The sequence below is a fragment of the Aquarana catesbeiana genome, linkage group LG06, assembly GCF_042186555.1.
Source record: "Aquarana catesbeiana isolate 2022-GZ linkage group LG06, ASM4218655v1, whole genome shotgun sequence".
NCBI classification, from domain to species: Eukaryota; Metazoa; Chordata; class Amphibia; order Anura; family Ranidae; genus Aquarana; species Aquarana catesbeiana.
In genome coordinates this window covers 103,387,760-103,459,848 of record NC_133329.1, presented here as the reverse complement: position 1 = coordinate 103,459,848, position 72,089 = coordinate 103,387,760, and the positions used below count along the sequence as shown (strand labels likewise).

At 43.2% G+C, this 72,089-nt stretch overlaps 1 protein-coding gene across 1 annotated transcript; it reads left to right on the top strand.

Annotated features, from left to right (window-relative positions):
• Positions 1-35,385: 35,385 nt before the first annotated feature.
• Positions 35,386-71,263, top strand: TRAP1 (TNF receptor associated protein 1). Its single transcript, XM_073636574.1, has 18 exons — positions 35,386-35,541; positions 50,716-50,886; positions 55,036-55,118; positions 56,395-56,535; positions 57,116-57,187; positions 57,289-57,449; positions 58,498-58,607; positions 58,751-58,824; positions 61,423-61,578; positions 61,746-61,866; positions 62,575-62,644; positions 63,100-63,247; positions 65,076-65,261; positions 65,349-65,487; positions 65,594-65,679; positions 66,853-66,998; positions 68,565-68,637; positions 70,800-71,263. Exons 1-18 carry the CDS (start codon positions 35,448-35,450, stop codon positions 70,899-70,901), a joined length of 2,133 nt encoding a protein of 710 aa, XP_073492675.1. The 5' UTR covers positions 35,386-35,447; the 3' UTR covers positions 70,902-71,263.
• The last annotated feature ends 826 nt before the right edge of the window (positions 71,264-72,089 follow it).

The window sequence follows — 72,089 nt, the reverse complement described above, 5'->3', positions numbered from 1 at the left end:
TGTTTGTTCACTAATGTTCTCTAACAGACCTCTGAGGGCTTCACAGAACAGCAGTATTTATACTGAGATTAAATTAAACACAGGTGGACTCTATTTACTAATTAGGTGACTTCTGAAGGCAATTGGTTCCACTAGATTTTAGTAAGGGGTATCAGAGTAAAGGGGGCTGAATACAAATGCACATCACACATTTTAGATATTTATTTCTAAAAAATTTGAAGGACCATTCATCATTTTCCTTCCACTTCACAATTATGTGCCACTTTGTATTGGTCTATCACATAAAATCCCAATAAAATACATTTACATTTTGGTTATAATATGACAAAATGTGGAAAATTTCAAGGGGTATGAATACTTTTTCGAGGCACTGTATGTGACACCCACGTGCGTTTTTCATCCTCATTGTGATGGGAAAAAAATTGTCCAATGTAATCCCTATAGATGTAAGTAGACGTGTATCTGCCTCCATCTGTCCATATCCAGAAAAGTAGGACCTGGGCATAAACTTATTGGGTTTGGTCGACCAATCCTGAACAGACCCCAGATGTAAGCGAATGCACATGTGCTTACACCCATACATCCATAGCAGTGCTGAGACAAGGCGACTTGGTGCCCAGGGCAAAGATGGCAAACTGCGCCCCCCCCCCCCCTGCCCCCGTTTTTAAGAAAGAATCAATGTTTTTTCAAGCCAAGCATATACTTATTATTATTATATTAAGGGACACTCTGATGGGCAAATTGTATGTTAAGGGACACCCTGATGGGCACATTTTATATTAAGGGGCACTCTGGGCACAATAAAAGGTGCCCCTTAACGTAAAATCTGCCCATCAGAGTGCCCCCTAATACAAAGCCATCAGTGTTGCTTTTAAAATAAAATATGCCCATCAGCGTGCCCCTTAACATAAAATAAGGGACACTTTGATGCACACATTTTATTTTAAGGGGCACGCTGATGGGTATATTTTTAATGTGCATGCTGATGGGCGTATTTTATGTTAAGGGGCACTCTGATGGGCACAACAAAATGTGTCTATCAGTGTGCCCCTTAAGAAAATACGCCCATCAGTGTGCACATTAAAAATATACCCATCAGCGTGCCCCTTAAAATAAAATTTGTCCATCAGAGTGCCCCTTAACATAAAAAAAAGGTGCCCATCAGCGTGACCTTTAACAAAATATGCCCAGCAGTGTGCACAATAAAAATATGCCCATTAGTGATCTCTGGTTAACATGTGGCCCACATACCTTAAATGCAGGAGGGCACAACTGAAATACCAAAGGGGCGGAAGCTGCGAGATATGGAGAGCCAGGACCTGGGAACCGCGAGTAGCAGGGGGGCAGGGCGCGCACGTGACATCACGCCCCTACTCGCGGCCTGTGAGTGCGAGCTGATCTTCTGTCAACTCCGAGACCTTGCGTGAGGAGCAGGGGGCGGGTGCACGCACGCAGCGTCACTGGTTGCTGGGGAAACCCACGGTCCCAGCAATCTAGTGACGGCTGTTTTAGAAGGTCACTTCACTGCGCCCCACCACCCCCAATAAATTGTACCACCCAGGAAGAAATAACATATTAATAAACTGCAAATACAATACAAGCAATTCATACAACTTTCTCAGTGTGCACATTTGTAGACTTAAACTTTAAAATCTACCCAACTAACCCCTGTAAAAAAGCAAAACAAAAGAACAAAAAAAAAAAACTTTCTGCTAAAAAATATAACCGAAAAAAAAAAATATTTTTGATTCATAAATATTATCCTAAGTGTATTCTGCTACATGTTTTTGATACAAAAAAAAAAAAAAAAATCACAATAAGTGGTATATTGATTGGTTTGCTTGAAAGTTATAGTGCATACAAACTATGGGATATGTACTGGAATTTTTATTTGTTTTATACTACAACTGGCGGAGATAAATGAGTTATAGTGGGACTGTGATAGTGCGATCTGACACTAACTGTCGCTGGGGGGACTGACTAATTGCCACTGACATCACCAGTGACACTTATACAGTGATCAGTGTTAAAAATATGACACTGGCTGGGAAGGGGTTAACATCTGGGGCGATCATGGGGTTAAATATGTTCCTTAAAGCTGAGTTCCACCCACTTTTACAACTTGGTCTTAAAGGAAAGCAAATTATTTGGAAAACAAATTATTATTATTTTCTTTCTTTCTTACCTTTATGGAAGTACATAATGTACTTCTGTCCTAGCTCGCCGCGGCCCAGGCCATCATTTCCTCCTGCACCCCCGATGTCTTCTGGGACCTGTGTGTTTCCCAAAAGATGACGGGGCCATTCATAAAGCGCCGTGCGACTCGAGCATGCGCAGTAGGAAACCACGGTGAAGCCTGAAGTCTCCGCTGCCGGTTTCCCTTAGAATGGCGGCGCCTGCACCTGATCCGATGGACGGATCGGCTTTGGGGGGGCCGACATTGCGGGCTCCCTGGACAGGTAAGTGTCCTTGCTAAAAGTCAGCAGCTACAGTGTTTGTAGCTGATGATTTTTAATTTTTAAAAAAATGTGCGGCTGGAACTCCGCTTTAACTAGGTGTAATGTGTGCACAGTGTACTGCTTTATACTAATAATCACTAACAGATCACTCCCTCTGTACAGACCCCTGTGTTGAATTACAACACAGAGCTCTGGGCTGTGATTGGACACAGCCGATCAGCTGGTCCCGGGTGTGAATCATTGGCCGGAATGTGTACAATCACAGCGAGAGCTGGGTGGGGTGAACATGCATGCGCCCTAAACCTGGGAGTAGGCAGTGACGTACCAGCACATCGCTTTGCCTACAGCGGCCACCCATCCTCAGTACAATGCAGTCGGGCGGTCGCTAAGTGGATAATATATGCACCAGAACATATATGATTTTCAAGAAGAGGTTTAATACCGACATACCATTGAACCGTAAAACATTTTTTGCGTGGAAATCCATGTGTGTCTCAATCTTGGCCCTGTTATTTGGCATGAAGGTGGGGCAAAAAAAGGACAATGAGATTATACTTAGAGACATGGATTGCATACTTTCAACATGAACTTCCATCATCACAAAAAATGTAAATTGGTAAATGTTAAACAATTGCTTCTACAAATAAATCCAGTTACAAAAGTTAACTTAAAGTGGTGTTCCGGCCGAAATTATACTTTTAAAATAAAAATACCCATATAATACACAAGCCTAATGTATTCTAGTAAAGTTAGTCTGTAAACTAAGGTCTGTTTTGTTAGTTTATAGCAGTAGTTTGTTATTTTATAAACGTACAGCAGGCCGTGGCCATCTTAAGTGTGGGCATCTGAAGCCAGACTGTATTTCTTCCTGGATCTCATCCTTGCAGATCTCGCACATGCTCAGTGCAGCACAAGCAGTGTAAAAGGTTTCAGGTCAGGTTTCCATAGCAACAGCAGTGTCAGAGGAAGTTGCTGCCACTTCCCAGAAGGCATTGCAAACAGGAAATGATGCGATGGGCCACGGCCAGGGAGGAGGAAGTGAAAAATGAATACAGCAGATATACAGTAGGTGCTGAGAATTTTTTTTTTTTTAAATATCCAATTTGTTTACAGTGCACAGTTTAGTGAGGGATGCTGAAGAGTTGTAAAAGTGGGTGGAACTCCACTTTAAGGACAGCACTTTTAACAGAAAATACAAAACCTCCCAGAAATATCTCGTATTTATGCAAATCCATACCTCCCAACATTTTGAGATAGGAATGAGGGACACCTACTAGCAAATGTATGTAGGCATAGGACATGCCCCCTGCCACACCCCCCTTAAAGGGAGAATTACCCAACAAAATAAAAAAAGGTTAATTAAATCCATAAGGGCTTCTTCTTACCACTACTATTACTTTATAATGGCTTTTAAAATGTATAAATGCAGCAATTTGGAAATTGGATGAAAGGTTTAGTACTGGGAAACACTTATTGAAAGATAAAAAGTGCATTTTACATGCAACTATATAGATCAGACCAAAATGAGGAACAAATGAGGCGGAAAGAGGGGGACATTGCTCCTTATCAAGGACAGTCCCTCGAAATCAGGGACAGTTGGGAGCTATGCAAATCTCAACAGAATGGCTCAGTATCTGCTGCAGACTGCAATTGCTAGAGCTCCATTCTACACATAACTCATGTGACCTCCACTTCCTGTAGTATAATCTAGTTGTTGTTTGTTACATTAAAGTTCATTTAACCACTTCCCGCCCGCCCACCGTCATATGACGTCCTGGGCTTTGAGCGGGTATATCTGAATGATGCCTGTAGTTACAGACATCATTCAGATATTGCCGGTTTCAGCCGGCGAATCTCTACACCATAGGAACGATCATAGCGGCCGTTCCACCGCTTGATCGTTCTTATGGGAGGCGAGAGGGGACTCCCCCCCCTCCCGCCGCCCTCCTGTGCTTGTTCCCACTCACCGTTACGATCGGTGAGGCAGAGAGCGGATCCGCCGGCGCTGGATGTAGATCATAGAGATTTCCAGGTGGTCGCCGGAGTCTCTATGATCGTCGGAGGCCGGGCGCGATGTTATGACGTCACGCCCGGCCTCTCCATTCAAAATAACGGCGCCGCTTCGGCTGGGAAGTGTTGATCTTTTTATTTTTATTTTTTTTACTATTTCAGGCTTCCCAGCCTAGTGGTGAGATGTGGGGTCTTATTGACCCCATATCTCACTATTAAGAGGACCTGTCATGTCATATTCCCATTACAAGGGATGTTTACATTCCTTGTAATAGGAATAAAAGTGATCAAATTTTTTGTTTTTTCAAAAAAGTGTCAAAATAAAAAAAAGAAAATATAATTAACAATAAAAAAAAAATAAAAAATTTTAAAGTGTCGCTGTCCCCGTGTGCTCGCACGCAGAAGCAAACGCATACGTAAGTCCCGCCCACATATGAAAACGGTGTTCAAACCATACATGTGAGATATCGCCGCGAACGTTGGAGCGAGAGTAATCACAGACCTCCTCTGTAACTCAAAACATGTAACCAGTAAAAAAATTTCAAGCGAACCGAACATTGGCGCCATTCCACGAGCATGTGCAATTTTGAAGCGTGACATGTTAGGTATCTATTTACTCGGCGTAACTTCATCTTTCACAATATGCAAAAACATTGGGCTAACTTTACTGTTTTGTTTTTTTTTTAAACAGAAAACTTTTTTTCCCAAAAAAAAGGCATTCGAAAAATTCCTGCGCAAATACTGTGTGAGATAAAAAGTTGCAACAGCCGCCATTGTATTCTCTAGGGTCTTTGCTAAAAAATATATATTATGTTTGGGGGTTCTATGTAATTTTTCTAGCAAAAAAAATATGATTTTTACATGTAGGAGAGAAATGTCAGAATTGGCCTGGTAGGCAAGTGGTTAAAAATAAAAAAGGTGGAGTTGTGGAGGACACATGTTTCCTGTGACAGTGGAGCTCCAGCTGCAGAGATTTACAATAAAGTTCAGTAAAAAAAAAAATTGGAGTGGAGGGCACATGCTTCCTGTCATCAGTGGAGCTCCACTCTGCAGCCACACCCCTCTCGGCTTTTGGGACTTTCCTGAGTCATGTGACTCGGAAGAAGACTTCTCAGAACTATAGTAAGCGAGGACGTTCAGTAAAGGGCTTACAGTCATCACTCCGACACCTCACAGACTGCACAACCTTCTCCGGGTAGTATGGCTTCACTCAGCATCTCCAATGAGGAAGAGACTCCGTCCGTGAGTGTTCAGGAGTCCCGCAGACTGAGCATCCAGCGCTGTATCCAGTCCCTGGTACATGCCTGCCAGTGCCGCCATGACAACTGCCCTCTGCCTGCATGCCAGAAGATGAAAAGGGTTGTACAACATACAAGAGGATGCAAGCGCAAGACCATCGGAGGCTGTCCAGTTTGCAAACGGCTTATTGCATTATGCTGTTACCATGCCAAGCACTGCCAGGAGAACACGTGCCCCGTACCGTTCTGTCGCAACGTCAAACATAAGCTGCGGCAGCAGCAGATTCAGCACCGGCTGCAGCAGGCCCAGCTATTGAGGCAACGTCTGGCCACCAGGAACAGGCGTACACAGAGCCGGACCAAGGGGTAGGCAGAAGAGGTGACTGCCTTGGGTGCTAAAGACCTTGTCCCAGCCACAGCGGCAGTACCACATACTAAAAGAGATGACCAAATATGTACAACATCCAGAATTGTGTATAACCTCAGCACCATGAATAATATGTATGGGCTTTACTGGTACAAATAAGAAGAAACTTCAAATTAAAAGAGAGAATATACAAACATTTTTACGACATAATTAAAATATAAATGGACCACCTAGATCTTACACATTCATAAAACTATACCATAACCAAAGTCTCCTCAAAGCTGATAAGCCAAATCACATATACACTCCAAAGAGTTCATAAAATATATAGATATCACATAACTCTGTATCATTGATATTCCTAAGTCAACGCATTTCTCATAAAGCTTCTTCAGGACCCACCGAGAATGAGGTAAGGAGAATATGGTAGTAACTAGATATAGCAAACAACTTGCTAACTCATGCTACAAAATGCTTTTATGTTTTGAAAACTGGTACATTATTAGGCATAGAAAATCACATACCAATATGTAAAGCAGAATAAGCATCTCAGGTGGGCAGCAATGGCAATCTGTGGCAGGGCAATTCGCTTGGGCAGATAAAAGGACAGGCCTGGGACGTGACCAAACCCCACCCTGTCACGTACTAGCGGCAATATTTCTTAGTAATCGCAATAAATATTATCCTCAGTTGTTTGGCACTAGTTCCCCTATGTCTATGTGAAACTCCTCCACAATGAACACGTTGTTTTCTGTATCTGGCTACTACCATAATCTTTACCTGATCCTCGGTTGGTCCTGAAGACGCTCTATGAGAAACCCATTGACTTAGGAGGATCCATGACTATAGAGTTATGTGATATCTATATAATTGTATGATTTATACACTGTGTTTGGAGTGTATATGTGATTTGACAAATCAGCTGTGAGGAGCCTTTAGTTATGGTAGAGGTTTAAGAATGTGCAGGATCTAAGGGGTCCATTCATATTTTAATTATGTAATTAAAAATGGTGTGTGTAACGCACACACACTTTTTTTTTTTAATTACATAATTTATATTATGTAATTATTTTTATTTGTAGCGTCTTCTCATTTGTACCAGTAAAGTTTGTACATATTCTTTTGATTCTGGAGTTGCAGTACTACAACTGTCTCTGCCTGCTCCTACTCTCACCACCCCTATGCAGCAAACTAGCATCCCATAGACTCCACAGCCTTCTACATATGATACGGACCCAAGTCTCTTTCCTAGTGCGATTGACTCACTTCATGAGTCCTCAGGAGTCTTGCCATTTGAACATCCAACACTGTGTCCAATCCATGGTACACCCCATCCAGTGCTCAAGACCAAGGGAGACTGTCCAGTCTGCAAGTCGTTTATTGCATTTTGCTGTTACCATGACGTGCACTGCCAGAACAAATGTCCAGTACCATTGTATGCTTGTATAAAAGCAGAAGATGTGTCAGCAGCAGGTTTCGCATTGGCCTTCCAGTTGCTCTACCAGTCTTTGCACACCTACTCAGTAAACCAGAACCTCTTGGACTCTGCAACCTGCTCCATAACCTTTTCCAAGTGGCATGACCTCACCATACTCCCCCAATATGACTAGGACTCAGCCTTCCAACATGGCATCACAAAATCCAAGCCAACAAATTTGCTTCCTGTAAATCCTACCCATGGGCATTGTAAGCGACCCTATGGAAGATTACTCACAGTCATCAGCATATCTTCATCCAGACTGGAATTAGGGAAAAATGCAGCAGGACTAGTCACAGACTTAGCACTATCAAGCATCTAGCAGGCATTAGGAGTTCAGCATCTTGTTAAGCAGCAGATGACTTCAGCAACACTGAACAGTCCAAGAGCCTTCTGCACATATTTTCTCAGACCATCAAATTGCAAACTCAGCAAATAGGTGCACTCACCTGTCCATGTTCAGTCACCCTGTCCTTAGTTACAACCGCCACAATCCAATCTTTCACTCCACAAATACGGCCTCAGATTTCTTCTCACCAAGTCTCTCCACAGATGTATTGAAGTGAGACCGTCACCCATTTGGCAGATTCATCTTCTACACTGTCTGAGAAATCTGACTTTCAGTGCCTTTGAATTTCTTGTTTTTTGTTGACTAGGTGGAGCTATGTTTGGACATCTCTCCCCAACCTCTCTTTCTTAGATTGTAATGAATTATCACCAATGCCTGCCTGGCATGAGAAAACAAGGCCCAGCTTTGTTAAAGGATGAACTCCTTCCTCCATACCCTATCTCTGAGGCCACTGTTTCTTTCTCTTCCAGATTGGTGTTGATGTTCAGTTCAATGTTTTGGTCCTAGCCAGCAGGTGCTGCATGCAGGCAGTGTATTCAAGTCAATGAGGACGCAGCAGCTACATATGGACCCAGCCACTCATCCTGGTGTCAGAGGCATAGGCAGGTGCAGGTAAACGGTCGTTAACGCAGACAGTGTGCGTTTGGAGCACTCACCTGCAACCCTGTCACATAAGGACAAGCGGTTTTGTTTGCAGCACCTGCTAGTGACATATAAAAAAGTCAGATGCCCTTGTGAACGAGACCTTTAATTGGTGATGAAACAATGTTTTAGTTTTATTTCTTGTATTTTCTATTTTTTTAAATATACAATATATATCGCTTATCGTAAATATGTGCTTTTGCCCAAAATAACAGGTTCATTTATTTTTCCACCTGGCAGCTGATTATAATTTCCTTCCCTGCAATCCCCTGGCACTTTGCTTGCCCAAGCAAAGTGATATTCCCCATACTTTAAGGCAGGGGTCTTCAAACTATGGCCTTCCAGTTGTTCAGGAACTACAATTTCCATCATGGCTTGTAATGTCTGTGAATGTCAGAGTTGTAAAATGCCTCATGGGATGTGTAGTTCCTCAACAGCTGGAGGGCCGTAGTTTGAGGATCCCTGCTTTAGGGCATGGAGGAACAAGTGACATGAATGAAATGTCATTTTGTGCACTGCTGTATATCATATACATTATGTATTAAGTTTTATGTTGACCATATTTTGATTGCAACTGATAGCTTGTTCCTTATTACAGCTTAACTTGCTCTTTGTCTTTTGTTCAGTTGATAGCTATTAAAAATAAGGTATTTGTAAAATCTACAACAAACTTCTCGTATTTGTTGTCTTTTGGCCTTTTAAATATACTATTGAAGGAGGTTTGTTTATATATATGTTCAATAAGTACAAAAATTACCTGTTATCCTGCCAAAAATCCAGACTTTCCCTGTAGAGTCTACAGTATTATCAGGAAGTTTGTTAGGACTACGGAACACCTCCACCCACTATGTTATGGAAATGGGGAGAGGAGGATGCTTTTATAAGCCTAATACTATATAAAAAAAAAAAATATTATATATATATAATATAAAATTTGTTCAATGTGTACCCCAAGGTAAATCCTAAAAGACTGTTTTTTTTTGTTTTTGTTTTTTTACTACATTTTTATTCAGATAAGGCGGAAAATGCCTGGGTGATAGAAAATAAATCAGTGGCCTTGTATACTGTTTTTCCTGCAGATGGTGCCAATCACTTTACCCAGGACTTTCTTCTCAACCCTCAATAGCCTGTTTATACAGTATATATGGAGTGGGAAATGCCCCCGGCTAGCTCTCCGCACGTTACAGCGCCCCAAGATGGGGGGAATTATGGGGGTCCCCGTAATCTGCAGATACTATGAGGCTATAGCTCTACAGCGCATTCTGGACTGGTACCATGGTGTCCCTTACAAACTCTGGGTACCCCTGGACAAACTCTTGGCGGGACGTAACGTCCCATGGGTCCCCCGGGAACATAGGGGTCTCTCGGTGCTGGTCTCTCCACTGGCCGCCCACGCCCTGGCGACCTGGGACGCCCTAAACAAAGAGGGGAGGCTCGTTCAACCGACTTCCCCTTTGGCACCCCTAAGTGGCTTCCTTCTTCGGACCTGGGCAGCTGATGGAGAGTCCAGATGTGGCAGATTTGTCCAGGACCAAGGCCTACTGCCACTGGCTACACTGAGGGAACAGTATGGCCCCTTCATAATGGGTGAGTGGCGCTATAGACAGCTCCAGCACTTTATTATTAGCCTACCCCAGGGAGCCCGATCACCTACTCTGGCCTCACCATTTGAAAGATTATGTATGTCGACATCAGCTATCCCTCATGCTATTTCAGTATTGTATGACTTATTGCAAGCCTTGCATGCTGAGGGGAAACCGGGGTTCATTAGGGAGTGGGAGAGGGACCTTCAGCACGTCTTTACTGAACCTCAGCTGGACCATATGTACAGACTTACACATTCGAGCACAGTAGATACGAAAATGCAGGAGAATAGTTATAAGGTTCTGACCAGGTGGTATAGAGTACCCTCCATGCTCTCCAAAATATACCCTTCCCTATCAAATGCATGCTGGAGAGAATGTGGCCTCAGAGGCTTATTGCTCCACATCTGGTGGGAATGCCCCAAGCTACGACCCTTCTGGCTGGATATCTATGCTCAGATCAAGATTATTCTGGACTTGGAGCTCCCAGATTCCCCATTGGAATCTCTACTGCACTTCCCCACCACTCCTCTTAGCCAATACCGCAACCTTGGAGGGCTGCCACAGTTTATGTCAGCTCAATATACCAGCAGGTGTTTTTGTTTTGTTTTTTTATTTATTTCCTTTACTCTATTTGTTTTGTATATGTGGGCCTGCCGCCTAGAAGTGCGGTCTGATTCTTATCTCTGATTGGAGGCTTACACCCTCCGCAGAGCTCTGCCAAACAGGGATGATAGGGGGAACCCATTGCTGTTTGAATTCATATCATGGGTGTGATATGTTGATAACCTATCCCCGGGGGTTGATCCCCAAATTGTATACTTCCCTGAGTAATTTCTTTGCTGACTAATGGCACTCGGTGAGAAGCCCCTAATGTCATATATTGTCTTTTCTACCTACGTGTTTTGTTAAATGTATACTTGTCTGTTTGAAAATTTTCAAAATAAAGATTACATAAAAAAAGAAAATAACTCAGTGTGTTAGGCTACTGGAAAGTTTCTGAAGATAACACTGGGTATGATGCAAGTGGAAACTCCCTGGAGGAAACAGAAGATCACCCTGGTTTTATGCAAACATTCCATGGTGTACACCAATCTACAAATGATTTCTGGACTGTCGGGGCCTATTCACACCAGTGTACTGTGATATCATGTGCATTTATTTTAAATGAGGTGCGTTTGGATGCCATTTTGAATGACATCCCTACACGCCTGCATTGCAGCCCAATGCAACATAACATCCTCTGTGGTGTACTGGAATACAAAAATGCAGCAGGTGCAATTGGTCTACTGTGGTACCTTAAAGAGGATGCAGGCTTGTACCTCCAAGCTCTGTGCCGCAGTCCGTGACTTCCATGCGCATGCGCGGGGTGACGTCAATCAGAAGGCTGGAGGACGCGAACCGGAAGACCGGGTGAAGATGGAAGCTTCTGTCAGAGCTGACAGCGCGGCAATGCAGGGCTTCGTTCTAAGGTAAGTATTTTATAATGTGCTAACATGCGATGCATACTAGCACATTATGCCTTTACTTTGCAGGGGGTATAAAAAAAATTAAAAAAAAGAAAATTGGGCACGGTTTACTTCCTCTTTAAGCATCCATTTCAAATGAGTATAGGTTGCAGATCTATCATCTGAAAACTAGGCTAGATTTTTGGAACCCCAAGCTGGGTGACCAATGACAAAACACTAGTCAATGGTCTCTGCTAAACGTAACATTTAAGCAAGCCGTTCTACGGTTTTCTTTCCTTCAACCACAGACTGAAGGAAAGAAAATTACTTGATTCTCTCACCACCACAGTCCGGGTTGATGAGGGAATCCCTCCCGCTGCGTTATTGTATTCTGACAGCAGGAGGTTTCCCAGCTGTCAGAGTACAATGATCACAGTTGACAGCTATAGCAGTTGGCAGTAATCACATGGAAAAAATTGACAGGCTGGTTGTACTGAAGTCGATCGATGGACGGACTTTAGTGCAACCAGCCTGCCCATAGATGTATCAAAATTTGGTTGCTGCTGAACCGACCGAATTTCAATCCATCTATGGCTGGCCTTAGCCAGAGTCAGGCAATCGGCTGCACTGCCTAAGCACATTTTACTTGAACCCACCCCTTTGGCATGTGACCATGTGACGCGGTAGACTCTTTTTTTTATTTTTTATTTTTTTTAAGACAATTGCCCATCAATTACACATCACTATGAACTGCCTACAATGATGTTTAGGCTCCTTTTTACATAGGAGCTTCCATTCCCTCTACAGAGACTGTCGAGTCAGAAATTAAATAGATGTAATATACAGTGCCTTGAAAAAGTATTCATACCCCTTGCAATGTTCAACATTTTGTCACATTACAACCTAAAACGTAAATGTATTTTATTTGGATTTTATGTGATAGACCAACACAAAGTGGCACATAATTGTGAAGTGGAAGGAAAATGATAAATGGTTTTCAATATTTTTTACAAATAAATATGTGAAAAGTGTGGGGTACATTTGTATTCAGCCCCCCTGAGTCAATACTTTGTAGAACCAACCTTCTCTGCAATTACAGCTGCAAGTCTTTTTGGGGATGTCTCTACCAGCTTTGCACATTCTTCTTTGCAAAATAGATCAAGCTCTGTCAGATTGGATGGAGAGAGTCTGAACAGAAATTTTCAAGTCTTGCCATAGATTCTCAATTGGATTTAGGTCTGGTCTTAGACTGGGCCATTCTAACACATAAATATGGTTTGATCTAAACCATTCCGTTGTAGCTCTGACTGTATGTTTAGGGTCGTTGTCCTGCTGGAAGGTGAACCCCCACCCCAGTGTCAAGTGTTTTGCAGACTTTAATGCCGCATAAACACGGCTGGACTTGCCAACAGGCTAAACTCCGTCGGCAATTCTTGACAGAAAGATTTAGAACATGTTCTATATCTGAGTCCGTCGGAAATGCCGACAGAAAAAGTGTGGGGCATACACACAGTCGGAATGTCCGACCGCAAGCTCCCATCTGACTTTTTCTGTCGGGAAGTCCGGCTGTGTGTACGTGGCATAACAGGTTTTCTTCTAAGATTAATAAAAAATAAATAAAGTGCGCTAATTATATGAAAATACACACATAGATGTGAATACATGTGGGTGGTAGTAAAAACCCCAATCTACTGAGAGCAAGTAAATGACTCCATGAGTGGTAGAAATATATAAGTGCAAAACATAAAAACTCAAAGAAGAAACAAAAAATGTGTACATGTGAAGTACAATGATATTAATAGCGTGAAAATCTGAAAATCAAACAAACTCAGTCCATGGGTTCAAACATAAAAAGTTCATCAGTGAAAAAAAGCTTCCATCCACTATACAGCTCAGCAGCAACTAATCCCCCTATGAGTGGATTGACAAAGGAGAGAGATGTGCAGGATGGTGCAAATCCACTGACGGTGACTCCAATAAGTGAGAAAGTGATAAAGGTGGACTCTTACCCTCCGTGTTGGACCCCCTCCTTGGCAGGGTCTATCAGGCATGCAGATTTTTGCCCTCTGCAGGGACCGTGTAATGAGAAGATCTCCCCAGCAGCTGTCAGGAATGTTGTCTCCGATCCGGGCTGGTCCAAGTGAAACGCCTGGAGAGGGGGGAAGGAAAGCTCTCTTGCTCCCAGTGTGGCAAAGGAAAAACTAAAAGAGCGGAGCTCCAATAGTGTAAAAAGTTTCGGAATTTATTCAATAAAAGTACAGACCGCAACGGAAAGTGCACGCTCCGTGAGGTAAAAATACAATTAAAAACAAGCCGGCATATAAGAATTGTAATAACCCGTGCATAACATGGGGCAATCCTGACGACTTACAACGTAGCCACGCCCTACATGTTTCGTCATTAGCAGACGTCTTCAAAGGGGCCCCTTTGAAGACGTCTACTAATGACGAAACATGTAGGGCGTGGCTACGTTGTAAGCCGTCACGATTGCCCCATGTTATGCACGGGTTATTACGATTCTTATATGCCGGCTTGTTTTTAATTGTATTTTTACCTCACGGAGCGTGCACTTTCCGTTGCGGTCTGTACTTTTATTGAATAAATTCCGAAACTTTTTACACTATTGGAGCTCCGCTCTTTTGCTTTTTCCTTTGCCACACTGGGAGCAAGAGAGCTTTCCTTCCCCCCTCTCCAGGCGTTTCACTTGGACCAGCCCGGATCGGAGACAACATTCCTGACAGCTGCTGGGGAGATCTTCTCATTACACGGTCCCTCCAGAGGGCAAAAATCTGCATGCCTGATAGACCCTGCCAAGGAGGGGGTCCAACACGGAGGGTAAGAATCCACCTTTATCACTTTATCACTTATTGGAGTCACCGTCAGTGGATTTGCACCATCCTGCACATCTCTCTCCTTTGTCAATCCACTCATAGGGGAATTAGTTGCTGCTGAGCTGTATAGTGGATGGAAGCTTTTTTTCACTGATGAACTTTTTATGTTTGAACCCAAGGACTGAGTTTGTTTGATTTTCAGATTTTCACGCTATTAATATCATTGTACTTCACATGTACACATTTTTTGTTTCTTCTTTGAGTTTTTATGTTTTGCACTTATATATTTCTACCACTCATGGAGTCATTTACTTGCTCTCAGTAGATTGGGGTTTTTACTACCCACATGTATTCACATCTATGTGTGTATTTTCATATAATTAGCGCGCTTTATTTATTTTTTATTTTTCATGGTATACACAGATATTGGTGTATTTTGTGTGCAGCTTTTACCTTTGACCTTTTTTGCTCTGCAGCGCAGTTTTTCTTTTTATTTTCTTCTAAGATTGCCCTGTATTTGGCTCCATCCATCTTCCCATCAACTCTGACCAGCTTCCCTGTCCCTGCTGAAGAAAAGCATCCCCACAACATGATGCTGCCACCACCATGATTTATGGTGGGGATGGTGTGTTCAGGGCCATGTGCAGTGTTCATTTTCTGCCACACTAGCGTTCAATTTGGGTCTCATGTGACCAGAGCACCTTCTTCCACATGTTTGCTGTGTCCCCCACATGGCTTCTTGCCAACTGCAAACAGAACTTCTTATGGCTTTCCTTGAACGATGGCTTTCTTCTTGCCACTCTTCCATGAAGGCCAGATTTGTGGAGTGCATGACTTAAGCTGGATATACACTATACAATTTTCTTCAGATTTTTTTTCCTTTAGATTTACCAAAACTATATAATATGAGGTCAAACCTAAATACTTTCAATTTGTATGCAATCAGGCAGGCCCTTGCAATACATAGTTGAAGGTAAATCTAAAGGAGATCAAGCAACAAAAGTTTTATAGTGTGTATCCAGCTTTATATTTGCCCTGTGGACAGATTCTCCCACCTGAGCTGTGGATCTCTTCAGCTCCTCCAGAGTTACCATGGGCCTCTTGGCTGCTTCTCTGATTAATGCTCTACTTGCCCGGCCTGTCAGTTTAGGTTGACGGTCATGTCTTTGTAGGTTTGCAGTTGTGCCATACTCTTTCCATTTTCAGATGATGGATTGAACAGTGCCCCTTGAGATGTTCAAAGCTTGGGATATTTTTTTATAACCTAACCCAGCTTTAGACTTCCCCACAACTTTATTAAGGATGAGCCGAACACCCCCCGGTTCGGTTCGCACCAGAACATCCAAACAGGTATGGCTGACCCCGTCAGAGGAAGACGGGGGTCACCCATTTATGTCACCGAGTGGCCCCGCCCTCAGCTATGTAACAGCTGTCACCAAGAAGCATCACTTGCCGGAGAGCCTCCCATGGAGGCGGAGCTGTTGCGGTTTTTTCTTTTTTCGGTTCGTCGGGCGGCATGATAGAAAAGGAATGGACATCGCGGGACGTTTTTAATTTTTTATCTTTTAATAAAGGACTTGTCCCTAAGTGTCTCCTGTATTTTTTACTATTTTTTACACTTTTTTGTGAAATGGTAAGGGTACAATGTACCCATTACCAATTCACAAAGGGGGGAAGGCCAGGATCTGGGGGTCCCTGTTATGGTTATGCAGTAATCTTTCTCTGTCAGCTTACCTCATCTCATGTGTTCAGACTAAGAGGCCAGTCACTCTCACCTTGCCGTTTTTATAACCTCTCCTCTAAGCATGGCTCCACCCCAAGCCCAATCAGGGAACCCTATATTAACCTGTGCACTGCAGCCTAGCAGTGCTGATCAACCATTGTGTATTCACAATGTGTGTTTGGCTTCCTGTTTCCTGCTTGCCGTGTGCTCTACGTTTGTCTCTGTTACCAACCTTGGCGTGTTCTCGACTATTCCTGTCTGCTCATGATCCTGACCTTTTGGCGTGTCCCCGACTATCCCTGTTTGCCTGTGACCCTGAACCTTTGGCGTGTACTCTGTTGTTCCTGTCTGCTAGTCACCCTGACCTCTGCCTTATCCATTACTATCCTTGTTGTTCCAGCCTGCTGCTTCCTCTATCTCCTGTAGTCTACCTTGAGCTGTGAGACCCTGGGGGCCGCGACCTGGAGCCAGACTGCAGCGCAGTTCAATCCTCACCACTGGAGGCTCTGGTGAACACCTGCTGGCTCTTAGACTCCGCGCCCTGGGGAATCTATACTCTAGCTCCCACTGGGATCTGTGTTAGTGATCCAGTAGACCTGCTTCCTGAACCTCTCTGGGTACTATCCGCAGCAGTCAGTCCTAGGGTCTACTATCTTAGTGGTGCACTTCCGATTCCTACGGAGTGCATCTGTCACCTGGTCTCAGGTGACCTGACAGTCCCCTTGTTAAAGGGGGCTTCCAGATTCCGATAAGCCCCCCGCCTGCATACCCCCACAACCACCGGGCAAGGGTTGTGGGAATGAGGACCTTGTCCCCATCAACATGGGAACAAGGTGCTTAGGGGGGTTACTCCAAAACACCCTCCCCATGTTGAGAGCATGTGACCTAGTATGGTTCAGGGGGGGGGCGATCGCTCGTCCCCCCCCCCCTCTTCCTGCGGTCTGCCAGGTTGTGTGCTCGAATAAGGGTCTTGTATGGATTTTGGAGGGACCCCTACGCCATTTTTTTTAATGTTGGTGCAGGGTTCCCCTTAAAATCGGTCTGGTATTGATTTTGGAGGGGACCCCCCCATTTTTAAAAAAAAATTGGCGCAGGGTTCCCCTTAATTTCCATACCAGACCTGAAGGGCCTGGTATGGGTTTTGGGGGGAACCCCACGCAATTTAAAAAAAAAAATTTGGTTAGGGGTTTCCCTTAATATTCATACCAGACCCAAAGGGCCTGGTAATGGACTGGGGGTGGAACCCATGCTGTTTTTTTCAATGAGTTTTATCTATATTGCCAAGACCCGACAATTCATTACAGCCGCAATCAGTTTTGAATAAATTTTTTCCTTTTGAAATGTCATTTTGCAGTGGTACTGTTTTAAACACGGGAAAACTGTGCCACTTTACAGGCATACTATAGACACCCCCAGGTACAATATTTAAAGTAATAATTCAAAAACAACCGTTTTTAAAACTTTTTTTTGCATTGATACATGTCCCCTGAGGCAGGACCCAGGTCCCCAAATCCTTTTTTATGGCAATAACTTGCATATAAGCCTTTAAAATGAGCACTTTTGATTTTTCATGTTCGTGTCCCATAGACTTTAATGGTGCTCCGCGGCTTTCGAATTTGCCACAAACACCGCATATTGTTCGGTGTTCACCGAACGTCCGAACAACCAAAGTTCGGCCCGAACTTATGCTCGGGCCGAACCATTCGCCCATCCCTAAACTTTATCCCTGGCCTTTCTGGTGTGTTCCTTGGCCTTCATGATGCTGTTTGTTCACTAAGGTTCTCTACCAAACCTCTGAGGGCTTCATAGAACAGCTGTATTTATACTGAGATTAAATTAAACACAGGTGGACTCTATTTACCAATTAGGTGACTTCTAAAGGCAATTGGTTCCACTAGATTTTAGTAAGGGGTATCAGAGTAAAGGTGGCTGAATACAAATGCACATCACACATTTTAGATATTTATTTGTAAAAAATTTGAAGGACCATTCATCATTTTCCTTCCACTTCACAATTATGTGCCACTTTGTGTTCGTCTATCACATAAAATCCCAATAAAATACATTTACATTTTGGTTGTAATATGACAAAATGTGGAAAATTTCAAGGGGTGTGAATACTTTTTTGAGGCACTGTATGTGACACCCGCGTGCACTTTTCATGCTCATTGTGATGGGGTAAAAATTTTCCAATATAATCCCTATAGATGTAAGTAGACATGTATCTGCCTCCATCTGTCCATATCCAGAAAAGTAGGACCTGGGCATAAACTTATTGGGTTTGGTCCAACAATCCTGAACAGACCCCAGATGTAAGCAAATGCACATGTGCTTACACCCATACATCCATAGCAGTGCTGAGACAAGGCCACTTGGTGCCCAGAGCGAACATGGCAAACTGCGCCCCCCGCCCCCGTTTTTAAGAAAGAATCAATGTTGTTTCAAACCAAGAATATACTTATTATTATTATATTAAGGGACACTCTGATGGGCAAATTGTATGTTAAGGGACACCCTGATGGACACATTTTATATTAAGGGGCACTCTGGGCACAATAAAACGTGCCCCTTAACGTAAAATCTGCCCATCAGAGTGCCCTCTAATACAAAATGTGCCCATCAGTGTTGCTCTTAAAATAAAATATGCCCATTAGCGTGCCCCTTAACATAAAATAAGGGACACTCTGATGGGCACATTTTATTTTAAGGGGCACGCTGATGGGTATATTTTTAATGTGCATGCTGATGGGCGCGTTTTATGTTAAGGGGCACTCTGATGGGCACAACAAAATGTGTCCATCAGTGTGCTCCTTAAGAAAATATGCCCATCAGTGTGCACATTAAAAATATACCCATCAGCGTGCCCCTTAAAATAAAATTTGTCCATCAGAGTGCCCCTTAACATAAAAAAAGGTGCCCATCAGCGTGACCTTTAACAAAATATGCCCAGCAGTGTGCACAATAAAAATATGCCCATTAGTGATCACTGGTTAACATGTGGCCCACATACCTTGAATGCAGGAGGGCACAACTGAAATACCAAAGGGGCGGAAGCTGCGAGATATGAAGAGCCAGGACCCGGGAACCGCGTGTAGCAGGGGGGCAGGGCGCGCACGTGACATCACGCCCCTACTCACGGCACGTGAGTGCGAGCTGATCTTCTGTCAACTCCGAGACCTTGCGTGAGGAGCAGGGGGCGGGCGCACGCATGCAGCGTCACTGGTTGCTGGGGAAACCCGCGGTCCCAGCAAACTAGTGACGGCTGTTTTAGAAGGTCACTTCACTGCGCCCACTCCCAATAAATTGTACCACCCAGGAAGAAATAACATATTAATAAACTGCAAATACAATACAAGCAATTCATACAACTTTCTCAGTGTGCACATTTGTAGTTTTAAACTTTAAAATCTACCCAACTAACCCCTGTAAAAAAAGCAAAACAAAAGAACAAAAAAAACCAAAAAACTTTCTGCTAAAAAATATAACCGAAAAAAAAAAATATTTTTGATTCAAAAATAAATAAAAAAAAATCACAATAAGTGGTATATTGATTGGTTTGCTTGAAAGTTATAGTGCATACAAACTATGGGATATGTACTGGAATTTTTATTTGTTTTATACTACAAATGTCGGAGATAAACGAGTTATAGTGGGACTGTGATAGTGCGATCTGACACTAACTGTCGCTGGGGGGACTGACTAATTGCCACTGACATCACCAGTGACACTTATACAGTGATCAGAGTATGAAAAATATGACACTGGCTGGGAAGCTTTAACATCTAGGGTGATCTTGGGGTTGAATATGTTCCTTAAAGCTGAGTTCCACCCACTTTTACAACTTGGTCTTAAAGGAAAGACCACTCCTCTACCACTCGTTTTTGGATAACAAATTATTATTATTTTCTTTCTTTCTTACCTTTATGGAAGTACATAATGTACTTCTGTCCTAACTTGCCCCGGCCCAGGCCGTCATTTCCTCCTGCTCCCCCGATGTCTTCTGGGACCTGTGTGTGTCCCAAAAGATGACGGCACCATTCATAAAGCGCCGTGCGACTCGAGCATGCGCAGTAGGAAACCAGTGGTGAAGCCTGAAGTCTCCACTGCCGGTTTCCCTTAGTTAGAATGGCGGCGCCTGCACCTGATCCGATGGACGGATCGACCTCGGGGGGGCCGACATTGCGGGTTCCCTGGACAGGTAAGTGTCCTTATTAAAAATCAGCAGCTACAGTGTTTGTAACTGCTGATTTTTAATTTAAAAAAAATGTGCGGCTGGAACTCCGCTTTAACTAGGTGTAATGTGTGCACAGTGTACTGCTTTATACTAATAATCACTAACAGATCACTCCCTCTGTACAGACCCCTGTGTTGAATTACAACACAGTGCTCTGGGCTGTGATTGGACACAGCCGATCAGCTGGTCCCGGGTGTGAATCATTGGCCGGGATCACATGTACAATCACAGCGAGAGCTGGGTGGGGTGAACATGCATGCGCCCTAAACCTGGGAGTAGGCAGTGACGTACCAGCACATCGCTTTGCCTACAGCGACCACCCGTCCTCAGTACAATGCAGTCGGGCGGTCGCTAAGTGGATAATATTTTGCACCAGAACATATATGATTTTCAAGAAGATGGAGGTTTAATACCGACATACCATTGAACCGTAAAACATTTTTTGCGTGGAAATCCATGTGTGTCTCAATCTTGGCCCTGTTATTTGGCATGAAGGTGGGGCAAAAAAGGACAATGAGATTATACTTAGAGACATGGATTGCATACTTTCAACATGAACTTCCATCATTACCAAAAATGTAAATTGGTAAATGTTAAACAATTGCTTTTACAAACAAATCCAGTTTACAAAAGTTAACTTAGGCCTCTTTCTCACGGGGCGGATCAGTGATGATCCGCCCCGTGAACATCCGCTGGCTCAGCGGGGATCGCTCCGCCGATCCCCGCTGAGCAGGAAGATGACAGGTGCATCGCTGCACGCTGTGCAGCGATGCACCTGTCAGAGCGCCGCTCTCCCCTATGGGGGATCGGATGATGACGGACCGTAGTGTCCGTCGTCACCCGATCCGATCCGAAAACGGATGGAAAAGTAGGTTTTTCCTCCGTTACACTTTTCGGATCGGAGCGGGGTCGGATGTCAGTGGACATGTCACCGCTGACATCCGACGCTCCATAGGGATGAATGTATGTCCGTTTTTCATCCGAAAACGGAAGGATGAAAAACGGACATACGGATCGTCCATGTGAAAGAGGCCTTAAAGTGGTGTTCGGGCCGAAATGATACTTTTTAAATAAAAATACCCCTATAATACACAAGCCTAATGTATTCTAGTAAAGTTAGTCTGTAAACTAAGGTCTGTTTTAGTTTATAGCAGTAGTTTGTTATTTTATAAACGTACAGCAGGCTGTGGCCATCTTAAGTGTGGGCATCTAAAGCCAGACTGTATTTCTTCCTGGATCTCATCCTTGCAGATCTCGCACATGCTCAGTGCAGCACAAGCAGTGTAAAAGGTTTCAGGTCAGGTTTCCATAGCAACGGCAGTGTCAGAGGAAGTTGCCGCCACTTCCCAGAAGGCATTGCAAACAGGAAATGATGCGATGGGCCACGGCCAGGGAGGAGGAAGTGAAAAATGAATACAGCAGATATACAGTAGGTGCTGAGAACATTTTTTAAAAAATATCCAAGAGTTGTAAAAGTGGGTGGAACAGCACTTTTAACAGAAAATACAAAACCTCCCAGAAATATCTCGTATTTCTGCAAATCCATACCTCCCAACATTTTGAGATGGGAATGAGGGACACCTACTAGCAAACGTAATGTAGGCATAGGACATGCCCCCTGCCACACCCCCTTAAAGGAGAATTAACCAACAAAAAAAAAAGGTTAATTAAATCCACAAGGGCTTCTTACCGCTACTATTACTTTATATTGGCTTTTAAAATGTATAAATGCAGCAATTTGGAAATTGGATGAAAGGTTTAGTACTGGGAAACACTTAAAAAGTGCATTTTATATGCAACTATATAGATCAGACCAAAATGAGGGACAAATGAGGCGGAAAGAGAGGGACATTGCTCCAAATCAAGGACAGTCCCTCGAAATCAGGGACTGTTGGGAGCTATGCAAATAGAGTTGCCACCTCATCCTTTAAACCCGAACATATATTAATTACACAGGTTCTGTGGCTGATTAAGGTGATATATAAACTCACATGGTGCCTTATCTGCATTTAATTAGCCTCAGAACCTGTGTAATTCATATGTGTTCGGGTTTAAAGGGATGATTTGGCAACCCTATATGCAAATCTCAACAGAATGGATCAGTATCTGCTGCAGACTGCAATTGCTGGAGCTCCATTCTACACATAACTCATGTGCCCTCCACTTACTGTAGTATAATCTATTTGTTGTTTGTTACATTAAAGTTCATTTAAAAATAAAAAAGGTGGAGTTGTGGAGGACACATGTTTCCTGTAACAGTTGGAGCTCCAGCTGCAGAAATTTACAATAATGTTTAGTAAAAAAAAAAAAAAAAAATGAAGTGGAGGGCACATGCTTCCTGTCATCGGTGGAGCTCCACTCTGCAGCCACACCCCTCTCGGCTTCTGGGACTTTCCTGAGTCATGTGACCCGGAAGAAGACTTCTCAGAACTATAGTAAGCGAGGACGTTCAGTAAAGGGCTTACAGTCATCACTCCGACACCTCACAGACTGCACAACCTTCTCCGGGTAGTATGGCCTCACTCAGCTCCTCCAATGAGGAAGAGACTCCGTCCGTGAGTGCTCAGGAGTCCCGCAGACTGAGCATCCAGCGCTGTGTCCAGTCCCTGGTACATGCCTGCCAGTGCCGCCATGACAACTGCCCTCTGCCTTCATGCCAGAAGATGAAAAAGGTTGTGCAACATACAAAAGGATGCAAGCGCAAGACCAACGGAGGCTGTCCAGTTTGCAAACAGCTTATTGCATTATGCTGTTACCATGCCAACCACTGCCAGGAGAACACGTGCCCCGTACCGTTCTGTCTCAACGTCAAACATAAGGTGCGGCAGCAGCAGATTCAGCACCGGCTGCAGCAGGCCCAGCTATTGAGGCGACGTCTGGCCACCTGGAACAGGCGTACACAGAGCCGGACCAAGGGGTAGGCAGAAGAGGTGACTGCCTTGGGTGCTAAAGACCTTGTCCCAGCCACAGCGGCAGTACCACATACTAAAAGAGATGACCAAATATGTACAACATCCAGAATTGTGTATAACCTCAGCACCATGAATAATATGTATGGGCTTTACTGGTACAAATAAGAAGAAACTTCAAGAGAATATACAAACATTTTTATTACATAATTTAAATATAAATGGACCACTTAGATCTTACACATTCATAAAACTATACCATAACCAAAGTCTCCTCAAATCTGATTAGCCAAATCACATATACACTCCAAAGAGTGCATAAAATATATAGATATCACATAACTCTGTATCATTGATATTCCTAAGTCAACGCATTTCTTATAAAGCTTCTTCAGGACCAACCGAGGGTGAGGTAAGGAGAATATGGTAGTAACTAGATATAGCAAACAACTTGCTAACACATGCTACAAAATGCTTTTATATTTTGAAAACTGGTACATTATTAGGCATACAAAATCACATACCAATATGTAAAGCAGAATAAGCATCTCAGGTGGGCAGCAATGGCAATCTGTGGCAGGGCAATTCGCTTGGGCAGACAAAAGGACAGGCCTGGGACATGACCAAACCCCACCCTGTCACGTACTAGCGGCAATATTTCTTAGTAATCGCAATAACTATTATCCTCAGTTGTTTGGCACTAGTTCCCCTATGTCTATGTGAAACTCTTCCACAATGAACACGTTGTTTTCTGTATCTGGCTACTACCATAATCTTTACCTGATCCTCGGTTGGTCCTGAAGACGCTCTATAAGAAATCCATTGACTTAGGAGGATCTATGACTATAGAGTTATGTGATATCTATATTTTGTATGATTTATGCACTGTGTTTGGAGTGTATATGTGATTTGACAAATCAGCTGTGAGGAGACTTTAGTTATGGTAGAGGTTTAAGAATGTGCAGGATCTAATCGGTCCATTTATATTTTAATTATGTAATTAAAAATGGTGTGTGTGTGTAACGCACACACTTTTTTTTTTTAATTACATAATTTATATTATGTAATTTTTATTTGTAGCGTCTTCTCATTTGTACCAGTAAAGTTTGTACATGTTCTTTTGATTCTGGAGTTGCAGTACTACAACTGTCTCTGCCTGCTCCTACTCCCGCCACCCCTATGCAGCAAACTAGCATCCCATAGACTCCACAGCCTTCTACATATGATACGGACCCAAGTCTCTTTCCTAGTGTGACTGACTCACTTCATGAGTCTTCAGGAGTCTTGTCATTTGAACATCCAACGCTGTGTCCAATCCATGGTACACCCCATCCAGTGCTCAAGACCAAGGGAGACTGTCCAGTCTGCAAGTCGTTTATTGCATTTTGCTGTTACCATGACGTGCACTGCCAGAACAAATGTCCAGTACCATTGTATGTTTGTATAAAAACAGAAGATGTGTCAGCAGCAGGTTTCGCATTGGCCTTCCAGTTGCTCTACCAGTCTTTGCACACCTACTCAGTAAACCAGAACCTCTTGGACTCTGCAACCTGCTCCATAACCTTTTCCAAGTGGCATGACCTCACCATGCTCCACCCAATATGACTAGGACTCAGCCTTCCAACATGGCATCACAAAATCCAAGCCAACAAATTTGCTTCCTGTAAATCCTACCCATGGGCATTGTAAGCAACCCTATGGAAGATTACTCACAGTCATCAGCATATCTTCATCCAGACTGGAATTAGGGGAAAAATTCAGCAGGACTAGTCACAGACTTAGCACTATCAAGCATCTAGCAGGCATTAGGAGTTCAGCATCTTCTTAAGCAGCAGATGACTTCAGCAACACCCAACAGTCCAAGAGCCTTCTGCACATATTTTCTCAGACCATCAAATTGCAAACCCAGCAAATAGGTGCACTCACCTGTCCATGTTCAGTCACCCTGTCCTTAGTTACAACCTCCACAATCCAATCTTTCACTCCACAAATACGGCCTCAGATTTCTTCTCACCAAGTCTCTCCACAGATGTATTGAAGTGAGACCGTCACCCATTTGGCAGATTCATCTTCTACACTGTCTGAGTTATATGACTTTCAGTGCCTTTGAAATTCTTGTTTTTTGTTGACTAGGTGGAGCCATGTTTGGACATCTCTCCCCAACCTCTCTTTCCTAGATTGTAGTGAATTATCACCAATGCCTGCCTGGCCTGAGAAAACAAGGCCCAGCTTTGTTAAAGGATAAACTCCTTCCTCCATACCCTATCTCTGAGGCCACTGTTTCTTTCTCTTCCAGATTGGTGGAGCAGTTCTTGGTGTTCAGTTCAATGTTTTGGTCCTAGCCAGCAGGTGCTGCATGCAGGCAGTGTGTTCAAGTCAATGAGGATGCAGCAGCTACATATTGACCCAGCCACTCATCCTGGTGTCAGAGGCATAGGCAGGTGCAGGTAAACGGTCCTGAAGGCAGACAGTGTGCGTTTGGAGCACTCACCTGCAACCATGTCATTAGGACAAGCGGTTTTGTTTGCAGCACCTGCTAGTGACATATAAAAAAGTCAGATGCCCTTGTGAACGAGACCTTTAATTGGTGATGAAACAATGTTTTAGTCATTTCTATTTTTTTAAATGTTATACGATATATATCGCTTATCGTAAATCTGTGCTTTTGCCCAAAATAACAGGTTCATTTATTTTTCAACCTGGCAGCTGATTATAATTTCTTTCCCTGCACTCCCCTGGCCCTTTGCTTGCCCAAGCAAAGTGATATTCCCCATACTTTAGGGCATGGAGGAACAAGTGACATGAATGAAATGTCATTTTGTGCACTGCTATATATCAGTATATCATATACATTATGTATTAAGTTTTATGTTGACCATATTTTGATTGCAACTGATAGCTTGTTCCTTATATTACAGCTTCACTTGCTCTTTGTCTTTTGTTCAGTTGATAGCTATTAAAAATAAGGTATTTGTAAACTCTACAACAAACTTCTCGTATTTGTTGTCTTTTGGCCTGTTAAATATACTATTAAAGGAGGTTTGTTTATATATGTTCAATAAGTACAAAAATTATCTGTTATCCTGCCAAAAATCCAGACTTGCCCTGTAGAGTCTACAGTATTATCAGGAAGTTTGTTAGGACTACGGAACACCTCCACCCACTATGTTATGGAAGTGGGGAGAGGACGATGCTTTCTATAAGCCTAATACTATAAAAAAAAAAAAAAAAAAAAAAATATATATATATATTAGTTCAATGTGTACCCCAAGGTAAATCCTAAAAGACTTTTTTTTTTGTTTTTTTTTTTTACTACATTTTTATTCAGATAAGGCGGAAAATGCCTGGGTGATAGAAAATAACTCAGTGGCCTTGTATACTGTTTTTCCTGCAGATGGTGCCAATCACTTTACCCAGGACTTTCTTCTCAACCCTCAATAGCGTGTTTATACAGTATATATGGAGTGGGAAATGCCCCCGGCTAGCTCTCGTTACAGGATGGGGGGAGGTATGGGGGTCCCTGTAATCCGCAGATACTATGAGGCTATAGCTCTACAGCGCATTCTGGACTGGTACCATGGTGTCCCTTACAAACTCTGGGTACCCCTGGACAAACTCTTGGCGGGACTTAACGTCCCATGGGTCCCCCGGGAACATAGGGGTCTCTCGGTGCTGGTCTCTCCACTGGCCGCCCATGCCCTGGCGACCTGGGATGCCCTAAACAAAGAGGGGAGGCTCGCTCAACCGACTTCCCCTTTGGCACCCCTAAGTGGCCTCCCCTGGTTTACTCCAGGGGAACACCCTTCCTTCTTCGGACCTGGGCGGCTGATGTAGAGTCCAGATGTGGCAGATTTGTCCAGGACCACGGCCTACTGCCACTGGCTACACTGAGGGAACAGTATGGCCCCTTCTTAATGGATGAGTGGCGCTATAGACAGCTCCAGCACTTTATTATTAGCCTACCCCAGGGAGCCCGATCACCTACTCTGGCCTCACCATTTGAAAGATTATGTATGTCTACATCAGCTATCCCTCATGCTATTTCAGTATTGTATGACTTATTGCAAGCCTTACATGCTGAGGGGAAACCGGATTCATTAGGGAGTGGGAGAGGGACCTTCAGCACGTCTTTACTGAGCCTCAGCTGGACCATATGTACAGATTTACACATTCGAGCACAGTAGATACGAAAATGCAGGAGAATAGTTATAAGGTTCTGACCAGGTGGTATAGAGTACCCTCCAAGCTCTTCAAAATATACCCTTCCCTATCAGATGCATGCTGGAGAGAATGTGGCCTCAGAGGCTCATTCCTCCACATCTGGTGGGAATGCCCCAAGCTACGACCCTTCTGGCTGGATATCCATGCTCAGATCAAGATTATTCTGGACTTGGAGCTCCCAGATTCCCCGTTGGAATCCCTACTGCACTTCCCCACCACTCCTCTTAGCCAATACCACAACCTTGGAGGGCTGCCACAGTTGGTCAGCTCAATATACCAGCAGGTGTTTTTGTTTTTGTTTTGTTTTTTTATTTATTTCCTTTACTCTATTTCTTTTGTATATGTGAGCCTGCCGCCTAGAAGTGCGGTCTGATTCTTATCTCTGATTGGAGGCTTACACCCTCCGCAGAGCTCTGCCAAACAGGGATGATAGGGGGAACCCATTGCTGTTTGAATTCATATCATGGGTGTGATATGTCGATAACCTATCCCCGGGGTATGATCCCCAAACTGTATACTTCCCTGAGTAATTTCTTTGCTGACTAACAGCACCCGGTGAGAAGCCCCTAATGTCATATATTGTCTTTTCTACCTACGTGTTTCGTTAAATGTATACTTGTCTGTTTGAAAATTTTCAAAATAAAGATTACATAAAAAAAAAAAAAAAAAAAGAAAATAACTCAGTGTGTTAGGCTACTGGAAAGTTTCTGAAGATAACACTGGGTATGATGCAAGTGGAAACTCCCTGGAGGAAACAGAAGATCACCCTGGTTTTATGCAAACATCCCATGGTGTACACCAATCTACAAATGATTTCTGGACTGTCGGGGCCTATTCACACCAGTGTACTGTGATATCATGTGCATTCATTTTAAATGAGGTGCGTTTGAATGCCATTTTGAATGACATCCCTACACGCCTGCATTGCAGCCCAGTGCAACATACCATCCTCTGTGGTGTACTGGAATACAAAAATGCAGCAGGTGCAATTGGTCTACTGTGGTACCTTAAAGAGGATGCAGGCTTGTACCTCCAAGCTCTGTGACGCAGTCCGTGACTTCCGTGCGCATGCGCGGGGTGACGTCAATCAGAAGGCTGGAGGACGCGAACCGGAAGACCGGGTGAAGATGGAAGCTTCTGTCAGAGCTGACAGCGCGGCAATGCAGGGCTTCGTGCTAAGGTAAGTATTTTATAATGTGCTAACATGCGATGCATACTAGCACATTATGCCTTTACTTTGCAGGGGGTTTAAAAAAATTAAAAAAAGAAAATTGGGCACGGTTTACTTCCTCTTTAAGCATCCATTTCAAATGAGTATAGGTTGCAGATCTATCATCTGAAAACTAGGCTAGATTTTTGGAACCCCAAGCTGGGTGACCAATGACAAAACACTAGTCAATGGTCTCTGCTAAACGTGACATTTAAGCAAGCCGTTCTACGGTTTTCTTTCCTTCAACCACAGACTGAAGGAAAGAAAATTGCTTGATTCTCCCACCACCACAGTCCGGGTTGATGAGGGAATCCCTCCCGCTGCGTTATTGTATTCTGACAGCAGGAGGTTTCTCAGCTGTCAGAGTACAATGATCACAGTTGACAGCTATAGCAGTTGGCAGTAATCACATGAAAAAACTGACAGGCTGGTTGTACTGAAGTCGATCGATGGTTGGACTTTAGTGCAACCAGCCTGCCCATAGATGTATCAAAATTTGGTTGCTGCTGAACCGACCAAATTTCAATCCATCTATGGCTGGCCTTAGCCAGAGTCAGACAATCAGCTGCACTGCCTGAGCACATTTTACTTGAATCCACCCCTTTGGCATGTGACGGGGTAGACTCTTTTATTTTTTATTTTTTTTAAGACAATTACACATCACCATGAATTTCCTACAGTGATGTTTAGGCTCCTTTTTACATAGGAGCTTCCATTCCCTCTATACAGAGACTGTGGAGTCAGAAAATAAATGGATGTGGATGGATGGGGCATACACACAGTCGGAATGTCCGACCGAAAGCTCCCATCGGATTTTTTCTGTCGGTAAGTCCGGCTGCGTGTACGCGGCATAACAGGTTTTCTTCTAATGCCATGTATTAGGCTCCATCCATCTTCCCATCAACTCTGACCAGCTTCCCTGTCCCTGCTGAAGAAAAGCATTCGCACAACATGATGCTGCCACCACCATGATTTATGGTGGGGATGGTGTGTTCAGGGCCATGTGCAGTGTTCATTTTCTGGGTCTCATGTGACCAGAGCACCTTCTTCCACATGTTTGCTGTGTCCCCCACATGGCTTCTTGCCAACTGCAAACAGAACTTCTTATGGCTTTCCTTGAATGATGGCTTTCTTCTTGAAACTCTTCCATGAAGGCCAGATTTGTGGAGTGCATGACTTAAGCTGGATATACACTATACAGTTTTCTTCAGATTTTTTTTCCTTTATATTTACCAAAACTATATAATATGAGGTCAAACCTAAATACTTTCAATTTGTATGCAATCAGGCAGGCCCTTGCAATACATAGTTGAAGGTAAATCTAAAGGAGATCGAGCAACAAAAGTGTAGTGTGTATCCAGCTTAATATTTGCCCTGTGGACAGATTCTCCCACCTGAGATGTGGATCTCTGCAGCTCCATAGACTTTAATGGTGTTCCGCGGCTTTCGAATTTGCCACGAACACCGCAATTGGTTCCACTAGATTTTAGTAAGGGGTATCAGAGTAAAGGTGGCTGAATACAAATGCACATCACACATTTTAGATATTTATTTGTAAAAAATTTGAAAGACCATTCCTCATTTTCCTTCCACTTTACAATTATGTGTCACTTTGTGTTGGTCTATCACATAAAATCCCAATAAAATACATTTACATTTTGGTTGTAACATGACAAAAGGTGGAAAATTTCAAGGGGTATGAATACTTTTTCGAGGCACTGTATGTGACACCCGCGTGCGTTTTTCATCCTCATTGTGATGGGAAAAAAAATTGTCCAATGTAATCCCTATAGATGTAAGTAGACGTGTATCTGCCTCCATCTGTCCATATCCAGAAAAGTAGGACCTGGGCATAAACTTATTGGGCTTGGTCCAACAATCCTGAACAGACCCCAGATGTAAGTGAATGCACATGTGCTTACACCCATACATCCATAGCAGTGCTGGGACAAGGCCATTTGGCGCCCAGGGCGAAGATGGCAAACTGCGCCCCCCCCCCCATTTTTAAGAGAGAATCAATGTTGTTTCAAACCAAGAGTATACTTATTATTATTATATTAAGGGACACTCTGATGGGCAAATTGTATGTTAAGGGACACCCTGATGGGCACATTTTATATTAAGAGGCACTCTGATGGGCACAATAAAACGTGCCTCTTAACATAAAATCTGCCAGAGTGCCCCTTAATACAAAATGTGCCCATCAGTGTTGCTCTTAAAATAAAATATGCCCATCAGCGTGCCCCTGATATACCAAAGGGGGTGGAAGCTGCGAGATATGGAGAGCCAGGAACCGCAAGTAGCAAGGGGTTTGGGGGCGCGCACGTGACATCACGCCCCTACTCGCGGCCCGTGAGTGCCATCTGGTCTTCAGTCAACTCCGAGACCTGCTGTGAGGAGCAGGGGGTGGGCGCACGCACGCAGCGTCACTGGTTGCTGGGGAGACCCGCGGTCCCAGCAAACTAGTGACGGCTGTTTTAGAAGGACACTTCACTGCACCCCCCCACCCCCAGTAAATTGTACCGTCCAGGGCATCCATCCCATCCGCCGCTAACCCCCCCCCGTACCAGCTCTTATCCATAGGGATACATTGCAGTTCATTTATGATCCGTTTAATCACAAACTGATGGAACGCTCGTGTGAAAAGGCCCTTGGATTGAATATTTGTCAGTAGCTTTTATAACAATTAAGGATGTTTATAACATGAAACTGTCCTCTGTGACAATTCCGGGGCAGGTTGGTATGTCCCCTCCTGAGTCAAAATAACAGTCTCTCTCCACACCAGGTGGTCCCTTCAGTCCACTCCAGTCCAAACAGCACTGACAGTCCCGCTTCTGGCTTGCCTTGATCCCGTCCCACGGACCACAAGGCTCCGGCCACTCCGCTCGGCTCCATTGCACTATGACATCACACAACAGGATCAGGCACTGCCCCCCCCAGACCCGCCGCTAAATCTGTGTCTTTGAGTTTGTTCAAACCTTAATTCCATAAATAATATGATATTAGATTTTTTTACTACAGGAGTATATAATGAGTTTGGAAATTCTAGAGAAATGCTTATATAATGCATTACAATTTAACTAAACCCATCAGATTTTAGTAGACTAAAACAATTTTAGTTGACTAAAATGTACTGGAGATTTTAGTTGACGAAATACAACTAAAACTAAAACAATTGCAGATGACTAAAACGGGACTAAAACTAAAAAAGTCATAAAAAAAAATAAATCGAAATTTGATGCCCAAATTAACACTATTAACTAAATTAACACATTGCCTAAAACACTGTGTATCATAAAAAAGTCATTTTTTTAAAGTATGAGTATTCTTCCCTTGTTGCTTCTCAGTGCGGCTGGTCTCCTACAGCCTCTTTGCAGCCACTTACTGTCTACATGCACTCCAGCAATGGTTACAGTACATGTCATTAGTGGTGCACTGAAATTAAAATTCCAGTGCCAAAACCGAAAATTCAGGATTCACTTAGCAGAAAACCGAAACCAAAATTGACAGTTTTTTAAAACTAAAATTTTAGAGAAATGAATGTGGCTGATGCTTTTGCACTGAAGTCAATGGGATGCTATTTTGCATTGAAGTCAGTAGGGGGCGTTTTTGCATTGAAGTCAATTGGAGGCGATTTTGCATTGACGTCAATAGGGGGTGTTTTTGCATTGAAGTCAATGGAAGACGATTTTGCATTGAAGTCAATAGGGGTCGATTTTGCATTTAAGTTAATGGGACGTTTTTGCATTGAAGTTAAGGGGACGCAATTTTGCATTGAAGTCAATGGGACACGATATTGCATTGAAGTTAGTGGTACACGATTTTGCATTGAAGTCAATAGGTACATGATTTTTCATTGAAGTCAATAGGGCACGATTTTGCATTGAAGTCAATGGGACACCACGGGATGCCATTATTGGCACCTTTTCTTTCAGAAGGACATCTGTCCCAATCGCAGAGAGCCGCTGCAGTCATCTGTGCCCACCTGTGCCACCTGCCAGTGCCACCTACCAGTGTCCACAGTGCCACCTACCAGTGCCCACAATGCCACCTATCAATGCCACCAGTCAGTGCCTCATCAGCAGTGCTGCCTATCAGTGTTACCTACCAGTGCCCATCAGTGCCACCTATCAGTGCCATCTATCAGATGCTACCTATCAGTGCTCTTCAGTGCCACCCATCAATGCCACCTATCAGTGCCCTTCAGTGCTGCCTTATCTGTGCCTATCAGTGCAGCCCATCAATGTAGCCTCATCAACGCATATCAATGAAGGAGAAAAATTACCTGTTTGCAAAATTTTATAACAAACTATGAAAAATGTTTTTTTGTTTTATTTTCCGTCTTTTGTTTAGCAAAAAATAAAAATCCCAGTAGTGATTAAATACCATCAAAATAAAGCTCTATTTGTTTGAAATAAATGATAAAAATTTTATTTGGGTACAGTGTAGCATGACCGCGCAATTGTCATTCAAAGTGTGAAAATTGGTCTGGGCAGGAGGGGGGTTTAAGTGGTTAAAATTATATTTGAAAAGACACGTTAAAGCTCATGTTAGTGTAGTGCTTACTCCCTAAGGAGCCACTGGTGATGATGGGTTCTCTGTTCTGCCACAAATCTTAAAGCTGCTCGGTCCCCAATGACACACCTACTTATAGGTTGAGGGCCACAGGTTGAAGGCCACTCACAGCTGTGTAACTTACATGTTAGTATGTTACAACTCCATAACACTACACAGGAAATAGGCCAAGCAACTGGCGGTGAGTTAAGGCAAGGTATTAAAGCAATGCAGTTAAATAATGCATAAATCAATGAACATGCAATAACACATTTCAAGATGCTGTACTAGATAAATGAGCACTGACCCATAAACTGGCAATCAATTGAACTGTAATGCCCCGTACACACGGTCGGACTTTGTTCGGACATTCCGACATCAAAATCCTAGGATTTTTTCCGACGGATGTTGGCTCAAACTTGTCTTGCATACACACGGTCACACAAAGTTGTCGGAAAATCCGATCGTTCTGAGTGCGGTGACGTAAAACACGTATGTCGGGACTATAAACGGGGCAGTGGCCAATAGCTTTCATCTCTTTATTTATTTTGAGCATGCGTGGCACTTTGTCCGTCGGATTTGTGTACACAGGATCGGAATTTCCGACAACGGATTTTGTTGTCGGAAAATTTTATAGCCTGCTCTCAAACTTTGTGTGTCGGAAAATCCGATGGAAAATGTGTGATGAAGCCCACACACGGTCGGAATTTCCGATAACAAGGTCCTATCACACATTTTCCGTCTGAATATCCGACCGTGTGTACGGGGCATAACAGTGTTAAACCAAACACTGCAAAACAGGGTTAAAGTATAGGCATGAACTAACCAAGAAAAAAAAATGATGTTAAGTAACCTCTAGCAAACAATTAGTGAGCAGTAAAGATGTGCAGGAACCTCTAGCAACCAATCAGTGAGCAGTAAGGATGTGCAGTAACCTCTAGCAGTCAATCAGCAAGCAGAAGTGATGTGCTGTAACCTCTGGCAATCAATCACAATCACTGCCTCCCCTGCTGCAGTAAACTCTAGTCTAGCTGCTGTTTATTGTATGACCCAGAGCAGGTGAAGAGCGAAATTGCAAGGGGGGGGGGGGGGGGTGAATGTCCCAAGCAAATGGGACTATTGGCTTTTTATAAGTGGATCCTGGAGGCGGCCTGTGAATATCGTGGCACTATAGCACCAAACATTCTCAGTACAAATACATTCAAAAATGCATATATTTATACAAAGATGATTTATAAATAAATGTATACAAATATGAATATTTAATGTATTTGAACATGCTCGGAAGTTTCTTTTTTTATTGGGGGGGGGGGGGGGGGTGCAAGTAGCTAGTCTTGCCTAGGGTGCAAAATTGCAAAATAATCTAGCATCGGCCCTGGGTGGAGGAGTATGATGTAATGTTGTCGGGGAGGTGCTAGGAGAGGGAGCCTGCAGCTGTCACCTGTGCCCTGCCCCCGAGCATAGTTCCCAGGTCATGTGGGAATAGTCACTTTAGAAATGCCAATTAATTAAAACATATTTTGTATATTATATCTGTGTGGTAACCTATGACTGTCCGGTCAAATCCGTCAGTGTTGCCAACCGTCAGTATTTTTACTGGCAGCCAGTAAAAAACACTTTTCACCTTCACCTGCCGGTAAATGCCAGTGACAGGAAAAAGGTTGCCAGCTAAAAGTATGGCTGTGAAGCTCGGCTTGGAACTGTGCATGCGCAGTTCCAATCTGGAGCTGGCCAAGGCCATACGAGTGGCTACTAGGGTCTGCTGTAGGGTCTCTGCTAAAAAATATATATAATGTTTTGGGGGTTCTAAATTTTTTTCTAGCAAAAAAATCAGATTTTAACTTGTAAGCAACAAGTGTCAGAATGAGGCTTGGTCTTTTTGTGGACAATGTGGTGACAGAAGAGTTGGTGGCAATGACAAACATTTCTAGGGACAAATCAGAACTGAATCTGTTCTTTGTACACAGGGACATCAATGGGACTTTATTTTTTTGAATGTATTCTGTTTACTCCATGTACACACATTTACTGTCCAGTCAGTGTTATCACTGGCCGTCCTATTGCTGTCCCCCACCAGCCTGCATGACATTGCCACCAGTGGGTGGGGGTCACACGCTCACACCCCGCTGACATCACGGAAGCGCCGAGTCGCACGCAGATGACGTCAGTCACGTGACCGGCACACAAGGAACATGGCGGCTGCGGCTCTGCTGAGAGGAAACCTAAGCCGGGTGCTGAGAGCCTGGGGCCGGCCCGGGGCCCTCGTGTCGGCACGGAGCCCTGGCGGTGAGTCGGCTGACGTCACGACCGTCGCTGTCATGACGTCAAATGTCCATTTAAAAAACGAGGAGCCAGGCAGGGACACCCACGTGGTGCCTGTGTCCTGGGTGTCCTCCGGGGTGGGGGTGGGGCTCTGTGTGAATCCTGGCATGGAAAGCTGGGATTTGTAGTTCTACAACATGCAGGCTGTCATAGAAGGGGGATTTCCATTTCCAAAGATGCTGACCTTGGGACTCTCCTTTCAATGACTCCTCCGCCCTAAAGTGATATTTCATTTATGGCTGAGTCAAGCAGTGTCCATGAGTCTCACTCCTGCTGCTGCAGCCATTGCTGTTTCCTCTCATCCGGAGACCTGTAACCTAAAGAGGATTCGGTGTATCTGAAGTCATATCTTTTTATCAATTTTGAATAAAGTAGAGTAGGGTATAGGCTTTTTTCCCATTTTGGATAGAGAAAGGAAGGGCTATAAACCTTTTTTTCCCCTGCTGTGTCCCCTTGGGGAGATTTCCCATCACTTCCTGTCCTATGGCCAAACAGGAAGTGAGAGAACCCTCCCCTAAAGTGAGTGAATCCCTGGTTGTCCTCTATTCCTGTTCTGGTGACAACCCAAAATGTGGGATTTTCTTGTACTGTCAATGATGGTAAACAGAAAAAATGGGGTGAATCTCCCTGATGAGGACACAGACAGCAATAAAAAAAACTAACAAGTGTTCTAATCCCTCTCCACTCCATCCAAAATTAAAAGTTTTAGCTTTAATAACACTTTAAAAAGTCATTTTTTTGCCACCTGTGTCTCATTGGGGAGATTCCCATCACTTCCTGTCCTATAGACTCAACAGGGAGCAAAAGGATTTCTTTCCACAGTGTGGGAAATCCCCTCCTAGACGGTTGTCACGGGAACATGTCCCCAGTCACCCCCCTCTATTTCTGTATCAATGACAACTCTGTTTTTTATTTGTTCTCGCTCTTATACCCGGTGACCTTGGTGACCAGGACAATAAAAGAGGATTCTTCTCCTTAAAGCGGAACTCCACCCAGAATGGGAAGCTCCGCTTGTTTGCTTTCTATTTCCCTCAGCTGCCACATTTGGCTCCTTTCAGGAGGAGGGGGGGGGGAAGCGGGTACCTGTTTCTGACAGGTACACGCTCCCACTTCCTGGTGACTTCGCTGCGGCGAGTTCATCCAAAAGTTTGGCCCCCCTCCTCCTTCCCCTGCCTCCGGGCCATTCACTGAGCGCTGTAAGGACCCGGCTGTAAAGCCGCAAGGCAGTTTCTCTTAGCACCCGAGAATCGATTAAAAAACCCACTGAGGTGCCGACATCGCGGGCGCCCTGGACAGGCAAGTGTCCTAATACTAAAAGTCAGCAGCTACAGGATCCTGTAGCTGCTGACTTCAAATTTTTTGGTGAGGGGGGGCTGGAGCTCCTCTTTAACCACTTGCCGACCAGCCACCGCACTTTCACTGGGCAGAATGGCGCGGCTGGGCGAAACAACGTTATGTAACGTCACTTCGCCCTGTGGCTCGATCACCGCCGGGCTCCCGCGATCGCTCGTGACACACTGGGAACTGGGATCTGTGTGTGTAAACACATAGATCCCGGGTCTCTTAGGGGAGAAGAGACAGATCGTCTGTTCATACAAAAAAATTTCGTTTGGGTACAACGTCTCACGACCGCGCAATTGTACAATATACATATATACACTCACCGGCCACTTTAATAGGTACACCTGTTTAAATGCTTGGTAACATAAATTGCTAATCAGCCAATCACATGGCAGTCACATGATCCTGTGAACAAACAAACCCTAAAGCTGGCCGTACACTGGGGGGTCTTTATTTTTAAAATTATGTTCAATTCTCTGTTGCTAATCAGCCAATCACATGACAGCAACTCAATGCATTTAGGCTTCTAGACATGGTGAAGACGGCTTGCTGAAGTTCAAACCGAGCATCAGAATGGGAAAGAAAGTGGATTTAAGTTACTTTGAACGTGGCATGGTTGTTGGTGCCAGACGGGCTGGTCTGAGTCTTTCAAAAACTGCTGATCTACTGGGATTTTCTCACACAACCATCTCTAGGGATTACAGAGAATGGTCTGAAAAAGAGAAAATATCCAGTGAGCGGAAGTAGTGTGGATGAAAATGCCTTGTTGATGTCAGAGGAGAATGGGCAACACTAACTCAAATAACCACTCGTTACACCAAGCTATGCTAAGACTACAATTCGCACAGGATCACCAAATTAGACAATAGAGATTGGAAAAAAATTGCCTGGTCTAATGAGTCTCGATTTCAGCTGCGACAATCAGATGGTCGGGTCAGAATTTGGTGTAAACAACATGAAAGCATGGATCCATCCTGCCTTGTATCAATGGTTCAGGCTGGTGGTGGTGTAATGATGTGGGGGATATTTTCTTGGCACACTTTGGGCCCCTTAGTACCAATCGAGCATTGTTTAACCACTTCAGCCCCGGAAGATTTGGCTGCTCAATGACTAGGCCATTTTTTGCGATTTGGCACTGCATCGCTTTAACTCACAATTGCGCAGTCGTGCGACGTTGTACCCAAACAAAAATTTTTTCCCACAAATAGAGCTTTCTTTTGGTGGCATTTGATCACCTCTGTGGTTTTTATTTTTTGCGCTATAAACAAAGGAAGAGCGACAATTTAGAAAAAAAAACACTATATCTTACTTTTTGCTATAATAAATATCCTATCATAAAAATAGGTAGTATTTCTGCCCCTCGACCACTTCCAAGAAGCTACAAGTAAATCTACTGAATGTTCACATGTGGTTTGGTGTCATTTGGGAACTGTGAAAACAGTGCCGTGTCATTTATTGGTAACTGTTTGAACTTCTTTATATTTTTACAATGGTCTTCTGGTGTCAGTGATTTTTGCCAAACTGCCATCAGGCAATTTTGTAATGTGTAAGAATTCCTCTCAGTTTATTAATCCTGGTGTTTGCTGTTGAACAAGAGGAGTTGAGCTGGAGGTTGTGTAATCCCGATTTATTGTTTTGTTCTTAGTATGGTAAAAAAATATACACAAAAAGTAGAAGTGTGCATGTATGTTGGATTGATCAGAATAAGCACACATTGGTCCAGTAAGCTAACTGATATGTACATATTGCTTCACTGCAGCACACTGACCCCTCCAGTCAGGACAAGGTCAGGAAAGTTACAACATAGTAACTGGCATACATCTACCTTCCACAGACTGCTTGTCGTGGATGTTTCATCATTTCTGCATACCTTCCCGCCCACCTTGGCGTCCTTTTAAACAGTTTGGAGCATTTGGGGTGCAGGAAGGATTGTGATCACGGTCACAGTGGTCAGATGATGATTAGAAGTCGATTCAGCCAGCTACTGATCTGTAGCCCAGACCGAGAGCTGTCAGCAACAACTCAACCTTTGTGTGAGCAAGCTCTCAGCACATAAACACTGGCTGCCCAGCGACGCATACAGTGCCTTGCAAAAGTATTCACCCCCTTGGCTTTTTACCTATTTTGTTACATTACAGCCTTTAGTTCAATGTTTTTTTAATCTGAATTATATGTGATGGATCAGAACACAATAGTCTAAGTTGGAGAAGTAAAATTAGAAAAATATAAACATAAAACTATTTTTCAGAAATAAAAAACTGATAATTGGCATGTGCGTATGTATTCACCCCCTTTGTTATGAAGCCCATAAAAATCTCTGATGCAACCAATTACCTTCAGAAGTCACATAATTAGTAAAATGATGGCCACCTGTGTGCAATCTAAGTGTCACATGATCTGTCATTACATATACATACCTTTTTGAAAGGCCCCAGAGGCTGCAACACCTAAGCAAGAGGTACCACTAACCAAACACTGCCATGAAGACCAAGGAACTCTCCAAACAAGTAAGGGACAATGTTGTTGAGAAGTACAAGTCAGGGTTAGGTTATAAAAAAAAATATCCAAATCTTTGATGATCCCTAGGAGCACCATCAAATCTATCATAACCAAATGGAAAGAACATGGCACAACAGAAAACCTGCCAAGAGACGGCCGCACACCAAAACTCACGGACTGGGCAAGGAGGGCAATAATCAGAGAGGCAGCACAGAGACCTAAGGTAACCCTGAAGGAGCTGCAGAGTTCCACAGCAGAGACTGGAGTATCTGTACATAGGACGACAATAAGCCGTACGCTCCATAGAGTTGGGCTTTATGGCAGAGTGACCAGAAGAAGGCTATTACTTTCAGCAAAAAACAAAATGGCACGTTTTAAGTTTGTGAAAAGGCATGTGGGAGACTCCCAAAATGTATGGAGGAAGGTGCTCTGGTCTGATGAGGCTAAGATTGAACTTTTTGGCCATCAAAGAAAATACTATGTCTGCAAACCCAACACATCACATCACCCAAAGAACACCATCCCCACAGTGAAACATGGTGGTTGCAGCATCATGCTGTGGGGATGTTTTTCAGCAATCGGGACTTCGAAACTGGTCAGAGTTGAGGAAAAGATGGATGGTGCTAAATACAGGGATATTCTTGAGCAAAACCTGTACCACTCTGTGTTTGATTTGAAGCTAGGACGGAGGTTCACCTTCCAGCAGGACAATGACCCCAAACACACTGCTAAATCAACAATTGAGAGGTTTAAGGGGAAACGCGTAAATATCTTGGAATGGCCTAGTCAAAGCCCAGACCTCAATCCAATAGAAATTCTGTGGTCAGACTTAAAGATTGCTGTTCACAAGCGCAAACCATCCAACTTGAAGGAGCTGGAGCAGTTTTGTAAGGAGGAATGGGCAAAAATTCCAGTGGTAAGATGTGGCAAGCTCATAGAGACTTATCCAAAGCGACTTGGAGCTGTGATAGCCGCAAAAGGTGGCTCTACAAAGTATTGACTTTAGGGGGGTGAATAGTTGTGCACATTGATTTTTTCTGTTGTTTGCTTCACAATAAAAAAAAAAAACACACATCTTCAAAGTTGTGGGCATGTTCTGTAAATTAAATGATGCAAATCCTCAAACAATCCAGGTTAATTCCAGGTTGTGAGGCAACAAAACACAAAAAATGCCAAGGGGGAGTGAATACTTTTGCAAGGCACTGTATGTTCAGGATGTGGGTTTAAAACCCCACCCTTTTACCTCTACACATACAGTATCTGTTGGACGGTCTTAAATGGGTCAGTGCCTGAATATTTGGTCACTGAAGCTCTTTCAGCTCTACTTTGCAAATAGCCACATCAGTTGTGCTTGTCTCTCCCACTTCTGATGCCTAACCATTGGTCATTGAGGTTGTCTTTCACAAAGAATTGCCAGTAGTGAGGTGCAGGAGGGTATAGTGGTAGCTTCAACTTAAAGCGGTATTAAAGCCTAAAACAAATATATATTGCAGCTTACCAATCATTTGATGTAGTGTCTGCATTCGGTTTTTTTTTGTTTTTGTTTTTTTTTTTGGGGGGGGGGGGGTTCTTTTCTGCTTTCCCCTGGTTGTGTGTCAAGGAACACACCTCATGTATTGGAATGCTCTACTCTGGATGAAGGAGCAGTGGGAGCACCTTTGGACGGCAGCATTGCCAGTCTGAGGGACAGGAGTGTTAGAAGTACCAAGAGAGTTAAATACACTGACAAATTAAAGCTGAACTCCAACTAATACTTTAGTTAAAGCCAACAGTTTTTTTTCCTTTTGAGGTTAGTGCTTTACACACAGAAATAAAAGCTGGTAATTTAAACAACCCTGTCAGTGGTAAATAGTCTGTCTCTGTCACAAACCATGTATCAGATTAAGACAGAAGTACAGTTAAATCACACTTGTTTATTAATAATAAAAAGGTAAACGTAGTCAAAACATAACCAGAGTTCAGGAACCGGAACGGATAGTCAGACAAGCCAAAATGTCAGGGAGCCAGAGATGAGCGTAGTAGAACAGCAAGCAGGATCTGGAGCCAGAAAGAATGTCAGCCAAGCAAATCTTTAACAGGAGAGCTTCTCTAGAGATGTGACCAAGGTGAAGGCAGAGGTCATCTGGGCTGGACGGCTTAAGTAGACAGGACTGACGAGCAGGATATCATCAACAGGTGAGTCACTGTGGAGAGAGATTGGAGCTGGCAATTAGCCGACAGCTGAGCGGACAGGTTTTCGGGGTCCCGTACGCGGCTTGGCTCCCAAAAAGTCTCACACATGTGGTATCCCCGTACTCAGGAGAAGCAGCAGAATGTATTTTGGGGTGTAATTTCACATATTCCCATGGCATGTTTGAGCAATATATCATTTAGTGACAACTTTGTGCAAAAAAAAAAAAAAAAATTGTCTCTTTCCCACAACTTGTGTCGCAATATAAAATATTCCATGGACTCCACATGCCTCTCAGCAAATAGCTTGGGGTGTCTACTTTCCAAAATGGGGTCATTTGGGGGGGTTTTGAACTGTCCTGGCATTTTATGCACAACATTTAGAAGCTTATGTCACACATCACCAACTCTTCTAACCACTTGAAGACAAAGCCCTTTCTGACACTTTTTGATTACATGAAAAAGTTATTTTTTTTTTTTGCGAGAAAATTACTTTGAACCCCCAAACATTATATATTTTTTTAAAGCAAATGCCCTACAGTTTAAAATGGTGGGTGTTTCATTTTTTTTTTCACACAGTATTTGCGCAGCGATTTTTCAAGCGCATTTTTTGGGGAAAAAGCCCACTTTTTTAAATTTTAATGCACTAAAACACACTATATTGCCCAAATGTTTGATGAAATAAAAAAGATGATCTTTGGCCGAGTACATGGATACCAAACATGACATGCTTTACAATTGCGCACAAACGTGCAGTGGCAACAAAATAAATACATTTTTAAAAGCCTTTAAAAGCCTTTACAGGTTACCACTTTAGATTTACAGAGGAGGTCTACTGCTAAAATTACTGCACTCGATCTGACCTTCGCGGTGATACCTCACATGCATGGTGCAATTGCTGTTTACGTTTGACGACAGACCGCCGCTTGCGTTCGCCTTAGCGCAAGAGCAGGGGGCGACAGGGGTGCTTTTTTTTTTTTTTTTTTTCTTTATTATTTTTTTGCTTTTTTATCTTATTTTTAAACTGTTCCTTTTCATTTTTTTTTTTTTTTTTCTTTATTATTTTTTTGCTTTTTTATCTTATTTTTAAACTGTTCCTTTTCATTTTTTTTTTTTTTTTTTTTTTTTTTTTTAATCATTTTTATTGTTATCTCGGGGAATGTAAATATCCCCTATGATAGCAATAGGTAGTGACAGGTACTCTTTTTTGAAAAAATTGGGGTCTATTAGACCCTAGATCTCTCCTCTGCCCTCAAAGCATCTGACCACACCAAGATCGGTGTGATAAAATGCTTCCCCAATTTCCCAATGGCGCTGTTTACATCCGGCGAAATCTAAGTCATAAAATGCTCGTAGCTTCCGGTTTCTTAGGCCATAGAGATGTTTGGAGCCACTCTGGTCTCTGATCAGCTCTATGGTCAGCTGGCTGAATCACCGGCTGCATTCTCAGGTTCCCTGTTGAGACAGGAGAGCCAGAGAAAAACACGGAAGACGGTGGGGGGGGGCATTCCTTCCCACGGCTTGTAAAAGCAGTCTAGAGGCTAATTAGCTGCTAAGATTGCTTTTACATGAAAGCCGACCGCTGGCTGAAAAGAATGATACCAAGATGATACCTAAACCTGCAGGCATCATTCTGGTATAACCACTCAAAGTCGTGAATGGCGTACCTGAAGACAAAAAAATGGTTAACAATAAAGCACAGTAAACGGTAAAGTATAAAAAATTGCATACCTGAAAAACAAACATGATAAAACATAATAACAATAAAACATTGCAGAATAGAATACAGTAAAAAAGAGCAGAACAATAGAGAGAGAGAATAGAGAGAGAGAGAGAGAACAATGAAACGACAACTATTTTTTTTTATTTTATATTTTTTTTTTTTTTTTTACACTTTTTTTGTAACTAACTTTTATAACTGTAACCGGTTCCAGGTTCGGGTCTCTCAAAATGCGATGGCATCTTGGGAGACCCTGTGAAAGTGTGCCTAGTCTGTGCAATGCTGTACCCTACGCTAATACTCAACTAGTGCATGGTAGCGTTCAAAACATTCACCAATGCAAAGACCAGGATTGTCAGGACAGGAGGGACAATAATAGCGGGTGTCATGTCTATATCCGCGCTTGCTGCAGACACGACATCTTTTTTGGGGGGGTTCGTTGGGTAGGGGTACTCGGGAGGACATAAAAATGCCTCTCATGCAGCCGATTGCATTTGGTTGGGGATGTGAATGGGGGAAGTACGGGCGCTGCAGAAGTGGTGGGTTCCCAATTAGGATTGGCGAATGCAGCAGGAAGGGCATTATGGGCACGACGGGCCTGTGTTTGTCTTCTTGGTGGCAGCGGGACACTACTTGTGCTTGCCACCTCACCAGCTTGAACTGCACTTATGGGACTCGCCACGTCACCAAGTGTTACTGCAGTGCTGGTTTGACTACGACTGGGGTGTACTAGGCCGCTGGTGCTTGCCAGTTCAATAAAAAGCTTCCAAAAAAACTGTTAGCGATCGCAGGGATCAGGCCTGACTCTGCGAACGCTGCAGTTATGCGTTTAGTGTTTTGTAAGTGACAGTGATCGATCGATACTGCACTTGGGTGGGCTGGGCCGGGCGGAAGGGCAAACGCAGGTGCTAGCAGGTATCTGGGCTGATCCCGCTAACACTGCGTTTTTGGGAACCCTAAACTGCTGGGGACGCTAGTATAGATCTGATCGGATCAGATATTGATCCGTTCAGATACTATACCACTAAGGGAGGTGTACGGCGCGTGCGTGTGTGTTAGCGGTACTGGCGCTAACCTGACGCTGCCTGGGGCTGGTGCTTGCCAGTTCACCAAAATGCTACCAAAAAAACTGTTAGCGATCGCAGGGATCAGGCCTGACTCTGCGAACGCTGCAGTTATGCGTTTAGTGATTTGTAAGTGTCAGTGATCGATCGATACTGCACTTGGGTGGGCTGGGCTGGGCTGGGCTGGGCTGGGCTGGGCGGAGGGGCAAAACGCAGGTGCTAGCAGGCAGAGGTGGGGGACTCGAGTCACATGACTTGACTCGAGTCGGACTCGAGTCACCTTTTTGAGGACTTGCGACTTGCTTGACAAAATTAAATAAATGACTCGACTTGACTTTGACTTGCCACTAATGACTTGCGACTTGACTTTGACTTGGGCTATTTGACTTGCAATGACTTGCAATGACTTGGCACCACCAGTGCTGTGTCAAGAAAAAAGCACTAAGCAGTTTTGTTAATGTTGAAAATGAAACAAAACCTTTCCTGAAAACTGACTTTTAACTAATTTTAAGGATGGAAATGGGGTAGATCAGTATTTTGACTTAATTTGTGACTTGACCAAAATAAATGACTTGACTTGACTTGCTTGACTTCTAGCAGGGACTCGACTTGACTTGCTTGCTTTTCGCCACAGTAACTTGGGACTTGCTTATGACTTGAAGGTTAAGACTTGAGACTTGCTTGTGACTTGCACATGTGTGACTTACCCCCATGTCTGCTAGCAGGTATCTGGGCTGATCCCTCTAACACTGCGTTTTTGGGAACCCTAAACTGCTGGGGACGCTAGTATAGATCTGATCGGACCAGATATTGATCCGTTCAGATACTATACCACTAAGGGAGGTGTACGGTGCGTGCGTGGGTGTTAGCGGTACTGGCGCTAACCTGACGCTGCCTGGGGCTGGTGCTTGCTAGTTCACCAAAATGCTACCAAAAAAACTGTTAGCGATCGCAGGGATCAGGCCTGACTCTGCGAACGCTGCAATTATGCGTTTAGTGCCTTGTAAGTGACAGTGATCGATCGATACTGCACTTGGGCTGGGCCGGGCGGAGGGACAAAACGCAGTTGCTAGCAGGTATCTGGGCTGATCCCGCTAACACTGCGTTTTTGGGAACCCTAAACTGCTGGGGACGCTAGTATAGATCTGATCGGATCAGATATTGATCCGATCAGATACTATACCACTAAGGGAGGCGTATGCCGCGTGCGTGGGTGTTAGCGGTACTGGCGCTAATCTGACGCTGCCTGGGGCGACGCATATCACCGCCGGGCGATCAGGGGGCTAAACCTTTATTCGGTAATAAACGGCGGGTGCCCTGACACTATACAAAATAAACGAACTAATCAGCGTCACCCGTAACAGTTATACGGTGATCAGTGGTGAAAGGGTTAACTAGGGGCAATCAAGGGGTTAAAACATTTATTAGGTAGTATATGGGGGTCCCTGACGCTATAAAACGCTGACGGCGAACCTAAATATTTACCTCACTAACTAGCGTCACCAGCGACACTAATACAGCGATCAGAAAAATGATCGCTTAGTGACACTGGTGACGGGGTGATCAAGGGGTTAAAACTTTATTAGGGGGGGTTAGGGGGGTACCCTAGACCTAAAGGGGGCTAATACTTACTGTCCCAACACTGTAACTGTCACAAACTGACACCAATGCAGTAATCAGAAAAAAAAAAACAAAAAACTGCTGGTGTCAGTTTGTGACGGGGGGGGGGGGGGGGGGGTGATTGGGGGGCGATCGGGGGGGGGGGATCGGGGTGTTTTGTGTGCCTGGCATGTTCTACTGTGTTGTGTAGTGTTGGTGCACTCACAGTGAAGTCTTCTCTCCTCGGCGCTGCAACGGAAAATACTGAGCCGAGGAGAGATGACATCATTTCCTTTGCTGCTGTTTAGCATACAGCAGCAAAGGAAGTGATCTGATTGGCCGGCGGCGATCGCGAGGGGGGGCCACGAACGGATGGCCTCCCCCTCACCTCCGATCGCCGGGGGACAAAACAAGACCGCCTCGGGCACCGGGGGGGGGGGGGTCCGATCGGACCCCCCACCCGCGGGAGGCAAATCACGTACATGTACGTGATTTTGCCTGCCCGTGCCGCCTTGCCGACGTACATCGGCGTGAGGCGGTCCTTAAGTGGTTAAACCCAAAAACAAAAATTTGCCGTTTACCTACCTTTTTAGATGTGGTTGCTAATAGGGTTGTCCCGATACCGATACTAGTATTGGTATCGGCACCGATACCAAGCATTTGCCCAAGTACTTGTACTTGGGCAAATGCTCCCGATGCTTCCGCCGATACTATGACAGTCAGCGGTGATCGGCGTGTGGGGGAGTTACAAGCTTCCCCCCCCGCGGCTTTCAGTGACATAAAGCGATGATTGGTGCTTGTAACGATGATCACCGCTGACTGTCACCTCATCCTCCTCCATGCCCACTCCGTTCCTCTGTCCCCCTCTCCTTATCTGTCCCCCTCCGTTCCGTTCCTCCGTTCCTCTGTCCACCTCTCCTTATCTGTCCCCCTCCGTTCTGTTCCTCCGTTCCTCTGTCCCCCTCTCCTTATCTGTCCCCCTCCGTTCTGTTCCTCCGTTCCTCTGTCCCCCTCTCCTTATCTGTCCCCCTCCGTTCCGTTCCTCTGTCCCCCTCTCCTTCTCTGTCCCCCTCTCCTTATCTGTCCCCCTCCGTTCCGTTCCTCTGTCCCCCTCTCCTTATCTGTCCCCCTCCGTTCCGTTCCTCTGTCCCCCTCTCCTTCTCTGTCCCCCTCCGTTCCGTTCCTCCGTTCCTCTGTCCCCCTCTCCTTATCTGTCCCGTTCCGTTCCTCTGTCCCCCTCTCCTTCTCTGTCCCCCTCCGTTCCGTTCCTCTGTCCCCCTCCGTTCCGTTCCTCTGTCCCCCTCTCCTTCTCTGTCCCCCTCCGTTCCGTTCCTTTGTCCCCCTCTCCTTCTCTGTCCCCCTCCGTTCCGTTCCTCTGTCTCCCTCTCCTTCTCTGTCCCCCTCCGTTCTGTTCCTCTGTCCCCCTCTCCTTATCTGTCCCCCTCCGTTCCGTTCCTCTGTCCCCCTCTCCTTATCTGTCCCCCTCCGTTCCGTTCCTCTGTCCCCCTCTCCTTATCTGTCCCCCTCCGTTCCTCTGTTCCTCTGTCCCCCTCTCCTTCTCTGTCCCCCTCCGTTCCGTTCCTCCATTCTGCTGTGCCTCTCCGCTGTCCCCTCCGTTCTCCCCCTCCTCCTTCCTTTGTGAATGGATAGAGTCAGCTGACTCTGTCCATTCACATAACTGAAACATTGTAATCTCCTGTGATTACAATGTGTCAGTTTATGAATGGAGAGGAGCCGCTGTCTTCTCTCCATTCATTCTCAGTGCAGCTGAGGCTGCAGAGAAAGGGACTGGGGAATCTCTATCCTCTGCCTCTTTCTCTGTCTCAAGGGGGGAGATATCAGAGGTCTGTTAAGACCCATGATATCTCACCAAAGCCCCCCAACAGGGCTGATTTAAAAAAAAAAAAAAAAAAACATATTGCAAAAATGAATAAAAAAAATATTATTGTAAAAAATAAAAATTGTAAATAAAAAACAAAAACACAGACACCGTCCCCCCCCCCCCCCCCGAAAAAAAAGAAAGCATTGTTAAAAAAAAAAAAAAAAAAAACTGTCACGTGACATTAAAAAAAAAAAGAATCGGTATCGGCAAGTACTTGAAAAAAAGTATCGGTACTTGTACTCGGTCCTAAAAAAGTGGTATCGGGACAACCCTAGTTGCTAAATGATGTTTTTAATGCATTGGCCTAACTCTTTGCAGGCTATCCCCTCTTCAGTCTATAATGGATGCAGCTGCCAGACTCCACCTTACCAACCGTTCAGTGTCTGCCACCCCTCTCCACCAATTCCTCCACTGGCTTTCCATTGGCCAACAAATAAAATTCAAAACAATAACATACAAAGCCATTTACAACTCTGCCCACAGCTACATCACCAATCTTGTCTCCAGATTTCACCTAAACCCTTTTCTCCGTTCCTCCTGCTCTCTAGCTCTCTTGCCTCCTCTTCCCATGTGCTTCTCCAGAGCCTCTCCTATCCTCTGGAACTCTCTACCCCATTCTTTCTGGCTATCTCTTACTCCGTCCACTTTTAGGCACTCCCTGAAAACTCATCTCTTCAGAGAAGCCTATCCTGCCTTCAGCTAATAACCAAATCTTTCTATTTCTTTCATCAGTTCATCCCTCCCAGTTTTTACCTTTTGTTTCACCAGCCCTTCTCTATTAGATTGTAAGCTCCCAGGAGTAGGGCCCTCCTAATCCTCCTGTATTGAATTATATTGTTGCTGTATTGTCTCTCTTTTATATTGTAAAGCACTGCGCAAACTGTTGGCGCTATATATTTCCTGTATAATAATAATTTGGGCCTTTTAAGAAAAAAAAAAATATATATATGTATATATAAGAGGTCGACCGATATGGGTTTTTCTCTGGCCGATGCCGATATTTAGAAATCGCGGTGGCCGATATATGATGCCGATTTTTTTGGGCCGATATATTAGGCCGATTTTTTTTCTTTTTTTTTTTTTTTTTTTTTTCCCTTCATCTCTTAAAATCTAACAGTTAGACCCCTTTCACACTGGGGTGTTTTTCAGGCGCTTTTGGGCTTAAAATAGTGCCTGTAAAGTGCCTGTAAAACGGCTCCCCTGCAGTGTCAGTGTAAAAGCTCGAATGCTTTCACACTGAGGCGATGTGCTGGCAGGATGTTAAAAAGTCCTGCAAGCAGCACCTTTGGAGCGGTGTATACCGCTCCTCCACCACTCCTGCCCATTGAAATGAATGCGCACCGCTGCCGAAGTGCCTGCAAAGCGTTTCGGCAGCAGCGCTTCAGGGGTGCATTTAACCCCTTCCTCGGCCGCTAGCTGGGTTATAAGCACCCTGCTAGCAGCCGAATAGCGCCGCTAAAATGACGGTAAAGCACCGCTAAAACTAACAGCGTTTTACCGTCAACGCCTGTCCGCTCCAGTGCGAGAGCAGCCTTAAGTAATAAGTGATACAGAAATTTTTTTACATTTAAACATTTATTAAACAAAACAAACCTCCAATTAGTTCACTTGTATGTATAATTTAGATTAAAAAAAAAAACTATATCTTAAATATTAAATACACAAAAACAGGTAATCAAAACTTTTGGACGAAAAAAAATGGGCTAACTTTACCTGCTTATTTTTTAATTTTTTTTTTTCATTAGTGTATTTTTTAAAAAAAAAATTGCGTTTGAAAGACCGCTGCGCAAATACTGTGTGACATAAAATATTGCAACAACCGCTATTTTATTTCCTAGGGTCTCTGCTAAAAATATATATATATATATATATATATATATATATATATATATATATATATATATAATGTTTGGGGGTTCTAAGTGATTTTCTAGCAGAAAATACAGGATTTTTACTTGTAAGCAACAAGTGTCAGAAAAGATTTAGTCTTTAAATGGTTAAACTGAGAGCTTCTACACAGGGAGTTCAGTCTATTGATAAAAGAACCTGAAGAGATGCAATGTTTCTTCTTATCAGATTTGGCAGGCTGCCCAGAGAGGAGAGAAGTCTTTCCACAGATAACTTCAGGCAACTTGCATTGACTTCGAAGTCATTTGCAAGTCCCGCTGAAGTTATAATCAGCTTTTTTTATCAGCACAATCAGCGGATGCCGATTAAGTAAAAAAAAGCCAAATATCGGCCGGCCGATATATCGGTCGACCTCTAATATAAATATATATATATATATATATATATATATATATATACATATGTATGTGTGATATATATATATATATATATATATATATATATATATATATATATATATATATATATATATAAAATATATAGTTTTACCTGGTGATCCAGCCAGTAAAACACTTCATCACAAAGCTTACTCACTATACTGTATCTATGGAAGAGCAGCATTGTCACCCTAGGACATGTTGTGTTAGAACTATAGAACACCCTCCCCCCTTATCTCTACAGAAGGTGTTCTGTAGACCAGAGATAGCTGGATAGAGCTGATAACTGCCTGAGATTTCAGTGCAGCATTGGCAGAGAACACATGACGTTAGGAGCTCACTGGATTTCTGACAACTCAACAGGTATTTTTCTGTACAGGCATCGTCTTTTTTTTTTTTTTTTTTTTTTTTTAAGAGGCAAAACGTGGGAAATGGGCATGTATTGTTGAGATGTATTTTTAACATACAGTTTAATAAAGTATTGAAATTATGGCAAGGAGTTAACTATGTAACATTTAACATAATGAATATTCATATTGTGCATGAACTAAAATGAGTGACTGCTTGTTTTTCCTCTAGGCTATATCCACAGATGCCAACCATCTACCTGGCATTCATTGTCCTCCTCCAGAAACAGTCTTTGTTCCCTCAGTGCCACAGCCTTCCGGAGATACAGCACACAGACTGCAGAGAGTAAGGAGGAGGAACCACCCATACATACCATCATTTCTGACACTGAGAGCGTGCAAGGTAACAAGCCCTATCTCTTGTATAGCCGACTAACTAAATTTACAAAATATAGTGAGTATCAGGTATCTGAAGGAAGAACGGTCTGATATCTACTGCACAGAAAACACAGAAATAATTGCTATGAATTAGGTGTTCAACAAAGGGGTTTAATAAACGCATTCCTCTAGACATGAGGGTTAAAGTGATTGAAAAGGCACAATTTTTTTTTCCTATAAAAATAACAAACATGTTATACGTACCTCCTCTGTTGCAGTGGTTTTGCTCAGAGCAGCCCAGATCCTCCTCGGGTCCCTCTTCACTCTCCTGGCCCCTCCCTCCTATTCAGTGCCCCCACAGCAAGCAGCTTGTTATGCGGGCACCCGAGTCATGGCTCCCTGTGTCCATTCCGACACGGAGCCCCGCACCCTTTCTTGGCTAGCTGACTTTCATTGACAGCAGCGGGAGCCAATGGCGCCACTGCTGTGTCTTAGCCAATCATGAAGGAGAATCTCGGACTGTCAAGACATTTGTGGACATCGCTGGACAGAGAGAGGGACCTCAGGTAAGTATTAGGGGGCACAGGGGAGACTGCTGCACACAGAATGCTTTTTATTTGAACTCATTAAGATAAAAAAACATCTTCCTTTACAATTCCTTTAAAGCAAGATAATAGAGGAAGGAGAGTTGGAGATGTTTATTTCTCCTAAAGCTTGTTTTTCCCAAAAGAAGTTAGAACTAACAGTTGCTATAAAACATAATTTTCATAGCTGGACTTTGGTCAGTAGTATTAGTTATTATTTGTAAGTTCTATGGCCGCTATGCTCCCTCCTTGACCAGGTCCACTGGCCATGTTAACTGCCTTTGTGTAGTTCATGCCTATCTGCGGTGACATTAATATGTTTCCTCTCTTTACGATGGGGAGTCCCAGGCTGCTGAGATCCTCAGTCACTCCCACCCATCCATGCCTGTATAAGTTGAATGGACTCCAGAACAGCATACTCAGCGGTGCTGGGAAATATTCCAAAACAGCATACTTGGAGGCACTTGGAACTTTTAGACTTGCTAGTGTAGTCAGATAAAGGAAAAGTTCGAACAAGCTCAACAGCTCTGGCGAGGTGGCTCCCACAGAGCAAAGCTTCCCTCAATGGGCACCCGACAATAACTCAAACCATAGAAATACAATATAGAATTGCAGACCAAAATCGGATTAAAAAAAAAAAAAATCCAAGATAATTTTAGGTCAAATAACTGTTTATTCAGATTATTACAAGAAATTGAGTATAATTCCGTAGTATAAAATCGTGTACACCATTACAATAAAATCCAGCTAAATGCTAGGGAGAGAAAATACGGCAATAAACAATGATAAACTCAAATGTACCTGCGAGTAAAGTACGGAAAACACAAGCTTGTGTGTGTAGTATTATAATAACCACAAATGTTCATAAGTGAAGCACACCAATAGCATATAAACAAAGCTAAACTAAATTTAACCAAAGGAAAAACAAATTTGCAGCTTAGCTGCTACATTTCAAAAACGGTCAACCAATTAACATATTATGACCAGCTAGCAATAGATATGATCGAAAACAATAAGGAGGGGTAAGGAAAAAAGGAGAATAACCAGGGGGGAGAGGGAACTATCCCTGCACTGAGAGAAATAAAAGATACTCCAGGGAGAATCCAGTTCCCGTAAGCGTCCAAAAATGATCAAGCAGGCTTAAGAAAGGTAGGTATATCTAATTCGCTGGGAAACTAATGCCAGGAAGTTGTCGGAATCTCTGTAGGCCCTCCAGCAAGTCTACGTAGAATGAACTGACGCAGCAAGATAATTTTAATTGTTGATCTAAAAACGGCCAATGTGTTTTGAGCGCCACACCAGTGACAAAAACCAGTGACATCACAGATCTATATTAGAACCAGTATTGAACTCACCTTATGAAGAAACGACCTGACAGCAGATGCAGAGCAGCAATGGGTTGAATGACCGCTCATGAGACCCCCAGTCTTTCCAGCCAATTCACGTCTGCATGACTTGATTGACAGTCATGCAAATGTGAGAGGAAACAGAGTAAACTAAGCTCTTTGTTACAGCCCACCCATAATTCCACCCACAGCTCGCCTCCTGCTTGAGTTCAGCTTTAAAATACATGGAATGGCAAAAAAAAATGTTTTAACCTCCTCCCTTTTCTTTCCTTCCCTTCACTACACACACATGCACTCTCCATTAATCTGATATGATTCCCCCCTCCACAAAAAAATAAATAGTTTGAGCCTCTTCTTTATTTCACCCTCCCATGATCTCTTTTAATTAATTTCGAAGTGTTTAACAGGGGACTATGGCACTGCCAGTCCTACATTGTAGGCTGGTGACATAGATTCATTCCAGTGAACTACACCTCCCGGCATACCATAGGCCAGTGCTGTCATTGGAGAAGGTCTAGACTTGTTCTTTACAATCTTTTTGCTTCCAAGTAACTACAGAAATGCTGTTGGTTAGCACAAGGGTATGGTATGCGTGGTTTCTTCACTTTGGAAGGTGTTAAAGAACACCCATTTGAAGCAGTTCATATGTAACCATGAGCTTTTTTCACCAATCACTTAGAGCTAATAAGACTAATGCCCCGTACACACGGTCGGACTTTGTTCGGACATTCCGACAACAAAATCCTAGGATTTTTTCCGACGGATGTTGGCTCAAACTTGTCTTGCATACACACGGTCACACAAAGTTGTCAGAAAATCCGATCGTTCTAAACGCGGTGACGTAAAACACGTACGTCGGGACTATAAACGGGGCAGTGGCCAATAGCTTTCATCTCTTTATTTATTCTGAGCATGCGTGGCACTTTGTCCGTCGGATTTGTGTACACACGATCGGAATTTCCGACAACGGATTTTGTTGTCGGAAAATTTTATCTCCTGCTCTCCAACTTTGTGTGTCGGAAAATCCGATGGAAAATGTCCGATGGAGCCCACACACGGTCGGAATTTCCGACAACACGCTCTGATCGGACATTTTCCATCGGAAAATCCGACTGTGTGTACGGGGCATAACAATGACTGATCACCAGCAAAGGAAAGGGATTGGGAGAAACGGTGTATTCAAATGCAATTATAGACACCAATTCAGGCATGTCTGAGGACATGTGTTTGCTTTTAGTTCTAGTGATTTTGTACTTTTTAGAATAAAGTTCTGTCAGAATATTACATAAAATGTATTAATTTACTGCAAGAAGCCATTGATTGAGTCACTTTAGACTTTTAAATTAGGTTAAAGTGATTGTCTCGTATTGTTCCCTATAAAAATAACAAACATGTTATACTTACCTGCTCTGTTGCAGTGGATTTGCACAGAGCAGCCCCGATCCTCCTCTTCTCGGGCCTGTCTTCTGGCCTCTACCTCCTGTTCAGTGCCCCCACAGCAAGCAGCTTGCTATGGGGGCACCCGAGCCGAGGTAAACTGCTCCGTGTCCATTCAGATCTGGAGCCCCGACCTCACCCCGATTGGCTAGCTGATTTTGATTGACAGCAGCGGGAGCCAATGGCGCCGCTGCTGCATCTCAGCCAATCGGGAAGGAGAATTTCAGACGACTGAGACTCTCGTGGACATCGCTGGACAGAGAGGGACCTCAGGTAAGTCTTAGGGGGGTCTGCTGCACACAGAAGACTTTTTATCTTAATGCATAAAATGCATTAAGATGAAAAGCCTTATGCCTTTACAACCCCTTTATTTAAGGCGGCACCTGTTTAATTTCCAAAAAATATTACAGCACTTTAGTAATGAACGTATTAATAACTGTAACTTGCAACATTTTGTACCGGAGAAAGGGGACATAAATCAATTCCTAAAGTGCTTGTAAAGGCTGAAGGTTTTTATCTTCATGCATTGTATGCTGCTCCCCCAGCCCCCCTCCAATACTCACCTAAGCCCCCTCTCGATCCAGCGATGTGCATGAGAGCTTCAGCTGTCTCGGGACTTCCTCTTCTCATTGGCACAGTAGTTTTACAGGGTGAGGAGTAAAAAAAATAAGTATTTTCTTCTTGTTGATTCAGTTATTTGCCTAACTTTGTAGGGCATTATTCCTTTGTAGTTGTTGATGTACTGGTGCTATACTCTAGTAGGGTTGTTGCCATTGGTTAAAAATCTTTTTTTCTACTCTATTTTAGGTTCTGCCTCTAAACACGAGTTTCAGGCTGAGACTAAGAAACTGTTGGACATTGTTGCCCGCTCTTTATACTCTGAAAAAGAGGTATAACTTTTTGACTCTACTTATGCACATTAAAGGCCAATATCACCCAAAACAGATACCTACATTTTGGGTGGGGTGGAACAGGGTACAATCCCCAGCAAGATCTTTACTGATTTATAGGCTCACCAGTTTAAATCAGCCTCCACCCAAGACTGTAGATCTATGTTCTAGGGAGGGGATGCCACAAAGGGTGTATGTTGGTGCCCTTGGTCATTAAGGGGTTAAAGGAAAGTATAATGGTTATTGGTCAGATTCATAAATGTTTAAAGTTTGCAAATTTTCTTGCAAATGTTCTTTATATCGTTTTGCTATTATTTGCTTAAAATATTTAATAGCATTTGATACATGGTGCATACATAACTCACTAATCCTGGTACACACTACTAGTTTTTTTTCCGTTTTAACTCAGCGGGCTGAATGAAAAAATACTGACAGCTCAAGACTAGCCCCTGTACTAACTATCCTATTTGATGTTAGTACAGCAATCTACCCTGCTGTGCTATTGTGTTCTGACAGGGGGACTGCCATTGGCCGTGAGCACCAATTGGAAGCAGATCAACTCGTGTCCCTTCCAACAGAAGAAGACAGCTGAGCGGCCGGCTTTCTTATGTACTGGCCGTCTCACATTTGACCCGTGTGTACTAGGCTTAAAAAAAAAACACCAATTAGAGCTGCTGTACTAACTATGTGCAGTTAGATATAGTGATCTCCCCTGCTGAGCTCTTGTGTTCTAACAGGAGGACTCCGATCAGTGCTCTCCGCCATTGGCTGAGAGTGCTATTCGGGAGTCGGACGGCTGCTGGTTTTCCAGCATGCTCATCCGACAGAAGCCAGGCGTTTTTTTGTGAACTGGCTGATGTCTCCGGACATTCGGCTCGTTCAGTTCAGGTGAGTTTCACAGAAAAGCTGTAGAAACAGCTTTGTAGTTATGCTAATTGTATGTGGGAGACCTGCTTATGTGCAGGAAAGACTTGCACCAGTGGTAGCCAATAGCATCAGACCGCTACAGGGATAGTGAAAGTAGTGACTATTACTCTTTTTGATAAATCAATCCCTGACTTGCAATAGGAGCAGCCTGTCCTTCTCTTCCAACTTGCTCTAGCAACAGGTAAAGGGGAAAAAGTATATAGTTGCTAAAAAAAATTACAATGGAGGGCCTCATATATGAGGCTCATTATGATGAAATTGATGGCAGAGGTCTCTGGAGCTAGCAATTGAATAAAAATGTAATTAAAATTCATGTTTGTTTATGACTTTATGGCTTTTCCCATGGCAGGTCTTCATCCGGGAACTGGTCTCAAATGCCAGTGATGCTCTTGAAAAACTCCGTCACAAGCTCCTTTCCCAAGGGAATGGCTTGCCAGAGATGGAGATTCACCTACAGACAGACAGTGATAAGGGGATCATCACTATCCAGGTACGAGGAATTGGGTAACAGAAATGTAGCATCATACTTGACAGTAGTGGTGAAGATGCATTTTGTTATGTCAGTGCACTAAGTCTTAGTGGTAAATATCTTTGAATTTCAGCTAGTAGTCTTCTTCCCACTCTTGGTAAAGGGGTGTGTTGTTGATTGTATGAAACTTTCCTAGAATGTTCGAGTACACAGCAGCTATAAGCCATACACTTAGTGGTAGGATAGACATTAGGCAAAAAAAATAGGCCTGGCACCTCTAATCCACTGTACAGAAGCATTTTGCTCAATTTTAGCTTTGTGTTTTTAGTGAATTCATTAGGATCGGACTTTAAATGTACCCCGTAGGAAAATATTTAACCTTCAATCGCATAGTCATAAATCAATAAAAAAAAAAAAATACTATTTTATTGTATTGATTATTTAAAAAATAAATAGTGTTCATCATTCATGTTTAATAATCCGTAAAGGAATATGATTCTGGGATGGTACACTTGAGTTAATGAAATAACCTGTATGGTTTCCACCTTGTGTCTCTGGTGAAAATGAATTTAATATATATATATCTGTCCTTGTTCTGCAGGACACTGGAGTGGGGATGACACAGGAGGAGCTGGTCTCCAACCTGGGGACTATCGCTCGTTCTGGATCTAAGGTAGGAGCTCAGCTGACATTGAAAATATGCATACTATATGTTGATGTTTATAACACAGTATGTACAATATGTTTGCTGTACTGCACTACTTTCTCTTGTAGGCCTTTTTGGAGGCTCTGCAGAATCAGGCTGAGAGTTCTGGAAAGATTATTGGCCAGTTTGGTGTTGGTTTCTATTCGGCATTTATGGTTGCGGATAAGGTTGTCGTTTACTCACAGTCTTCAGAGCCTGGAAGTGCTGGGTATTGCTGGACATCTGATGGGTAAGTGAAAGATGTTTAACCACTCCATGAATGGAATTCACCCCATCCCCCCCGTCCCATACCCTCTTCCCTTATGATCAGCACAGTTTTCAGGAGGTGTAGTGCTTGTTGTTTGTCTGTATAAATGTGCTTGATGTAGCTTTTTATGGGCTTGCGCTTTATGAATTTTCAGATGTTCAAAGAAAATATGAAAATGGTTTGATTTTGGCTTTTTCTGTAAATCTTTTGGACAGACGTTTCTTATTTTTGTAAGTTTCAATGGGTAACACAGCAGACCTCTAGGTATTGGCTTCTAGGAGGTTGGACAGAAAAATAAATGGCTATTGCTCTTTCTCATTTTTGTTCTGTATTTCTCTGCACAGTGTGGGAGAGCTCAGCTTTAGCTTAGTGTCTTAGGAGTTAGGACAGTTTTAGCATGCTTTTTTTCCCCCACATGTATTAGTAGTGTCTGCTTTAAATGTGGAGAGAATAGTGCCACAGTACTAGTATACGTTCAGCATACATGCATCATTATAATAATTGTAAATTTAATTGAATCATATTTTCCCCTGTTCTCTATTCATTTTATATGAAGAAAGCATGCCAGTTATCCAATACCTTTTAAAAGCAGAGCTCTGAGCAAGCAGCTAAAGACACAGACACATTTGAAGTACATGCAGTATATGTCAGCGGGTTTACCCACCAAAGGATTTGAGATTCTGTTTAGCATGTTTTGTTATCCCCGCACTCTTTCACCCTGCACAGTCTGGAAGATGACTCTTGTGTTTCCTGCTTCAGCTTCCTGTATCACCTGTTTTCTCATTGGACAGAGAATCAGAAAAGGGATTATGCTGATTTTCCAATAAAAATTCTGGAAGTAGACAGGCAAACAGGAAGCTACAAAGCTGAACCAGGAAATAGTGGTGCCACTGTCTGCCAGTGCAGTGTGGTATGGAAGATGGTCATTCAGTGTAATCAGGAATTAGTAGTGGGGCTAGTGGACCTACATCAGTCATGCTTTAGTCGGTCGGTTTGCTATATGTCTACATGATTGCTTCCTAATCCTCAGGTCTGGGGTGTTTGAGCTGGCAGAGGCCAGTGGAGTGAGGCCAGGAACAAAGGTCATCATCCATCTGAAGGACGAATGTAAGGAATTTGCCACTGAGGACAGAGTGAAAGGTGAGTTTCTCAGGTTCCTGGTGATCATCTCGTCTTTCTTTTCTATTATAAACGATAAACATCAATGACTTTAGATTTTTTTCTGTAGGAAATGCACTACTGATTCATGTAGATTAGTTGACTTTTCTTTTGTTTCTTTGCAGAGGTGGTAACAAAATACAGCAACTTTGTCAGCTTCCCCCTTTACCTGAATGGAAAGAGGATTAATACGTTACAGGTAGGATGTGATTGTGAATAATCATAACACAGCCCTTCTATCCCCCCTAAAAAAAGAATATGGCCAAAGCTTTGGCCATTCTTCTATTGGGCACTGGAGGGCACTTGCTTTTGCTCTCCTACAATCCGGAATCAACCAACAGTGGGCTAATGTCTGCTCTCAGATGATATCACAGAGCTGCTCCATGCTCTGGAAGGATCCCGACTATTGTGTCAAGATCCACCCAGATACCTGATTGACCTCTGGCTCAGTATGCCGCTAAGAATCTGAGCCATCCGCTCCCACCCCTCTCCTGCCTGGCGAGTGCTGCAGAGGCAAAGCATAGAGCTGTCACTAACAGTCACCGCTACCTGCTCAGAGCGGACTGAGAATGATCAACGTTCATGTGATCACTCTGTTCTCAGGCTTAGAGCTGGTGGGGGACAGATGAGTGTTTTTTTTTTTTTTATTTGTTTTTTTTACAGTGAGGGAAAAAAGAATTTGATCCCCTGCTGATTGTGTACTTTTGCCCACTGACAAAGAAATGATCAGTCTATAATTTTAACGATGGGTTTATTTTAACAGTGAGAGACAGAATAACAACAAAAAAATCCAGAAAAACTTATTTTAAAAAAGTTATAAATTGATTTGCATTTTTATGAGTGAAGTAAGCATTTGACCCCTTGGCAAAACCCTTGTTGGCAATCAGAGGTCAGACGTTTCTTGTAGTTGGCCACCAAGTTTGCACAGATCTCAGGAGGGATTTTGTCCCTTTTTGCAGATCCTCTCCAAGTCATTAAGGTTTCGAGGCTTAGGTACCTTCGAACCTTCAGCTCCATCCACATATTTTCTATGGGATTAAGGTCTGGAGACTGGCTAGGCCACTCCAGGACCTTAATGTGCTTCTTCTTGAGCCACTCCTTTGTTTCCTTGGCCATGTGTTTTGGGTCATTGTCATGTTGGAATTCCCATCCACGACCCATTTTCAGTGCCCTGGCTGAGGGAAGAAGTTTCCCACCTAAGATTTGACGGTGCATGGCCCAATCCATTGTCCCTTTGATGCGGTGAAGTTGTCCTGTCCCCTTAGCAGAAAAAAAAAACCAAAGCATAATGTTTCCACCTCCATGTTTGATGGTGGGGATGGTGTTTTTTGGGGTCATAGGCAGCATTCGTCATCCTCCAAACACGGCAAGTTGAGTTGATGCCAAAAAGCTTGATTTAGGTCTCATCTGACCACAACACTTTCACCCAGTTCTCCTCTGAATCATTCAGATGTTCATTAGTAAACTTCAGATTGGCCTGCACATGTGCTTTCTTGAGCAGGGGGACCTCGCGGACACTGCAGGATTTCAGTCCTTCACGGTATAGTGTGTTGCCAATTGTTTTCTTGGTGATTATGGTCCCCGCTGCCTTGAGATCATTTACAAGATTCTCTTTGTAGTTCTGGGCTGATTCCTCACCGTTCCCATGATCATTGAAACATCATGAGGTGAGATCTTGCATGGACTAAGGGAGATTTACAGTTATTTTGTGTTTCTTTCATTTGCAAATAATCGCACCAACTATTGTCACTCTCTCACCAAGATGCTTGACAATGGTCTTGCAGCCCATTCCAGCCTTGTGTAGATCTACAATCTTGTCCCTGACATCCATTGACAGCTCTTTTGTCTTGGCCATGGTGGAGATATTGGAATCTGATTGCTTCTGTGGACAGGGGTCTCTTATACAGGTACCAAGCTGAGATTAGGAGCACTCCCTTTAAGAGAGTGCTCCTAATCTTAGCATCCATATAGAAGACACCCGGGAGCTAGAAATCTTGCTGAATGATAGGGAATCAAATACTTATATTTCAGTCATTAAAATGCGAATGTATTTCAACTTTTTTTAAATGCTTTTTTCTGGATATTTTTGTTGTTATTCTGTGTCTCACTGTTAAAATAAACCTTAACCTACCATTAAAATTATAGACTGATAACGTCTTTGTCAGTGAGCAAACGTACAAAATCAGCAGGGGATCAAATACTTTTTTCCCTCACTGTATAACCCCTCAATCTAAGAGCAAAAATGTAATATAGTGTAGCTTACCAGTCCTTAGATGTGGCAGCTGTATTATTTTTTTATTAAGGACTTCCTGTGACATAAACTGAAAGCACAACAATGTTACCTTCTCTCCGAAAACTACTAACATCCTCCCATGTAGTGGAGAGCGGAAGACATGTTTGAAGTCCTGCCTGGGTGACAATCATGGCCTCCTCCATTGATACAGTGGAGTGAGTGTAGCCACCCTTGGACGTGAAGAGTTATATACAAAGGATTACTAGATGAAAATAAAGTAATACAAGAAAACAAATACATCTACCTTATGCAAGAAGTAGCAAGTTAGAATGTAGTAGTTTGAGTTCATTTTGAAGTTAATGGTTAAGGCTGTTTGGTGACTTCCAGGTTGATGAATCTCTGCAAAAGTTGTATTGGTGGAACGTAACTGACTGAAGGGTTGGATATGCTGCAAGAACCCATAGCAATTAGATCCCAGCTTTCACTACATTTCTGAGAGAGCTTCTGAATTGTACATTCCTTTTCCCTTTCCCTGCTTTTCATTTTTAATGCCACTTAATTCAGGCTCTGTGGATGATGGATCCCAAGGAGATTGGAGAGTTTCAGCATGAGGAATTTTACCGTTTTATTGCCCAAGCTTATGACAAGCCACGCTACATGCTCCACTACAAGACAGACGCACCTCTCAACATCCGCAGCATTTTCTATGTACCAGAGATGGTGAGTTTTTTCACAGCCCCTAAGGCAATCCTACGTGTAAGCAGAAAAGTCTTTCCGCTATTCAAAAGGATACAGTCCTTTGCGCCAGTCCCATAAGTATGGATGTGATCTTGCCATTGTGGCTGTGTGTGGCATTGTTTAATTAATTTTCTTCCTTGTTCATACAGAAACCTTCCATGTTCGATGTGAGTAGGGAGCTGGGATCCAGCGTGGCTCTGTACAGTAGAAAAGTCCTCATCCAGACCAAAGCCACAGACATTCTACCCAAGTGGTTGCGCTTCCTACGAGGTGAGCTGTTTTTGTATGACTCAGTTGTGTGCTTAGATAGAAAGATGTTGAATGTAGACCCAAGGAGGCAGAACACTAAAGAAATGGAGGAATTTGACTCGGTGCCAACCTCTTGCAATATCCTGCACAGCAGAGCTCAGACTGGTAGGAGCGTGCTGATAGGAGAGAGTGGATCAATCTGCTGGTTCTACTTCACTGTCCTGTCACAGGCCGGGGGTGGGACAAGACCTAGTTGTCAGGTCTTCATGCTGCTTCCTAGGGCTTTGTAAATCGCAGGAGAATGATCAGAAATACAGATAAATTAAGAGGTTAAAATTGTAAAGAAAAAAATTGCAAGCAGGCAGACTACTGTAGAAGAGACATGCCATGTCTCTTCTGCAAGGCAACAACTTGCTTGCCTGTTCAGTCTTCATTAAAATGTACTGTGCAGCTTAGGGTACATTCTTGGCACAGTGCCGGTGTGCCCCGGATACATAAACTCGTATGCATGTGTAGGGGTTTTGTGGTCCTGTGCCGGCTAGTCAAGACAGATGCCGCCCAGTGGAATCAGGGGAGAGGATGGCAAGGGAGCTCACGAACGTTGGATCATTGAAACAGTGGTGATGATTTGCAGCTTTAGTTGCACTTTATGAAAATTTGTTTTAAAATTAGTGATCTAAGGCCATGCCAGCACCTCATCATATGTTGTCCTTTCTTTATTGTTTGCAGGAGTTGTGGACAGTGAGGATATACCTCTAAATCTGAGCCGAGAGCTGTTGCAGGAGAGTGCTCTCATTAGGTAAGCTGAGGCATGCTGGTGTATACTGGATATGGTGTCCAGGGTGTTTCTCTTCTCATTGATTGGGAATACAGCTCTGTAAGAATATGTATGACTTGCAAAAAAAAGTTGATTCCTCCGCTGTTCTCAGTACCATCCCTTACAATGAATTGCTTTTCAAGTTTTACCTAGGAAGAAAACAGTGAGAGATATGTGAAGGTTTACGTTTGTAATTTTTTACCTTTTTAAAAAAAATGTTTTTGGCGGTATCGTTTCATTAATAATAGCTTCCTCTAGGGACCCTGTTTGTCTAACCATAGTCCCTGGATGTTCTATATCTTCCCTTCTCCTTCTGGACACAGCTGTATATAAACTTTTATTTATTATTTCTTTGCTACATATTCAAGATAATAGACAGTGATGCATTTACATTTTAGCAAGTGCATTTAATTTTTTTAATGTAATGCTTCTGTCAGAAAACTGCGTGAAGTGCTACAGAAACGGCTGATCAAATTCTTCCTCGACCAGTGTAAGAAGGACCCTGAAAAATACAACAAGTTTTTCGAGGATTATGGGCTGTTTATACGGGAAGGGATTGTTACCACCGCAGAACAGGATGTTAAGGTGAGGATTATAGTTCAGTTACACAGAATAACATTGTCACTGTAGAAAATGTTCCTTTTAGTGGTCAGCTGTGTATTCCATAATACAGTCAACAGTCCTTGCTTAAACACATCTCTCATACTTGAAATATGGAGGCTGTGATTATTAGCCTTTAAAAAATGCGCATTACTTGGCTGTCATGCACACCTCTGCCTACTTTGTGTCTCGGACTCAGAATAAGCATACAGAAGATGTATGACTCATCTCAGATTTTTCTAATACTTGTACTGGATCATATTGGGGCCATAGGTGCTGCGTAACAACCAGGTAACTAGCATTTGGCCGCTGATCACACATATACGCTGGAGATCAAAATTAGAGAACATTTTATGAACACTCGATTTTTTCAGAAATAATGTATCATCTTCATTGCTCAACATTTGACAGATTTTTTTTTTTTTTTTTTTGCGGCTATACCATGTGCTAGTAGAACAGTGTTTTTCGAAATAACCAAGGGACTTCAAAAGAAAAAACTTTATTTTGTAGAAAACGCAATGATCAAAATTAGAGAAGCAATGACTGTAGCATGGAGAATGATTACAACTAAAATTTCTGAAGGTTACAACAATTAGTAGGAAGTCGGGGGGGCCCTTGCTTGGAATGACTTCAGCAAATCTACTTTGCACAGTACATCACTAGTCTCTCACACTGCTCTGGTGTGATTTTGTTTCACTGTTCTTCCTGTCTCTTCCACAATTTGGTGACTTTAGTAGGTTTCTTGGCCATAACTTTGTCGCCAAGGATTTTTCAGAGGTTTTATATTGGGTTTCGATCAGGACTCTGGGCTGGCCATTTCATTATTTCAATGTTTTCAGATTCAAGGAACTCTTTTACTCCTGTTTAGATAATTTCATTAAGGACTAAGCAGTGACCTTGAATCTTAGGAGATTGTAGGTTGTTCTCTAATTTTGATTTCCAGTGTATATATACACACACATACCTGTGGGACCATGCAAGGTTACTTGTTGGATTTTTTTAAGATTCAATTTTATTTATATTTTTATTTATATATTTTTTGGACCTTTTTTTTGTGTAGTTATTAAATCTATCAATTAAAAAAACTCTAAATAAATATAGATAGATATAGAGAGAGAGAGAGAAAATATGTGTATATATATATATATATATATATATATATATATATGAAATATGTGTGTGTGTGTGTATATATACACACACAAAATCCTGGTTCAGCAGGGGGACCGGCCGAGATTCAAACCATGTATGGGCAGGCTGAATGTACCCAAGCTGATCAATCGATCACCTTGGCTACAACCAGCCTGTCGGATTTTGTTTGCGATTATTGCAAGCAGCTATAGTCACTAGCAATAATCACTGTGCGTTCTCCCTGCCAGGATGGCTCCTCTCGCCCCCATGCCAGGCAAACACAATAGCTTCATGGGAGGGATATTCACCCATGATCGTTGACCCACGGTTGCAGGAAAGAAAATCGCTCCATTTATGGCTGGCTTTAGCAATTAAGAGAATTTCTTTCCCGTGATACATGGTACAGTTTTGGGCATCTCCACCCAGAAACTTGAGGAAGTAGCGTTGCCTACAAATGCATCCTGTGACCAATTATGCAAGTTGCAAAGTTACTTCAGGAGCATGAAGGTTGTAGCTGGGCCCCGTGGACATTCACAAAGTTCTGGGCTCCGGCCTGCCTTGTTATCTAGCTCTGGTTACAACAACCTGAACAAAATAACTGCTGTAAGCAGTACCACCAATGGGTAGTCTCTACTATAATTCTATTTGTTCATAAAAATGTTTGTATTCCAATTTATTACAGGAGGATATTGGCAGGTTGCTGCGGTTTGAGTCCTCAGCTCTGCCCGCAGGCCAGCAGACAAGCCTAACTGACTACTGCAGCCGTATGCAAGCAGGAACCCGCAACATCTACTATCTGTGTTCTCCCAACCGCCACCTTGCTGAGCACAGTCCCTACTTTGAAGCCATGAAGAAGAAACAGACAGAGGTGAGGTCCCTGGAAGTTCTCACTGTTTTGTTTCCTATGCCTTCTTGGTCATTGCCCCTTTTACGCTCTTCATGACGTCTCTTCCAGGTTTTGTTCTGCTTTGAGCAGTTTGATGAACTAACTCTTCTGCATTTGAGAGAGTTTGATAAGAAAAAACTAATTTCAGTGGAGACAGACATTGTGGTGGATCACTATAAGGAGGAAAAGTTTGAGGACAGCACAGCAGGTATATCCCTATATGCCCAAGCAAGGGAACCTAAAGATTTGCCCAGTCCTAATTTAACCATTTATCTTTTTTTCTTTTCTTTTTTTTTTTTTTTTTTGTTCCTCAGCTTCTGACAAACTGTCTGAGAAAGAAACAGAAGATTTGATGGCTTGGATGAGGAATGGCTTGGGGATACGAGTGGCCAATATTAAGGTAAAGAAAAATTAAGTGAAGTATATTTATCAAACAACCTCTCCAGCTCTCACTTGCTGCTCTTCCTTCAGCGCATCTGCCATCCTCATACCCAGTCAGGATTTAAAGGAGTGACATATCACCTCCCTCATCATTTGACCGTGCTTAGGCCTGAAAGTTGGCTGCTAGGCCTGAACACTGCATTGTGGGAGGAGGTCACATGCTCCCTCATACATAGAAGCACTGGCTGTTCTGAAATGGCAGCCATAAAAGAAGAAAGTGGAGAGGTGAGAAAAAGTGGTGGTCAAGGTGACAGTCTCTTTAACCACGTCTCGACCGACATATGTATATACATTCTCATCGAGAAGTGGTTATACCAGGAGCCATGATCTTGGTATCGTGCTCCATCCAGCGTGGTAGCAGAGCATCACATCACATCAGCTGTGTTACTAAGTCACAGCAACACCAGTGAGATGAAGTGGAAAGAGCAAGGATCCACACACTGCCCAATGCTATGTTAACTGCTGGGACTGAGAATGACAAGCAGCCATCAGGAACAGAGAACACAAGCTGGAGCAGCTGCACTGGAAAGGCACAAACCAGCAGCACTGCAGCAGGGACAGCCAGAACACTCTGCGATGAGGGGGGGACAGACAATGAGTTTCCAGGCCAATATGCCCGTTGTCAAGCCGCTTCTATTCTCTAGCACTACAGTTTTAATTGTTTTTTTTTTTCTTTTAGAAAATATATAAAGTTTGGGGATTCTAAATAATTTTCTAGCAAAAAAATGCAGGTTTTTACATGTATGTGGGAAATGCCAGAAAGGGCCTGGTTTTGAGGTGGTTAAGCCATCCACATTAGTACAGAGAAGGAGCTTATCGTGTAATATCCCAATCATACAGATGCACACACGCACAGGGGCAAATTTGGGATGGAAGCTTGCTAACCCTGCAGTATATTTTTATGTTCTGTAAGAAAGTAGAGCACCCAAAGAAAAGCCCTCAGGCACCCGCAGAACATAAAAACGCAATGCACAGAGTGGGTGTTGGGCCCTGGACAAAAGCAATGTAAGTATGCAGTTACTAATTTATTCTGCTGTGCAGGTGTAGTAGAAAAGGTTAGTAAGAGACTTAGTAAAGACTTAGCCAGTCAATTCCATCCCTCTTTAAATCTAGCTGTGTTCCATCTTTGCAGGTTACCCCACGTCTTGACACCCATCCGGCTATGATTACTGTACTGGAGATGGGGGCTGCTCGACATTTCCTGCGCACTCAGCAACTAGCTAAAACGAACGAGGAGCGAGCACAGCTTTTGCAGCCTACACTGGAGATAAACCCTGGGTGAGCAATTACTTGTAGTAATAAACCATGAGGTTGATTTCTTCATGGCTTAGGTTTTTTTGGGCAGTGAAGCTACTCTGCTGTCATGTCATTTTTATGCACGTGTATGAATGGGACCATTATTATATTCGAGCAAGGTGCACTTTAAGTCTACGTTTCCACTAGTGCGACTTGTCATGCGATGTTGGACACATAAAGTCGCATGACAAGTCACAGCCCATTGATTTTAGTGGCACCAGTTCCATACTGTGCGACTTTGAAAATCAGCAACTTTGATCCAGAGAGTGTAAAGTTGGATCAAAGCTGCACTCTAAATTGCACGACTTTGGGGTTGCAATAGTGGAAACTTAGACTAAAAGCGTAAAACAAATCACCCAGCAATTAGTTTTGTCTGCCCAGTAAAAAGGTGTAAACAAAAACCCAGGAAAATTGCTCAGTAAGGGCTAATTTTGATGTCTGTTCAAGAGATGTCATGCTCATCCATATACAAAAGTACCAGGCATCTTCTTGAGTTCTCAATATTGAATAGAACAGTTGGGGGAGAAAAGAAATGTGATTATATGCTGGTATTATATGAGGACTTAAAGGGTTTGTTCACCTTTACCAAAAAATTGCCTATGAAGGTAAGGGGTGTCTAGACATATTTAACCCCTTGATCGCCCTAGATATTAACCCTTTTGTAGCCAGTGTCATTAGTACAGTGCATATTATTAGCACTGATCACTGTAATAATGGCACTGGTGATGTCAGTCAAAAATCTGTGGGACTGCTGGTTGCAGCGACCTAATACTTGTACATAGTTGTCTTTATTATATCCTCACAACCTGGAGTAACCAATTCCCACTCCTTATTAAAAGAAGTTCAGGATTCCCCAAAAAAATAAAATTATACTCGCCTCAGGGGATGGAGCATCGGTCCGAACACCGCTGATCACTCAGCTCTCAGTCTTCAGGCTGCAGAAAGCCAGTCAATCACAAGCTCTCTGCTCTGCTCTTCCAGCGCTCATTGGAATGCTGGGCTGTGAAGGGGGTGGGAGCAGCTGGTTCAGCCTCCCAGCGGGCTGTGAAGGGGGGGGGGGGGGCAGCAGCTGGTTCAGCCTCCCAGTTGCTTGCTTAGAGACTGGGCAAGCTGCCGGTCCATATGGTCGGGAACTTTTCAGAGCCTGGACCAGCTCTGTGACACCAGCCTTAGCCCGCTGTCAGCTGAAAATGTGCCACAGGAGCACAGGGCAAATTGCACTCCTGTGATCCATAGAAGTACAGACAAAATAGCTTTGGCTATACTTTTCCTTTTAAGCACAGGTCATAGTGTCTGCGGGTTGATACCCAGTGAACAGTCTCTAATTTTCTTTTTTTATACAGATGTGGCTGTTTCTCTATCAGATTGCAAAGTGTCACCACTTTTGTTACTGGTCTGTTATGTACCTTATTGAGAAATTGTCAAATAAAGGCAAAGTACAATAAAGACTTCTTTCTAATATAAAAAAAATGCACATGAAAAGCCAATACTAAGCACTGTGATATCTCTCTCCAACTATGTTAAAACTTTTATGTCAATGTTTTTCAGGCATCCTTTAATTAAGAAGTTAGGACAGCTGAAAGACACAGACATGGATCTGGCAAAATTACTTATGGAACAGGTAGGTAAACCAGTTGTAGGCAAGTGCTCTGCAACATTGGCTCCTGATCATTCATAGAGACTGGGAACTGTCTAACAGCTCACTCACTGTGCTGGGAGAGCACAGAAACCTCGGCTGCCCACAAATGCATATGTACAGCAGCAAAGAGAGTGGGCTTTACTGCCCACACGTTATATTATGGCAAGAGGTTAAATAAAGACACTTGTCATTTCACTCGCTCTTCATTATTTTTGGTATGTAATTGGGCTGGTATACACACTTACATATGTCGTGGCTGGAGAGTTTTTATCTCCTCTCCAATGTTCTCTTCAAAAATCTCCCTTATTAAAGCGGAAGTAAACCCATCCATGTGCCGGAAATGTAACGCTACCATTGGTTATGCTCTCAACCAAACTGTCAAGCCATCCAATGGCTGGTGTCTAAACTGATCACATGTGCAGCATCATGGCAGTTGTAGATTAAACAGAGGCAAAGATGGCAGCTTCCTTGGCTGAAAACGATAGGGGGGTTTACTTACACTTTAAGGATAGCCTTCTTTAGTGCTGTAACCTATAACAATCAGAATTTACTGAAGTCAGACCAGTGCAGGATGGATTCTGATTGGTTGCAACATGTTACTTTATAAACCATTGAATGCATTTTTTATGCATGATCTTTCTGCCAGCAAGGTCCTGCAACCATGTGCATGAACCCTAACAATCCTGTACCTCCAGCCATGCCATACTACTTTACTCTAGGAATCTGGTAAAAAGTAAAAACAATGCTGGGGTTAGTCAGGTAGGGCATGCATAAGGCTTCATGCATGTAGTGTGCATTTGCATATCAAGTTTGTGCACTTTCTGCAAGTAGTTGCGTACAGTTGCCTACACCCATTCATGTCTATTGGAGGCTGTATGCAGGACTAGGACATCCCTGGGCACCAAAATCCTCATGTGCATAAAGCCAACCATCATGAGCACTAGGCTGCTTTGTCCACTATATGTGTTTATAAGCCTGGAGGAAAAGTTGCTAGTATTTGGGGTTTTGTGACCATAATGAATGTGGACATGGCCTTCTTTTCATCCACAGAACTTCTTGTGTATGGCTGGTTTTAAGAAATGTTCATACATCTAGCTGTTTCTGTCTTGGGTTGAAACCAATTCTGCAAATCCAGCATGTATGAGACTAAAGCCAGCACTGATGGATCAAAATTCCTGCTGAACTGGCCAAATTTTGATCCATCTGTGGGCAGGCTGGTTGTACTGAAGTACTGTGTAGTTGAAGGAAAGAAAATTGCATAATCTATAGCCAGCCAAACTAATGGAGTTTAACTTCTGTTGTGGCCTGCCCTCTGGGTAAAATAAAGAAGAATCCAGCTGTGAAAATTATCTTCCCTGTTTATCTCTGCTTAGCAGCTACAGCTGTAATCTGATGCAAAGATCTCTTCCCTGCAATTCCATTCAATAATTAAAGGAGAAGTGCAGGATATCCCAAAATAAATATAAATACTCACCTACATGGCTGCAGCATTTGTCTGATGCTACAGCTGTCCTCTGCTGGATCTAAGACCGTAAACTGAGTGATCACATGACCTTTGATCGCTCAGTTGTCGCTCTTCACTTATCAGAGAGTGGTGACTGTCAGTCTCCGGCTGTCTGCTCTACCCCTCCAGCGCTCACTGGAGTGTCAGACTGTGTAGAGAGCTGGGGTGACTGGCTCAGGTTCTCAGCAGCACATTGAGAGGCTGAGCCAGGCTGCAGGACAGGCATCTGGGTGGCTGAATCTGGTACATAGGGGTGCAGAAATAAGTGCACTCCTGTGACCCAGATGAGAAATTTGGCCATGCTTTTCTTTTAAGTATCTATTTAGAGTGAACTGACCTTTTTAAAAAAAATCCTTACCTGCTTGAGAAGCTGCAGATGGAAGCAGACATTTATTGGAGTCTTGGGCCCCATTCTAATGTAAGTATTGAAGCTGAACTTGTTTGGTTTCTCTGTCAGTAGGCTCCATTCACTCAGCTATAATGCATGTGTTTTTCCATTATAATTGTTACTTTTAGTTCTTTAATAAAAGAAAAAAATGTAGCAGATAACGATTATTATAGCTTTGTAAATTGGTCTGCCATAATCATAAATTGTGCTGTGTTCTGTAAGATCTGAACCATCTTTATTACTTCCATACAGATCTACGAGAACGCAATGATTGCAGCCGGACTTAATGACGACCCCCGACCCATGGTGTTACGACTAAATGAGTTATTAACAAAAGCATTGGAGAAACACTGATCCCTCCTGTCCTTTCCATAATATCTCACTTCAGCCTCCAGTGACTGTTCCGTCATTCAGTCCACTAGATTTCTGACTGTTCATTTCAAGAAGCTGCTGTTATTTTTTTACAGCCGACATGTTTCCTATGGAAAGAGACTTTTAAAGACACACAAAGCTTATCGCAGAATGTCAGTCTGTGCATCTATGTAGTAAGAATAACTACTGTCTTGAGGAGAACTGTCTGTGATAAACAGTGTAGCTATGAGGTGTAATGTTTAAAGCGGAACTAAACTCGCAAATATGAGCCTGTCTTGTATGAAAGATGACCTTAACATGCATTTTAAAGCCACAGATTAAGTCATTAAATATATTACATTGTGGTTTTTTTTTTTTCCTAATTCAGGCAATGTAGCGCATGTGCAGTTTATGTTGCATTCTTAGTATCCTTCTAGTGCTAGAACGTGGACTACACAATGCATGCTTACATCACTGTTAGTCTCTGGTGAGCCTGATGTAGGCCTCATCTTCATGTTACTTTTTTTCCTTTAGGTTAATTCTTCAGCCTCTGAAAACGCACCTACATTTTCTGTGTAGTGGCAACGCTATAACCATAGGAAGCCTCTGAAGAGCATCCACTGATATGCGCTTCTGTTTTGTTTGCTATTTGCCATAGAGCGAACTCGTGATGTATTAGCACTATGGCAACTTGATCTAAAGTGAGACTTTTTTAATGGGCATTTACTAGTGACGGCAGCTGTGGGCAACTGCTACTATCCAGGAAGTAGAGAGCTACATTTTATACAAGATGGCAACCGCGTCAGCTGGCAGGGGGTTTTGGGGCCTGAAAGTGTTATGCATGGTAAGCAAACTTATCCTTTGTATTTGACAAGTCCTGTCTAGGCTTTGGGAATAAAACTGTAGAATTTTTAGTTTTCCTGCCTGTGGAAGGGAGAGTTTAGTTCTGCTTTAACCCTGTCACTATGCAGATAGGTGATTGGCTTAAAGGGTAACACCACTTTCGTGGGAAACAAAAATTGCAAATAAAAAAAAAAAATTACAATAGCTAAAGAAGTCTCATTGTAATTGAGTGCTATTAACCACTTCAGCCCCGGAAGAATTTACCCCCTTCCTGACCAAGAAATTTGATCGATCAATTATCTACTGGTTGTGCCACATCCTAAATTTCGAATTTAAAGCAAGAGAAAT

What these genes read in the sequence shown, in the direction of transcription:
- TRAP1 (XM_073636574.1), top strand. Translation starts at nt 35,448, where the DNA reads ATGGCGGCTGCGGCTCTGCTGAGAGGAAACCTAAGCCGGGTGCTGAGA. An exon ending in GTCGGCACGGAGCCCTGGCG is followed by an intron (nt 35,542 to 50,715) that starts GTGAGTCGGCTG and finishes TTTTTCCTCTAG; the next exon opens with GCTATATCCACAGATGCCAA. An exon ending in GTGGTTGCGCTTCCTACGAG is followed by an intron (nt 61,867 to 62,574) that starts GTGAGCTGTTTT and finishes TATTGTTTGCAG; the next exon opens with GAGTTGTGGACAGTGAGGAT.